Below are 72089 nucleotides of genomic sequence, written 5' to 3'. Positions count from 1 at the left end.
AAAGAATTAAATATTAATCTAACAACTAGTGGTCATGCTAAGTTGCTAACCGTGCCTTAAGAGAATGTATTGTTTAAAGAATCCTCAAAAAGAAACTTTATTTTGAAAATACAAGTTAAACATAAGTAAACGTCATAATTACATAATTTTTTAAATAAAAATTATTACTATTGATTGTTTAAACAATACCTTAAAACTCCTAATAGGGCTTGTAAGCATTTCTCAACAACTAATTACAAGTAAGATTTTAGGAAAACTGTTCATTCATTACAATACTCCGGTTTTATTGTTAAATACCTTGGACTTTCAGAAGACTGTTGCAAAGGGCGAAAGTATTATCGATGATATACGGTGGCAAAAGAAACTTCAAGAAACTGAAAGGTCACAATGTCCTTATACTATTCGATTTTGAAGGTGTTAAATTAAAAAGTGAAAACCCAAGTAACACTTCACGAGCTAGTAGGGATCAAAAAATGTTAAAATGTCCCAAGAGCACACTTAGCAACTTGTATGGAACTGCTATAGTTTGGACATTTTCACCATGTAATATTTGTTTGGATCAATAGAAAACTTATTTCTTAATTGTTCTTGTGCTGTTACCATACAATAAACTTCTCATTGTTGATAAATACAACCAATTGCTTTAGCAAAATAAAAGCTAAAATCAATATGAATAAAAGCTAAATGCTAAATTGCTTTAGCAAAATAAAAACAAAAGACAATGCTAAAATCCCTTGAAAAGAAACTAATTCTAATTACAACTTACAGAACCATACAGATAGGGACTTGGGGGAACTGCAACTTCAACAATTCCTTCTAACATCAGTAAAACATTCTTCATTGTTGGCCTAAGAGAAGGATCTTCTTGAATGCACCAAATAGCAATCATCACAAACTTTTCCAAGCACATCATGTCATTGCCAGCCTCATTATCATTTTCTAGAAGACCGTCAAGTCTTTTAGTCTTATAGCAATCATAAGCCCAATCAGTTAAAATCCCTTTTTCTTCAGTAAAAAATTCTCTCTCTACATTTTTCCTACAACAAATGATTTCTAACAACAATACACCAAAACTATAAGTATCAACCTTTGAAGTGATTGGTGCACTCCTAAACCAATCTGGTGCAACATACCCTTTTGTTCCTCTAATTCCAGTTTCAGTGTGGCTTTGATTAATCAACAATAGCTTTGATAATCCAAAATCTGAAATCCTTGCATTGTATTGATCATCTAGAAGTATATTTTGTGGCTTTATATCACAATGGATGATTTGGGTGCAACATCCCTCGTGCAAGTAAACAAGACCTCTTGCAATTCCCAGGATAATGTGGACTCGTTGGTTCCAATTTGGTTTTAAAGAAGTGAAAAGAAAGCTCGCTAAAGTTCCATTACTCATGAACTCGTATACCAAAATCCGATGTTGTCCCTCATTGCAGTATCCAAGAAGACGAACAAGATTCCTATGAAGAGTTTGGGCTATCACACTCATTTCAGTCTTAAATTCCTTATCACTATCTTGAATCAACTTATCTAGTTTCTTAACTGCCACATTGATCATAATCTCTATTGTTCCTTTGTAGACGATGCTACAAGACCCTCTTCCTAATTCTTCTTTAAAGTTTCTTGTTGCTTCAACAATTTCCTTGAAGCTAAACCTTCGCAAGTTATTGTCAACAAAACTTTCGTTGCTTCTACCACTTTTGTTCTTCTTCCGGTTGTAGGGGAACCCAAAAAATATCACCCCGAGCAATGTTAAAATGACAAACATAGAGCTTCCCAAAAGAACTGAAATCACAATGACCAAAGTATCATGCTCTTTCTTCTCTTTTGACAAGGAGGACAAATGATCACTTTTCATCAATTTCATGATAGAAATACCTTTTACCGCCGGATCATTTCTACCATAAGATAGTGGGAGCTTCTTTTTCCAACAAGAACCTTGGTCAAAATGAACCAAAACACATAAGCAATCTTGCAAACATGATTCCTTACATTCTTGTAAATTAGATGGAATTCTAAATTCATAATCAGATGCAGGCCAATCAGTATTTAGTAAATCCTTCATTGTATATAGATTATCTTGTGGACCCAAATTCCCACCTGCTTGACAAATAACTTGAAAATTTGGTATGCAACCAGCATACATGTTATTTGAATCAATCGGTGAATATTCGTCTGGGCAGGTACAATTTGGCCTTTGGTCATTTGTAATGGTGCAAATACTATTAAACCCACATACACCTTCACCTCGGAATGTAGAATACAAACATATGTTTTCTGGTATAGTCTTTGCAATAACCCACCTTTGTCCTCTTTTTGGATCTTTAGGGTAAACTGATATGGTGAAAACTCCATCATAATTAATTGTTGCTTTGTAGTAGAACTCATCAGTTGAGAATCTCACATTCAGGTTGAAAATAGAAAAGTTATTCCCTCCTATTTTCTCTATGTATAAGAAACCTGATTTGTCAAATATCAAACGTTGGCCAGCATTTGTTTGATTCTCATCATCACTTGTGCCAGATTTGTAGTAAGGATCATAACTATAGTTGCTTGGCAAATTTATAACGTTAAGTACAAGATTTCCATCCTCTTGTAGATGAAATTTGAACCTTCCGTGTGAGAAGTTTAACGCTCCTTGCCGTGAAAAAAGATTCCCATTTAACTCCATTACCTGATTAGGAACTAATGTATCCGTAGGATGACTGAAACTGTCCCATATTGTCACATTACTTTTGTCTCGCAATTGAAAGTTTCCATCATCATTCATTAGACCATTAGAAATTGTACCTGTAAAATCGGATCTCCATAACTGTAAACCTTGAGGGTTGGTGAGAACCAAACCACGAGAATCATTTAATACCAATCTTGATCCCTTAGGAGCAGGGTTGTTTCCATTTGCATACCAAATGATGGTATCATCTTGTATCTTGTCATACCATATAGCTAGCAAGAAAAGATCATCAGGAAGTTGGTAAAATCCAAATGCAAAATCTCCTGAAGGAGTGAGCCATCGTGTTGTCTCATTTCCAGCAGTAAGTGACTCACCAACACTCACACTCACACCTTGATCCAATGATTCTAAGCTGCATAAAATTCCACAATGAACATAGTAATTAATGAATGTTTAATGGTGAAATAGAAAAGTTAGAATTGGATCATATATAAATCGACAATAATTTAAGATTCAAGTTCAAAATGAAATTCATTACTACAATTTTGACAAACAATTGTGCCACTTTAATAGTGCTTTTACTAAAACCCTATTAAAAAGCAATATTGAGGCATATTATAGCTCTTTTGGTCGGGAGCTATTATAAGGGTACCTTTTATTAATGCTTTTCGGACAACGCTATTGTATGACATTAAACAATGAAAGTTAGATAGCGCTTTGAGGTAAACACTATTATAAAGGTACAATTTGATAACGCTTTTGCAAAAGTGCTATTAAGTGGTTTTATATCAAAATAAAATAAAAAACACGCAGCTTTTTAATTTTTCCTTCAAAACTCAGAAACCCATCTTCGACAAAGAAAAAAATGTTTTTTTAGCATAAATGGAGCAAGGAATGAAAAACCAAATGATGATGCTTAAGGTATAGTCGTTACAGACACTCTGGTGAGAAGAAATGGAGCAAAGAATGAAGAAACTAAGGAGCAGCTACTGGCAATCTCGCATCGCAGGCTATGAGCCATGCATTGAGAGATACTATTGGAAATCAAGGTGATCATCACTGTCTTTCTCTCATCGTGGGACATGAGCGCTGCATCACAAGAATGAAACGACGACTCAAATGGAAGCTCACTGCCTATCTCGCAACGTGAGATTTGGGCTCCCATCGTGAGCCAACTTCCCCTAAAATTTAGGGAAACGCTCTCCTATAAATAACAAACACATAGGTCAGTGGGAAATTACCTTTTGACGAGAAGACGAAGGCAGAAACGCGATTTCATAAGGATTTTAGCTAGCAGAGCCATTTGGGAGCCAAAGATTCATCAACCAGTGATCATTTTCTCATGTTTTCTTATTCATCTCTATTTGTATATGTTTAGGAACTATGAGTAGCTAATCCTCTCTAGGTTAGGTCATGAAAGAGGAAATTTCTTGTAATTGTCTGATTATGTAACTTTAAATTATACTATGAATCTCATTTGATTACTTTGCTATTTTATTTGGTTAATATTGTTCCTAACGTCTTTTATGCATATACGGATGTCCATAAATTTATCTAGGTCAAAATGAATATTAACCCTAACTTTGTCGGTTGGACTTGTGTTAATCCTTCTACAATTTATTAGATTTACACATAACTATTGATAGTTGTTACTTACTTTGGTGTTCTTAAATATTCATGGGTCATGGGCTTCATTGAGACATTAGGTGGCCGTGACCGTTGAAGAGAGTTAGCGACTAAGACATCAATCTAGCTATTTTGTTCAAATGTCTTAAAATCAAGTAATCAATATCAATGTATTCATAGTTTGCGGTTACCCAAACAATTCTGAAAAGGAAATCTAATGTGACCTAGCCGCTTTCTTTGTCTAACTCTTAAGGAAACTAAACTAACCAATTTGCTAATTTATTACAAGTACCCTAATCAAAATCGCAATAGTTGAGTTAAAACTAAACAATCTCTGTTGAGATTAATCTTTTATAAATATTAGGATTAATAGGTCTTTACTCCCTGTAATATAGGTCATTTTTGGTTTTCCGCCCTGTAAAATTTTTATTTTGATTCACCCCCTGTAAAATATTTTTGTTTTGATTTACATCTCTAATAGATCAAACAAAAACCAATTTTATTTTTTTTTTCAAAAAATTTCGTTTTTGTTTGGCCTATTAGGGGGGTAAATCAAAACAAAAATATTTTACAGGGGGTGAATCAAAATAAATTTTTTAGGGAAAACAAAAAATGACCTATATTACATAGGTAAAGACTTATTAACCCTAAATATTACTAAGACACCAGTACACTTGCTAGTATTTTGTCATGAGGGAGTATGTATAGTAAGATAGTCATAACCAATCTAACCTGGTATTATTGGTGACAGGACAAAAGACGACATGGTAATCGGTCGCTGGACAAGCGAACGTGCTGGTCTTATTATCATACACATAGCTATAGGCTTGAGGGCAAGTCGTCTTGAATATCTGAGCATACACACTCGGCTCACAAGTATTTGGAGTTGAATGATTCCCAACACAACAGAAAAACTGCAAATTAAAAGCAGCACAAGGACCATGACACGCCACAACTGTCCCATTGTTCGTTACTTTCAACTCTGTTGGACACACCGCATTCAAATCGGTAGGACAACCCGTGCTGTTACACTTTCCAGAACCACCTAACGGAATCACTTTTATTGGGATGTTATAACCGTCTACTAAGCTGATGTCATAAAAATCTTGATTCTTAACACTGTCCAAAGAGAATTCAGCTATTGTCATAGGTGACGATCCATTGCGGCCATCACATGCTACTTTGCCGGATCCACAGTCACCAGTGACGCAGGAGAAGTTTCTGGAGATGGAATTCGTTGTACAGAGAGTCCGTCCCCAGAAACGCCCCGCCCAGTCAGGAGGTGCTGTGATTGTGGAATTTTCACCAGGTTTTAAAATGAATCCAGTGGTTGCGAGTGTTGCATTTCCACTAGTAGTAGTAGATGAAGCTGGCCACACTGTGTAGTTGCAATTGTTAACTATAGTGAATTCCCCTGAAATTACCACTGCACAAAAAATGGTATATTAGACATTGAACGTGCTTAAATAAGATTATGATTTATCTAATTTGTACCTGTTACTAATAGATGAAGTGTGAAGAAAAACAAAAGTGAACTTGGTTCGACCATATGGAAGTTAAAATTGAAGGTGTAGAACCAAAAAGTGACTTACCAATTGGAACTGCAATCTATTTACGCATTTTATCACGACTTTTCCGCTTAATCCCCGGCGCTAATCAATTGACCTACACAATAATTGTCATATAATATTCTGAAAGCGTCAGAGGTCGTAATCCTATATATTTTGATATGCTAATTGTTACTATAGGGATGATTCATTCATTATTTAAAAAAAAATAATGTTGAATGAGTCATGCGCTTTTCTTTGTTGTATTAGAGCTAAAACATCATGTCAGATTTCTATTAGTAGTCATAAAACTCGCACACACGGATACCGGACACAACACGAACACCAATACACTCACAATCATAATAACTTAAAAAAGCAACAAATTAGTGTGTAATCGTATAAATCGCTGTCATGTCGGTGTTAGACACCAACGCATGACAACGACCTAATCTAAAGAATAAAGAATATAGTAGCTACTATGAGTTGAAAAAGTATTTTTTCGTACCGTATGAATTGAAATTACTTAAATAAAGTAAATGGAAAACAAGAAAAATCCATCCGAAGAAGGGAAGAGGCAAGCCGGCATAGTACTAACGTCAACCATATTTTTATTTATACTAATTTATTGGAAATTTGATTTTGATACTGATTCTTTAGTTGACTAAGTCTAAATTTTGCCAAAATTTGATACTAATTATAGCCAAAATTTGATACTACTAATGTCAACGCTGAGTTAAAAAAAAATCGGTCTTGAAAGAAGCTGTGAAGCTCGTTCGGGGAGACGAACGTCCGAACCATCGCAATCTTCCTAGACAAGAAGGTTGCTGATGACACCCAGTCATAACAATATTTTGGAGTCTTTTTAATGTCATTTTGCAGTCATGTGAGTCGGCGTTAACATGTTTTTAGTCAAGTTTTGTAGTAAGTTGAAGCATTAGCATTTCACTAAAGAATTGTGTTGAATACCTATAAACCAGACCAAATTCACCCGCCAAAACATTTTGTGGTTGCACTATACTTTGACAAGATGCATCAAGTGATCTCTTGGGGTATAATCATCACAAACGTTACGATGAAGAAAACTAATGAATTAGCTAATGGAGCTGCACATCAGGCATGCGGAGAGCATGTACATTGTGCAGAGGGGTATGCGCATAACACAAGGTCATTGCCGAATCAGTTGATATCAAATTTTGTATATTTGGATAACCGAAAATGAGCAAGGGTTTGATTTTTGGTGCATAGAAGCCAAGTAACACGATTTATGAAGGATCCATACTAAAGATCAACCTTGGAAACAAGATCGAGGCTTCTAAATTCTAATTCTTCAAAAATATTAGTTATGTTTAATTTTATCACGAGTAGCTAGGTTTATCCAATAGGGTAAAGTAGATGAAATTTTGTCCAGCTATTTGAACCATGTAATCTTAGAGTACTTATTTCTACAATTGAACTTCTAGTTTTATTCAGTTATTGCTTTTTCTTAATGATTTTTTTTATAGAGGAATGATAATTGTACAATTAATTTTAGACATCTCTTGTGACAACCATTTTCTCTATCTTTTTATTGGACAAAAACAATAGCGAGAAAAAGAAGAAGAGATAGAATAAAAACACATGTGAGTATGAGAGAGAGTTGTTCCAAAAGTTGTCAAAAAATGGTTGTTCAAATATTATTTCTCTTTTTTATAAGTTTTCGAATGTATGAACTAATTCATGTGTTGAATGACTATTAACCCTAACTTTTGATATTTGATATAGGATAAATATGCGAATGATAATAATTCTAGAAATATTGTATCATAACATTTGTGACTTTGGATTTAACATTTGGTAAAAAAATTCTTGATACATTTGGGTTGTGTGCTCGTGATTTTCGGATATCAAACCATTAATTGATTTGAATCGTCAATCTTTGAACTCTCGATTTTTATTCGTGGGAAGGGGAAAAATGAGTTAAAACCCTTAAGACTTTGGATTCGGGGGTTGGTTACGCGAAGGGAAGGTGTTAGCACCCTAAGCGTCTATGGTATCCCATAGGAACCTCTTACCTAGATTATCTTGTGCTAAATTCATTTGCTTACTTGAAAAATTATTACCTAAAAATCTAAGTGAAAGAATGGAGGGAGAAGAAGTATGTTTTTGGTTATTTTTATTTGATTTGGAAGGACAAGTCCTCTGCCTACGTACCCTTTTGGGAAAGGGATCAAAACCGACGTAGTTCCACTCAAAAATTTCTTTGGTGGGTTAGGTTGATTTTAAGATTTTTGAAAATGGGTTTTAAGAAGAGAAAGAGGCCTCAAGGCATGAGATAAAGAAAACAAATGAGGTTGATTGATTTTAAAGTTTAAAAATGGTTGAAGTTGAATTAAGATTGATTGAGAATTTGATTAAGAAAATAAAGAGAAAATGTTGTTAAGAAAATGATTTTTTGAATTTGACATATTTAGGTTTTTTTTTGATAAAAAGTTTTTTTCTAAATTAACGGTAAGTTAACGTAACGACGTACAAGAAATAAATGTGAAGTGTCGGTGCATGTGTCGGTGCTTGTGTTACCTACATTATTACATCAATTCCTAAATACAACCCTAAGGCCTTTATGCCAAAATAAAATGCAAGAAATAAAACTTACATCAATTCCCTATTTATACACACTAAGTCAATGACAAAATAAAATGATGAGAAAGTTAAATGTGCATGCTATGATTCAAAACAAAGATTAAATCGTTAGTAAGCATAAGAAAAATTGTGATGAATGAGACATAAGAAGTAATAAGCAAGAAATTAAGAATAGACATATGAAAATAACAAGTAACAATTAAAATTATCATATAAAGACACGATAAAACAACAATTGAAAGCAAGTGAAGAAATGAACAAAAGATTAAAAGAAATGAGTCGGATGAATTTTTGAAAATTAGAGAAAATTAATATGATAAGAACAATATTTTTGGTATTTTTAAAAGCATTAAAATGTCAAAAAAATGTAAAAGTATTTAAAAATAAAGAACAATTGAAAGAAAGAAATTGGCCCAGCAGGATACAATCTGGACCGTTGGATGAATCCAGAGGTCCAGATCTAAATCCCAAGATCTGATCACAGCCACATGATCTAAGATCCAACGGTTTAAAAAAACAGCACAAAAGAGAAACAACTCAGGCAGCATAGTGACCGTCAGATCAAAGATCTGACGGTTCAAACAGAAAACACACCATATTTCACACAGGAGAACATACACATGATTCAATATCAAAACACGCAGTAGCCATCAGATCAAGGAACCATCCAGATCGGATGGCTATTAACGCAATGGAGCACTGAATTGTTGTATACGCGTGCGTACAAGACCGGACAAAAAAATAGAGTATTATAAAAGGAGCTTCAACAAAAAAAAACATCACAAAACACAACTGCTTCTCTTTCTAAGGTTTTCTAGAGAGAGAAGCTCTGAAATACACTTCATCTTCTCCGGCGAGCAATAGTTTTCCGGCGCAGTGGCCGGTGGTGGCGCCACCGCGCCGGAGTTTTAAACTCGTCCAATTCAAAAACTTTTTACATTTTTAAACATCCTTTTTCCTCTAGGTTACGAAAATCAACTTAGTTTTTAAAGAAAATGTTTGAAAAGTGCTAGATCTGGACTTAAAGAAAACGAAGGAAGAACTTTCTACCTCTTACTCTGTCTCTGCTTCCGATATGTTCCTTTTCCGATTCGGTTTTGTTCCTTCTTCTCTTTGATTCCGATCCGGTTCGGTGTTAATCGAGAAAAACGAAATTCATGTTGGTATGGTTTGAAAGAAAACGAGATTGATGATTGTTGGTTGAAGATTTTTGAAATTGTTGTTTGTGTTAGTGTGATTAACAGATATGGAAAAAGAGAATTGGAATTATATGATCTTTCTGGATTTTTGATTTGATGAATGTTCTCGAGGAAATTTCTTTGAAAAAATCGTTTGATCTGTAAATGATGGAAAGAGAAAAGGAATTGTGTTTGTGATGATTGGTAGCGGCTGCTATGTCAGTGTACAGTGATTTTCCCTTTTTTTGATTGCAATAAATGCAGTGGTATTTATACTACTGTAAAATAGGGTTTTGATTTAGAGGACCAATGAGAATGTGACATGTGGACAGGACTAAACTTGACTTTGTAGAGACTTAATAAAAAATAATATGAAATAGAAAATTTGGATTTTGAAAAAAAGTGACTTAATAAAAAAAACGAAAAAAATGAAAAGGAAAAAACAAAAGAATATAAAACAATAAAGAAATTAGATAAGTGGAATTAAAAAATAATAAAGATAAAGTGAATGAATTAACAACAAGTAAAATTGTCCCTCGGTAACTAAAATGAGGTACTTCAAAGTAACCTTCCTGCCGAAATTTCGTTTGAAATGATTAAAAAGACACGACTTTTAAAATACGATTAGACTTTTTTTAAAATGACTTGACTGTTATGACTAAAAAGATTATAAAATGCGTTATAAAAATGCAGATGAAGTGATTTTAATTGTTGTAAAAATGCAAGCGGGGACTTAAATGCAAGATAAAAGTTTTTAAATGACTAAAGACGAAAAAAACACGAGTTTCAAATAGTAAAAAAACGAATAACAGAAAAAGTGGACTATTTTAAAATATGGTCAAAAAAGATTTTAAACGGTCCAAATTTGGGGTATGACAGGTTGAAAAAAAAAATGGAGGGTTTCTAGAACTACTTCTTGGCAAATAGGATGAGATTTGGAGATTAGGGTTGATTCAATTAGATTGTTGGAAATTATCCAAGCACTCTAAACTCAAATAGGGAAACCATCTTGCCTCTTTGATGCAAGATGTTGAGGAATACAACAAATTGTACTCAGAGAATTACAATTGAATATTGTCATATTCTAGTGTGGATCAGACAACTCCCGATTTGTGCTATAAGTAGAAACTCAAACTGTTCCTCATTCTAATGAGTGAGACACAACATGCTAATTGAAAGTAGTTAACTTTTTTTCGGAAAAAATGAACACAGGTGTATAAAAACTCAGCTCATTTTACCTTTTCTTTGTTTTTGTATAACTAACACCAATCAAGTCGGTATCTCACACATGAGAACAAAATTACAATTGAGCTTCTACGTGTAAGGGACGATATCGGCCGTCGTTGGTATTTTAAGTGATTTTGACGGGATGTGGTTATCATGCATAAGGAATCTTTATGCACCCTGCATAAGTCCAACCCATTAACTGGTAGCCCAACATAATTGCTTCCTACACCTCCAACAAAACAAAACAAAATGAACCAAACGGGAAACAACTCATAACCACCGGAATCTCAATCTCATCATCAACACCACCGGAAACAAACTTCCATCACCGTCGTTCATCATCATTACCACCGGAATCTTCAATCTTATCATCAACACCCTCGTTCATCATCACCACCGTCATTCATCATCATCATCCTTCGTGCAATCATCTTCATCATCATCACCGTCATTCATCGTCATCATTCAAACTCAACAAACAGCAAAATGATGAAAACAAAACAGGTTTGAACTTATCTTGTGCTTTCAAGTAATTACAATTAGTTTTGAAAGTGTTTCTGTTAGTTGGAAATGGTTTTGTTTAGTTTGGAAAGTAATTGCATATGTGTAACCCTAAATTGTCAGTTTAATTCCCATAACACAGTTCCTTTCCAGATTGAAAGCTTGTTTTCCCATAACTCTCTATCTCACTACATTCCCAATTCTTCTCAAATCTCAAGTCACCACATTTCTATGTTTTGACCCACTCCACAAGTAGAAAAGACACTTACAATGGGTTAAAAAATGGTTTCTTAGGGGAAGTAGAGATGATAGATCTAGTGGTGCAAACCAGTTATGGAACTATGGAAATGGACAAAAAAACAGAAGTTATGAGAAAGGAAACCACCGAGAGTTACAAGGGTAAAAATGGAAAAGTAAGGAAAAAAACACTTTCTTCGCATATGAGAGAAGAGAGCTAAAAGTGATGGGACCCATCTATTTGGTCTCTCTCTTCTCTATTTCTCTCCTCAACCAAACGCGGTGAATGTAGCATTTCTATTGTATCTTTCTCTCATCTATTTCTCTCTCTCATAAATCACCTCTACCAAACATAGTGTAAAAGACTTTTGCAAAAGGCGAAAGTATTATCGATGCTATACGGTGGCAAAAGAAACTTCAAGCAACCGAAAGGTCACAACGTGCTTATAACTCTTCGATTTTGACTGTGGTAATAAGTGAAAAGGCAAAACAAAACGAGAATTGTTGTTCCCACATATAGTTTGGTTGTGCCACACGAGCAAATTACTCTAATGCCCCTCGACAGTTAACTGCCGAAGTTTTAGAAATACGGCTGCAGTTAACTGCCGAGGAAAACCTCGGTAGTTAACTGCCAAGGAAAATGTTATAAGAACAGCACAACATAGGAGTTTCCAAAACTCCATTGTTGCGTTTTTGATTATCCAAGTTGCGATTTTGAGTCATTTGAAGCCATTACAAGCCAATTTCAATCACAAAAACAAGTAAGTTTTGTGAATCCTACTGCATTGGTGCTTTGTGGTCGAATTGTATGTTAATTTTTGTTAAATTTCGATTATATTGATTTGTTGATTTTATGATATTTTAGGATAGTTTAGGCTAGAATAGTTAGAATTGTTAGGATAGTTTAGGTTAGTATAGGTTGAATTGATCGCCATTTTTTTTTTAATGTAGATATGTCTCAGAATCAGAATGATGGTAACGTTCAGGGTGATGAGAAGAAAAAAGAAAAATCACCTATGACGTGGCATGGAATTGTTTGCGATGGTTCCGAAAAAAAGAAGGGTTCGAAGGTGCCAGTGTACAATCACTCGAGGTTGAGGAGGAGCGGGAGGACATGCTATTTCGGTCCTCAACCAAAACAAGGTACCGCAGGGACTGTAGCGGACAAGCCAATTGATTTGTTTGACGAGGAAGAATGAATGTAATGGCTTTTAATGCCTAATTGTTTTGGATTTTTTTATGTTTTATTTTTGTGTCGCGCACATTTTGTTTGACATTATGGTAGTTAGAATAAAATTGCATTTGGAATAAATAAATTTGAAAACAAAATAAGATAATTATTGTTCCATTCAAAACAAAATATATGTTATCACATTACATTGCATTACACATTACATTCCGAAATTTACCTTGCAGTTGCAACAATCATCTTACCACTGAATGGAGCAAATTCAAACTTGCTAAGCAGCAGAACCCTAGTATTCGATGTGTATCTTGAATGCTGGTATTCAAGTGTCAAAAGAATGAGGTGCATTCCTTGACACTTGAATACCATTGTTCAAGATGCTCATTGTCATACCCCAAATTTGGACCATTTGAAATCTTTTTTGTCCACATTTTTTAATAGTTCAGATTCTCTTTTATTCGTTTTTTTACCTTTTAAAACTCGTGTTTTTCGTCATTAATCATTTAAAAACTTTCATCTTGCATTTAAGTCCTCGCTTGCATTTTTTACAACATTTAAAATCACTCCATTTGCATTTTTATAAACGCATTTTATAATCCTTTTAGTCATAACAGGCAAGTCATTTTAAAATGGCTAATCGCATTTTAAAAGGCGTGTCTTTTTAATCATTTCAACCGAAATTTCGGCAGGGAGGATACTTTGAAGTACCTCATGTCAGATTTCGAAGGAACTTTTTATTTTCTTTTTTTTTAGGTTGGTTTGTTTATTATTATTTTATTTTATTTTATTTTTAGAAAAAAAAAAAACAAAGAAGTGAAAGTCACGTGAGTGACTTCCTTCCTTTTCTTTTCTTTTCTTTTTTATTTTTATTTATTTATTTTATGCATTTTGTTTTTATTTTATTTATTTATTTGTTAAAATCTTTTTCTCCAAGTCTCAGCTGCAGGGGCATTTTGGTCTTTGTTTTGTACCAGAGCCAACCCTAATTTGTCACTATAAAAGCCTGTCAATCATTGGGAAATGAGAGAAAAAAAAAATTACTGTTCATGAGTCAGAGAATTTTCAGCAGCAGCCATCAATTCACAAAACCCTAATTTCTACTTTCCCAACCAGTTTTCAGATCAAACATCAAAAATCATAGAAAAAAAAGGATGAATATCACCAAGAACTTATGAACATTCATCCTCCAAAACACAACATAATCATCACATAAATCACCAGAAACAAACATAATCAACCCAACTCATCACAAAAGTAACAAATCCGAACCAAAACCGCAAGATCCGAACCAAAACAGCCAAAACCGAACCACAACAACACAATCCGAACCAAAACAGCAAGCACGAACCGGAAAAACAAGAAATCCGAACCGGAGCAAAAGGGAGGTACCGGAACCAGACCGGAGCAACGAACCGGAACCGAACCAGCGCCGGAGCTAGATTGAAGGTTCTGAAGTTTTCCGTCGTAACAGTGGTAACACGTTTTTCCTCCTCTCTCCTTCCGATCTGCTTGGTTTGTGTTCGTTTGAAAACGTTTTTGAAAAGTTTTGGTTGATGAAGATTTTTCTAGATCTAGTGTTTATGTGATTTGTTTTCAAAATTTCGAGTCCGGATTTGAATAGAGGAAGAAAAAGGAATTCCAAATATGTAAAAAAAAATTGAAAAGGGTGAGTTTTGAAACTCCGGCGCGGTGGTGCCACCACCGGCCACCGCGCCGGAAAATTGTTGTCCGCCGGAGAAGAGAGAGGAGGGAGGCGCTGGTTTTGGTTCTAGAGAGAAGGGAGAGCATTTGTTTTTTTAGAGAGAGGGAGGAAGGAGAAGAATGAGTAAAAAAAAACCGGTCCTATGCTTTTATAACATGTGCAGACCGGTCTGGTTCATCTGAACCGGACCGGTCCATTTGATTCCTTCCTCTTTCTTTCTAAACCTTTAGATCTTTTCTCTTTTTTTAATCTAACGGTCATGAATGTGCAATTTATGGTGTTCCTTAGTACACTTTCAGATCTAGACTATTTGATTTTTAATCTAACGGTCAGGGATGATTCTGTTAAATCACACGCATGTCCTTTGCTTGCAGTGTTCCATGTTCTGCTTTGTCCAACTGTTGGATCTTAGATCCTATGGCTATGATGAATCCAGGGGTTTGAACTTGGACCATTGATTTAATCCAATGGTCCAGAATTAATCCTGCTGAGCCATTTGTTTATTATTTTCATTTATTATTGTTTCTATTTTTTAAATGCTGTTTTTTTTATTTCTTTTTTGACATTTTATGTTTTAGAAAAAATTCCAAAAAAATGTTTTTTTCTCATTGTTAAAAATCCATCCTATTTTTTTTCTTTTAATTTGTTTTTTTTTACTTATTATTTATTATTTCTTATATGATGATCTTAAATGTCTTTTTTTTATTATTTTTATTTCTTGCTTATTATTTCTTATGTCTCATTCATCATAATATTTCTTGTGATCACTAACCATTTAATTTTTGTCTTAGATCATAGCATGCATATTTAATTTTCTCATCATTTTATCTTGTCATTGGATTAGTATGTATAAATAGGGAATTGATGTAATTTTATTTCTTGCATTTTATTTTGGCATAAAGGCCTTAGGGTTGTATTTAGGAATTGATGTAATAATGTAGGTAACACAAGCACCGACACATACACCGACACTACCACATTTTATTTACCGCTTTCCGTTATTTTTTTTACGACGTTACGTTAGTTTTTACCGTTAGTTTAGAAAAAATCATTTTTCACAAAAAAAAATCAAATATGTCAAAATTCAAAAAATCATTTTCTTAGCAACATTTTTCTCTTTATTTTCTTAATCAAATTCTCAATCAATTTTAATTCAACTTCAATCGTTTCCAAAATTTAAAATCAATCAACCTCACTCATTTCTTTTATCTCATGCCTTGAGGCCTCTTTCTCTTCTTAAAACCATTTTCAAAAAATCTTAAAACCAACCTAACCCACCAAAGAAATTTTTGAGGTGAACTACATTGGTTTTGATCCCTTTCTTTAAGGGTATGTAGGCATAGGATTTTTATCCTTCCAAATCAAATAAAAATAACCAAAAACATACTTCTCCTCCCTCCATTCTTTCACTTAGACATTAGGCAATAATTTTTCAAATAAACAAGTAACTTAGCACAAGATAATTTAAGCAAGAGGTTCCTATGGAATACCATAGACGCTTAGGATGCTAGTACCTTCCCTTCGCGTAACCAACCCCCGAATCCAAAGTCTCGATAAGGGTTTTTACTCATTTTTTCCCTTCCCAAGAATAAAAATCGAGAGTTCAAAGATCGACGATTCAAATCAATTAATGGTTTGACATCCGAAAATCGCGAGCACACTCATCGAATGTTGGAGTCCTGCCGATTAACAAGTTTGAATTGCCCCATCCAGGGTAAGACAATTGTTGCAGTTGGAATGTGCATTCCAACCACAACAATTGTGTTACCTTTGAATGGGATAAATTCAAACCTGCAAAACAACAGGACTCAAGCATTTCGCCGAGCACTTCATGTTTTCCCTTTGAAAAGAATAAATTTTTGTGAGGCTTGCTTTAGATGATGGTATTCAAGTGCCACCGAATTGAGGTTCAATCCTTGACACTTAATACCTTCATCTAAACCAGCATAACAAAAATTTAATATTTTCAAAGGAGAAACATGAGGTGCTCGCGAAATGCTCGAGTCCTGTTGTTTGACAAGTTTGAATTACCCCATTCAAAGGAAGACAATTGTTGTAGTTGGAATGCACCTTACCCTAACTAATGACAATCTTTTGGCGGAATCAAACTTTTGATGATATCTTCAGTTGATCTAAGCAACTTCACCCACATATCGATCCACTGGAACATGCTGTGATCCCAAGACATGGTCGTCACGTTTTCGTCGTTCGTTAATTCCACCCAAGTGAATGATACTCTCCCGTCGTCGAGCGTTGGACGTTTATACCAAACGTGTTCCACCATCCTTGTGTCTCTGGGGTTGACTCCTTGGTTGAATTCAGTCAGTTTATCCTTGAGACCTCTTAACGTTACACCAAGGCACCGAACCTTCAACCTCTGAGGTTCTCCGCCGTTGAATTGCGCATGAACGTCGATCCACCCGACCATTGTTTTAAATCTACACAATAAGAAACTAAAAACAATCAATGAAAAACTCATTCAAACATTTCATCGAACACTTGATGTGCACATTATACATAGACTCTAAAATTCATAAAAATAACCCTAAAATTATAAATCATATACTCTTACTAAAATAAAAAAAATTAATCATATAACATAAACATCATGCAAATATTTTAACAACATTAATCAACTAACATATACCCTAAAAATCAATTATAACATGTAAATCTACTAAAAAATAATAAATGTACTCAAAAACTAAAAAATAATAACATTTATAACAACTAAAATGTAAGTCAATAGCATTATAATTACTTACTTGTGATTTTGTTGAATAAAGTTAGTTGGATTTGGTTGTGTTTTTTAGACAGATTTTGAGAGAAATTTGAAGAAATTATTTGGAAGATAAGATGAATAATGGATGAGAGGAGATTCTGCCAGATTTTGTAGTGCAGAAGATCCTCAGCAGTTAACTGCAGCCGGATTTTTCAAAATTTCGGCAGTTAACTACCGAAGAAAACCTCGGTAGTTAACTGTCGAGGAAATCTTCATCATTCTAAAAAACATTTCAAAATCATTCTAAATTATTTTGAAAGCCCTATCTTTACACAAACTTTTAAAATTCATCATAACGGTTCAAATAACAAATAAATATTGGTGCAAATGCACAACTTAAATCAAACCAACATTTTTGTACATTAAACAAAGTAAAACGAGCCCATGAAATTAAAAATAATGTCATAAAAGTAGAAATATAGAAATATACAAATCAATGTCATCAAAAGACTAAAACTAAAAAATAAGTCCTAAAAAGGAAAATACTACTACTGGTCCTAATCCTGCTGATGGTGCCTCCTCCTCGGCCTCTGGGCTCGCCTCCCTTTGTCAAAATCGGCGCGATCTGCTCCCTCATATGGGTCATGGCCTCAAACCACTGCTGAGGGGTCATGCTCATGACCTCCTCCTGGCCTAACTGCGCATCAACGTAGGCAACAGCGCCACTAACCATGTCATAGGTGTCAGGCGAGCTTCTCGCCTCATACCGCTCCCACTGCTCTGCAATGATCTGCTCTTCATTTGCAGGTCTCGGAAGATCTCCTGGAAGAGGTGGCAAGATCTGAGGGTGAGACACCCTAGTGTACCATATGACATAGCCATCCGCCGCCCGCCATGTATCCTCTCCTACCTGCTCACCCCGATCGTCCGCCTTAATCGTGTGAGTGCGGAAGTCGACGAACACCTGCACAATGGAAGACGGTGGGAGATCCCTAACATCAGTCGGATGTCTGGGGATGGTCTGCACGTATCTGTACTACCTCAAAACCCTCTCGGGCAAGTGACGGTACACCCTACGGACACCGCACATAATCCACCCAGAATACCAAAAAACCTCCTCGAAGTCCTGGATCTCTCTGTGCTCCTCGTACGGCCTCCAACATACATCATCTAACTGTATACGATCAAGCAGTGACCGATACGTGATCCCCTCCCCATGACCCTTCTAGAGCTTCCACCTCGCTGCAACCGGATAGTTTTCCACGTAGTCAGTGTTGGGATCAACACTGTAAAACCCTGGAAAATACGCCAAAAACCATGTCTGCCCAAACCAAACAAATAACATTTATAAATTATTACGCAGGGAAAAATATAACAAAAAAATAAAAGTTAATAAAAAAATAAAGTTAACATAAATATAAAATTTAAGTTTTCTTACAGTAAGCAGTGTCACGCTCCCCACAAGAGCTCTGTCTCCAGGCCTACATGCATCAGCCAACTCGCCGTATAGGTAGGCGAGAGTCATACCTCCCTAGGAATAATTACGCATCCCTGCGTAGCCGTCCTCCATGGTCGTCAAATATATCAACTCGATGCGCTTGTTGCTTCTATTGCCAAACAACAAGCATCCGACCAAGTACAGAAGGTAACACTGGACGCAGTAAGTCCTAACCCTCGCCAGCTCCTCAAGCTCCTCCGTACCAGCCAATAAGTTGGCCCTACCAAGGTACGTGGTATACAGGTCCCTCAACCTCGGGTAGCTAATGTACCCACCGTACTCCTGGCTGCAAATCTTTTCAGCCTCATGCTGCGACACACCCAGATACCTCATAAGCAGTGCCGCTCCCTCATGCCTCGACATCTTCTTCCCATGACCCAACATCCGCCCCTCAATAGGAAGATGCGTGAGACATGCGACATCATCCAATGTCACAGTCATCTCCCCCATGGGCATGTGAAAGGTGCTGGTCTCAAGATGCCACCTCTCGCATAAAGTCATCAGCAGGGCATGAGGCACGGTGGAGTACCCAAAGTAAACCAAATCATGTAGCCCGCTCTACTTAAGCGGATCCCAAAACCAATTCTCATTCCCGTTAGGGCGTCCGAGAGTGAGAATCTTGGCCCCATGATTAATCGGTTTAAGCACGCTAAGCTTACGAACCTGAAATAATAGAAAAATAAATATGGTTTAAACAAAAACACATATAAAGAAAACAATTAAACATAAAAAATAGAATTAAAAAAAAACACATATAAAAGTGTATATAATAATTAAACAAACACACATTTAAAGAAAATAATTAAATATAAAAAATATAATTAAAAAAAAACATATATAAATCAGGATATAATAATTAAACAAACACAGATTTAAATTAAAGAAAATATTTTAACATAAAAAAAAACATTTAAAAAAAATACACTTACATTATTTGAATTATACCAGAGTGGCAACGCCACATGATCGCTATAAGAGTGGAGCAAAGACAAGTCAGCCGGTCCACCAGGAAAGGGAGGGTCCACAGGTAACACCTCCGGTGCAGCAGCTGCTGCAATGTCATTCTCGTCTCCTGCATCCTGCTGCTGTGGTATATGATCTTGATCATATCCACCATCAGTCACTTCATGCTGTACCTCATCCTGATAGTTCAGGTACTCCACCCCACTCTGGTCAACAGGCTGTGACGGGTCAACAACCTGTGACTCCTCAGGCTGTGTAGCCTGAGAGCTTCCTGAGCCATCTCCCCTCCGACCTCTACCCCTCTTTGGGATGTGGCCGCTCTGCCTCTCCCTCCGGTGGCTCTGGGTCATCGCACGCCTACCACCAATAATCTTAGATGGATCAATGGGGTCCTGATCGGCCATATCTACAAAAAATAAAATAAAATAAACATCATTTCCATAACCTAATCAAACACATTAAACCTAAACTAAACATAAACAAAATTAAACTCATTAAAACTACAACAATGAACATCATTTCCATAACCTAAAATCATTTAATATAATCATCATTACAATAAAATTTATGTCCATCATTTTCATAATAACCTAAACATCATTCAATAATTAACATACACTTAATCATTTCTATACAACTAAATCATTTGTGTCCATCATAATTCTCGTAACCTAAACTAACTAAAAAATCAAAATACACTTAACCAAACTATAATTAACATCATTTCTATCATTTCCATAACTAAACTAACTAAATAATCAATAAAATTGTCATTGAGACATTTTATCAAACACTTTGTGTGCAAAGTATAAAACATATTCAAATTGTGTTCATTTGCCACCATTCAAACCCACATTATGATTTAAACAACATAGGCAACAACTACATTCAATTATCAATTTCTAAACTACACATGCAATCATCAAATTGTCAATTTTAAAATCAACCCTAACCACATACAAACTACTCTAATTTTTTTAAAAAAATCAACCTAAACAAATTAACATTAACATTCAAATGATTGACACAACTTACTTGTGATAATGTGCACTTGATTTGCTTGCAATTCGTGAAAATGGATTTGGTGAAGATTGGAGAGAAATTGAGAATTTTGGAGGTTTTTTGGAAATGGGAGGTTCTGGTTCTGCCATCTGTTTAAGTTCAGATTTCCTCGGCAGTTAACTACCGAGGTTTTCCTCGGCAGTTAACTGCCGCCGGTTTCCAACAAACTTCGGCAGTTTACTATCGAAGGGTATTTGCGTATTTTACTCGTGTGGCACAGCCAAACTATACGTGGGAACAACAATTCTCAAACAAAACTTCACTATAGTGTCCCTATGCATTAGCCAAGAAAGTCAAAAGTAATATATTTTTTATTTAACACTAGTTATAGGATTTTTCCTAAAAACAATAGCAAAATTACAACAGACTCAATTTAGAAGTCAAAGCAAAATTTTAAGTTCTGTCTTTGTAGAAAAAAGTTACCATGATATGAACCTCAACAACAAGGTTCAAAATAGACTCCACCATGCTTCAATAAAGAAAGAAAAAAAAGGAGATAGACTCCATCATTTTTAGTAAAAAAGAAGGTAAAATCATGGTTTCGAAAACAAAAGTTTATTACACCATGCTAAAACAGAACAAGTTGCATCTAATATTCACTTCTGGTTGCGCGCTCGTGCCTTCATTGCTGCAACATCGAAGGGTAATATGGTTAATGCATGGTTGTGTTTATGAATATTGATGCTTGTATAGCTTCGCAAATCGATTTGTTTGAAGAAGAGTTTGGTCAGAGAGACACGGGGGAAGAGAGAATGGTTGAAAAAGATAATGTGAACTACGTATCAAAATGTAACTCATATCCGCTTCCCTTTGTTTAGGTAGAAGTAACACCAATGTAACTAATTGTTCTCACGATCTTGAGAACAATGATTAAGCTTTTTTTTTTTTGATTAAGTGAAGAATCCGTCGTCGTTGGTATTTCAAATTATTTTTAAATGCACTTTTCCACCATAATCATTTATCAATATGTGTTCCTCTATTACTAAGAATGTTTTATAATGAGAAGTCACCAACTCTATGGAATTAATTTTTCTAAGTAGCATATCCAGTGTCTAGTCAATATGTGAAATAGATTTATGGATCTTTTTGTACAAGATTTACAAGTCATCTCCCCATATATGTTGCAGCAACATGTATGAAACTGTTACAGCTTCTATCCAACTGATAAATGCAGCTACTGCTGCACCATGACAGCATCTTGCGCCAAAATGCAGAATTCATCAATTTGTGCTACTAATTTTAATGCTGATTTCCAAATCCCATGTTGTATTTTGAAAACCTTTTTTTTTTTTTTTTTAAATTTCCAAATCATCAATACACTCGTCGCGTACCAATTACCAAATTGTTGAGATCCTCTGCTCAAAATCTCTCCTTCCTAACATCATGCAATTTTCACTTAGGGATAGCATAATTTTATCCTTTACTAATTAGGAAGGAAATAATATATTTGTTTGCCATATATTTTTGGGATAACTAAAGTGCCACTCTGTCTAAATATCTTGCCGACTATTTCCTATTTGTGAAATACAGAAGATGAGCTAAAAAAGCTCAAATTTTTGCTTTATATTCAGAATATGGTATATGTTTGATATAGTTTTGAATACACCTTTTGCTGATGAAAATGTCACTTTAGGAAATGAAGCTGTCGGAAAATCTTCTGAACATCGCAATTAGGAAGGAAGCTTCTGACCATTGGAGCATGACAACTAGTTCCCTATGACAGACATGTTTTTTCATATTTACTAACTTTCTAAATAGAGTTTATCTAGTTTTGACATTTTCACTATGTAATATTTGTTTGGACTTTGGATCAATAGGAACCTTATTTTTTAAGTGTACAGAGGAAAGCAAAACATAGGTTCTAATTGTTGTTGTGCATGTACCATACAATAAACTTTTCATTGTTAATAAATACAACCAATTTCATTTCTAAGTTATATGAAAAATAAATATGAATAAAAGCTAAATTTTCAATGGCATTAGCAAAATAAAATCAGAAAACAATGCTAAAATCCCATGAAAAGAAACTAATACTAATTAGATCCATATAGATAGGGACTTGGGGGAACTGCAACTTCAACAATTCCTTCTAACATCAGTAAAACATTCTTCATTGTTGGCCTAAGAGAAGGATCTTCTTGAATGCACCAAATAGCAATCATCACAAACTTTTCCAAGCACATCATGTCATTGCCAGCCTCATTATCATTTTCTAGAAGACCGTCAAGTCTTTTAGTCTTATAGCAATCATAAGCCCAATCAGTTAAAATCCCTTGTTCTTCAGTGAAAATTTCTTTCTCTACATTTTTCCTACAACAAATGATCTCTAACAACAATACACCAAAACTATAAGTATCAACCTTTGCAGTGATTGGTGCACTCCTAAACCAATCTGGTGCAACATACCCTTTGGTTCCTCTAATTCCAGTTTCAGTGTGGCTTTGATTAATCAACAATAGCTTTGATAATCCAAAATCTGAAATCCTTGCATTGTATTGATCATCTAGAAGTATATTTTGTGGCTTTATATCACAATGGATGATTTGGGTGCAACATCCCTCATGCAAGTAAACAAGACCTCTTGCAATCCCCAGGATAATGTGGACTCGTTGGTTCCAATCTGGTTTTAATGGGGTGAAAAGAAAGCTCGCTAAAGTACCATTACTCATGAACTCGTATACCAAAATCCGATGTTGTCCCTCATTGCAGTATCCAAGAAGACGAACAAGATTCCTATGAAGGGTTTGGGCTATCACACTCATTTCAGTCTTAAATTCCTTATCACTATCTTGAATCAACTTATCTAGTTTCTTAACTGCCACATTGATCATAATCTCTATTGTTCCTTTGTAGACGATGCTACAAGACCCTCTTCCTAATTCTTCTTTAAAGTTTCTTGTTGCTTCAACAATTTCCTTGAAGCTAAACCTTCGCAAGTTATTGTCAACAAAACTTTCGTTGTTTCTACCACTTTTGATCTTCTTCCGGTTGTAGGGGAACCCAAAAAATATCACCCCGAGCAATGTTAAAATGACAAATATAGAGCTTCCCAAAAGAACTGAAATCACAATGACCAAAGTATCATGATCTTTCTTCACTTTTGAGAAGGAGGACAAATGATCACTTTTCATCAATTTCATGATTGAAATACCATTTACCGCCGGATCATTTCTACCATAAGATAGTGGGAGCTTCTTTTTCCAGCAGGAACTTCGGACTTGGTCAAAATGAACCAAAACACATAAGCAATCTTGCAAACATGATTCCTTACATTCTTGTAAATTAGATGGAGATATTTTTTCATAATCAGATCCAGGCCAATCAGTATTTGGTAACTCCTTCATTGTATATAGATTATCTTGTGAACTCAAATTCCCACCTGCTTGACAGATAACTTGAAAATTTGGTATGCAACCAGCATACATGTTATTTGAATCAATCGGAGAATATTCGTCTGGGCAGGTACAATTTGGCCTTTGGTCATTTGTAATGGTGCACATACTATTAAACCCACATACACCTTCACCATATATGGATGTATAGTACAAGCATATGTTTTCTGGTATAGTCTTTGCAATGACCCAACTTTGTCCTCTTTTTGGATCTTTAGGGTAAACTGATATGGTGAAAACTCCATCATAATTAATTGTTGCTTTGTAGTAGAACTCATCAGTTGAGAATCTCACATTCTGGTTGAAAATAGAAAAGTTATTCCCTCCTATTTTCTCTATGTATAAGAAACCTGATTTGTCAAATATCAAACGTTGGCCAGCATTTGTTTGATTCTCATCATCACTTGTGCCAGATGTGTAGTAAGGATCATAACTATAGTTGCTTGGCAGATTTATAACGTTAAGTACAAGATTTCCATCCTCTTGTAGATGAAATTTGAACCTTCCGTGTGAGAAGTTTAACGCTCCTTGCCGTGAAAAAAGATTCCCATTTAACTCCATTACTTGATTAGGAACTAATGTATCCGTAGGATGACTGAAACTGTCCCATATTGTCGCATTATTTTTGTCTCGCAAATGAAAGTTTCCATCATCATCCATTAGACCATTAGAAATTTTACCTGATGTGAAATCTGATCTCCATAACTCTAAACCTTGAGGGTTGGTGAGAACCAAACCTTGAAAATCATTTAATACCAATCTTGATCCCTTGGGTGCAGGGTTGTCTCCATTTGCATACCAAATGATGGCATCATTTTGTATCTTGTCATACCAAATAGCTAGCAAGAAAAGTGCATTAGGAAGTTGGTAAAACCCAAATGCAAAATCTCTTGAAGGAGAGAGCCATCGGGTTGTCCCATTGCCAGCTGTAAGTGACTCACCAACACTGACACTCACCCCTTGATCCAATGATTTTAAGCTGCATATAATACAATAATAATTCATTTATCTATCAGTACTTGTATTTGATGATTCAATTGATCTTTTATCAATGGCTAAAATTTTAAAATCAAGAACCATTTTGTTAAAAACTCATAATTTTTTATGGTAATTTATTTTATCCAAAATTATTTCCTAGGTTAAAGAATTGAAAAAAGAGAGTAATAAATAGTTAAGAAAATAATATGAAAAATAACATTAATACTTCATTGATATTGTAAAGCGACTTATAATTTTGAGACAATTTTTTTTACTTATAATTTGGGACGGAAAGAGTAGTTTCTATAATATGTAATAAATTTCTTAATTAAACATTAACCGATTCTCTCTCCACACCACACTGTGACCTTACTGATGTCTTGATGCAAGGCCATGCATACACTTGGTCTAGACGATTGGGTTCGTATCATGTGGTTGAAGAAAGACTTTATAGGGTTTTAGTTACTCATTTTTTGATGAGGATGTTTCCATATTGTTCGCTGAGGAATCTAATGATAGGACTTGGGAGCATTATACCACTCTCCGATCCTTCTAAGCACAGAATGTATGAGTATACGAAGCACTAGTTTCGCTTTGAAAATAGTTGGCTAGTTGAGTTGGAAGTGGATACGGTGGTTAGGGATGGATGGGAACAAACAAGGTGAACATGAGCATCTACTATCTCATTCGGTACACTGCACTGAAGGGTCATATCATTGGGACATTGGCTACGTATACGTTTCAAAGAGGATATTGAGAAGTGCTAGAAACAAATATAAGAGTTACATGTGTTTGATAGTGTTGGAACCTGATAATGAAGAAGTATGTTTGATTTGAAAGTTGGTTAGCATGAAATAAATAGATGGTGTCTCAAAGGCAAAGCATATTAGTGTGTTTCTGACCAATGGGAATCAGCAGACAACTGCTGATAAGAAATTGTATGATGAGTTAAAAGCCTTATTGTTGCTCAGTTCCTTGCCTAATAATTGAGATTTTTTTTTGTTGTTGTGAAATTTACTAATTTCGCTCCAAATGGAAGTTGGTAATGTCAGTGGTTAAAGAGAGCATGCAATGAAGACTGCAGTGGATTTGATCAACCTTTCTCATTATATTCCACTTGACTTGATGGTGATGTTTCAGACAGAGTACAGTCAGAGAAAAATGTCTCTTATGGTTATTTGAGAGTGTTGGGTGCAGGGTGTGTATTCACATTCCAAGAGATGAGGAGTCCAAACCATTGAATATTTTGATAAAGATTATAAACACAAACTTGGCGCTGGAAGTTAGATTGATTTTGTGGCTAGACCTCCCACTGGAACTTTTGTTGATGGGAGAGATGTAAAGGTAGATGATGAGTATGTAACTGATGATAATGCACATGATTACCATGAGCCAGTTGAAGATGTTTTACACCTGAGTCAAGCATGGAGAAAGTGGCATTGAAAGAAAATCCAGCAGAGATGTTCACCAAATCATTACCAAGATCAAGGTTCAAGCATTGTTTGGACTTGATTAACTTCATTGAAGAATAGATGAAGGTTGGAGAGGGAAGCAAAGTGATTGATGGTTAAATTGACATCATCACTGATTTGAAGTCAAGGTGGAGAATTATGAAAGTTAACTTAAAATCAGGTTCTGGAGAAATCGTGCCTCGATTCAGAAGCAACGTGCCACGATTCAGAAGCAACGTGCCACGATTGTTGAAGAAGTTCCTCAAGCAAGTCACTGAAAAAATCGTGTCACGATGGAATCGTAATGTGGTACGATGGGACGCCGATGGCGAAAATAGAAACATATTTTCAGTGCAGATTTGTTCCAAATTTTAAGGGTTACTTTTACTATAAATATAAACCTTGTATCAGATGCAAAAGTTGTTGAGGCAAAATCCCTAATTAATTTTAAGGGTTAATAGGCCTTTATCCCCCTGTAATATAGGTCACTTTTGGTTTTGCACCCTGTAAAAAAAAAAAATTTGGATTCGGACCTTGTAAATTTTTTTTACTTTGGAAAACCTCACTAGACCAGCTGACTGTGCATTTTTGCTGATGTGGCATACTGCGTCACCTTTTTCGGATGACGTGGCGCGCTGACTGTATAATTATTTTTATTTTTTTATGGGGTACAAGTGGCATTTATGATTTTTTTTAAAAATTTAAATTTTTTTTTCAAAAAAACAAAAAAATATTATAAAAAATATAATAAATTCTGGAAAAATAAAAATATTAATAATTTTTTATTTGATAAGCAAGGAGTGAAGGCAGGCATTAGGATACGTCATCGACATCCCAACTAGGTTGGCACCCCGAGATACCTCCGTCGTATGCCGCCACACACAACAAAATTTTATTAAAAAAGGAGGAAAAATATTTATAAAAATGATTAAAAAACGAAAATAATTATGGAAAAATAAATAAAAATGAAAAAAATCTGGAAAATTTTAAAATTTTAAAATTCTAGTAAAATCTAGAAAATTTAATAAAAAAATCTGGAAAAATAAAAAAATTAATATATATCGAAATTTTCAAAAAATTATTAAAAAAAATCTAAATTAAATTAAAATTATAAAAATGAATCGAAATTCTATAAAAAAAATAATATATATCGAAATTCTATTCTTCATGATCTAATGTTATGTTTTTTTAATTATGAATATACTTTCCAATATTTTGATTTTCTGTATAAAAAATAAAAAAACAAACTTTTTAATTTCGAAAGAAAAATCTGAACTTTCATTTTTAATTCTATTCTTATTAGATTCAAAAATTTTGAAATATGTTAAGTTGCTGAATTTTTTATTTTTTTATAAAAAAAATCTTCTTAATTTTGAAAAAAAAAATATGAATTTTTTTTAATTTTTCTCTATTGAAAATAATATGGAAATATGAATTTTTTGAAATATATTAATTTTTTCAGATTTTATTTTATTAAATTTTCTATATTTTTTTCATTTTACCAGATTTTTTAAATTATTCCAGAATTTTTTTTAATAAATTTTCTAGATTTTTTCATTATTTTTAATTTACCAGATTTTTATTAATTTTTCCATAATTAGTTTCGTTTTTTTAATCATTTTTATTAATATTTTTATTTTTCTAGAATTTATTTCATTTTTTTATAATATTTTTTTCGTTTTTTTAAATTTTTTAAGAATTTTTTTTTAAATAATCATTAATGCCACGTGTACCCCATAAAAAAATTAAACAGTCAGCGTGCCACGTCATCCAAAAAAGGTGACACAACATGCCACATCAGCAAAAATGCACAGTCAGGTGGTCTACGGGGTTTTCCAAAACAAAAAAATTTTACAACGACCAATCGAATTTTTTTTTTACAGGGGCCAAAACCAAAAGGACCTATATTACAGGGGGTAAAGGCTTATTAACCCTAATTTTAAAGATAATAAACCAATATGATTAGAGAATTAATGAACTTTGATTAATTCCTTGGTATTTAACTTGTGCTCTGAGGTCAGAAAGTTAGATCAGAATGTTGCTCAAAAATCAGAATGTTCAAGCAGAGATAGGTTGTTCTTATACAAGCCAAGAATCTCGCCGATCCAAAAACCGACCAAAAACTCACCACAAAACAACCTGAAACGATTTTGAAAAGAAAGGTAGTTTTCGCTAATTCCTAGATCTAGGCTTAATCGTACCTTTTTTTTTGAATTCTTAATAAAAAAAAATAGAAAGAGGAGGAGAAGGAGGTTTGAAATCGAAAATTTTACCAAAGAAAATGAGTTTTTTTAACTCCGGCGTGGAGGCGCCGCCGCGATGACTCGCCGGCCACCGCATCGAATTTCTTTCCAGCTACCACCCTCCTCCATCGTTTTAAAAAGAAGATAAAGAGAGAGAAAATAGCGTTGCTCTCAAACAAGAGAAGAGAGAGAAAGAGTGTTTGCAAAGTGAAAATAAAACCAGCAAACCCCTATTTATATTCCTCCTTGAACCGGTTTTATTTAATTAAATCGGTTCACTCTATGAACCGAACCGGGCCAACGCCCCTGCATGTGTTTAGGCCCAATTCAGTTTCTTTTTAATTCCTGCACCCCCTTTATTTCTTGCTGACCCCCTCTGCATTTTATTTTTATTTCTTTCATGCATTTTTAATTTCTCTTGCATTTTTATTTGTTCTTTTACATTTTACTTTTTTACTTTATGTTTATTATATCATCATGCATTTTTTTAATTTTCATCATTTATTTTTATTGCAAGATTTAGCATGTAACTAAGCCAATGTACAATATAAATGAAAAAAAAGTGTGTGTGTGTTTTAATTCTTTACCACTTTATATATCTAAAAAATGCAAAAAAATTAGACTAGGAATTTTGTGGTGATCCAACTTCACTACAAAAATCCACACGCTTTTATTTTTATTGTTCCGTTAGTTTAATTTTCATTTATTATTCCAAAACAACAAAAACATTTAAATAACAAAAATATTTTCATAATAAACCTTAATTTTTAATCAAGTCATCGTTATTTTTATTTTTCTTTCTTAATCAAATTTCAAATCATTTTTAATCCTACTTTGAGTCATTTTTCTTTTAACTTAAAAAATACAAACCAGCTTATTTGCCACTTGGCTTTTCATTTTAAAACCTTTTTCAAAACTAATAAAAAACACAAAACAATCAAACGTCAATTTCTACCATGAACTACATGGTTTTGATCTCTCACGGGTACGTAGGCAAAGGACTTGTCCTTCCAAATCAACTAAAATCAATTTTATTTTTCTTTTTAACTCATCATTCAATTTTATTTTCATCTCTTTAAAAGCAAGTAAGTTTAAGCACAAAAAGTTAAATAAAATCAAGAGGTTATCGTAGAGTACTACGAATATTTAGGGTGCTAATACCTTCCCTAAATATAACCAACCCCCGAACCCTTAATCTTTAAAAATATGGTATTTGAACCTTTTTCCACTTTCTTTTGAAAAAAAATTAAATGTACAGTCGTGAAATACTTAGTGAGTCAAACGCTAATCAAATAGCCTTGATCTCCGAAAAATGACGCGACAGGTTTGTATAGAGCTTGTCTCTTGGCAACAAAAACTAGGATTTGAGGGTGGATTCACCTTGGCAAACACTATTAGGATTGAGTCTCTTGGTTACGGGAAGAGTTTGGGGCTTCAGGTATAATTAGGTGGGAGACTTATTCTTGTAACCCATTGATATCTCTTTTTTAAAGTTACTCATCATTATAGTGAAACGGAGGGCTTCTCTCTACCTAGACTAGGTCAATTTGGATCGAACTAGATAAACAAATTCTTTTGTGTTCTCTCTTTCTTTCTCTCCCTGTTTTCTACTTTTGGTTTGTGTTTATAATTGTTCCATACACTTTGTTTTGGTTGCTTGATTATCACTTGCTCCACACATCAAGTGTTTTATTGGTGTGATTTTCATCGAATTCACAACAGGGATTGTTTTGATTCACCTTGAACAAAACACTATTAGGATTGAGTCTCTTGGTCACGGAAAGATATTGGGACTTTGGGTAGAATTAGGTTTGAAGACTGATTCTTGTAACCCTCGGCTACCTCTTTGTAAAGAAATGCCAATTATAGTGGAACAGAGAGCTTCTCTCTCCCCTAGAGTAGGTCATCATTAGACCAAACTGGGTAAACAATTTCTTGTGTTCTCCTTCGTCCTTTATCCCTTGCTGTTTATTTTTGCTTGAATTATTTTGTCACTCGCTTGATTTGATTTGCTCTACGCATCAAGTTTTTTTTATTGGTGTGGTTTTCACAATGAATTCACAACAATTGGCGCCCATGGCGGGGCAAGGGTCAAATCAATAACCAAGTATCATGGATTCAAAGTGAGATATTTAGAAGTTTACCGGTAGTAATGACTTCAGGTTGTGGAAGGTAAAGATGAGGGTGATAAGTGCTCAAAAGTTATCTAATTCGTGTGTTAGGTTGGGCATTTTGGTGATTTGTTTTACAAGTTATCGATGGAAAAGCTTCAATTATGTGCAATAATGTCATTTATGCTTTACATTCCTTACTCAACCCTTTTTGTGCAGGAAAATGCAAGCAAGGATAAAATTGTACCAAGTTCACAAGATTTTCGCCATTAGGGAAATGTTGGCGAAGTTCCAGAAAGGTTTCGCCATCAGCGAAGTTGTGGGCGAAGTTTAGAAGCAGAAGGCCTAATTTTGCCATTAGCGAATATTTCTCCATTAGCGAAATTGCATCAGAAGGATTTCACCATCAGCGAACTTCAGGAAAGTCAAGTGGATAAGGGATAGAGGCAGATTTCATACATTTTGCTAATAGCGAAATATTTGGCTATTAGCGAAATTTCGCAGAAGTGGCCCATATAAATATTTTTCTCTTCTCTTTCCAACGACTACTTACTATTTTATTAGACACATTTTCTGGTTTTTAGAGAGAGGTTAGGGCATTTCTAGAGAGAGAAACACAAAGCAAGGTAGTTAGGAGTAGATTCAACTCAAGATTTGTTAAGACATCATGGATCTAGGCATTGAATCTTCATCTTTTCTTCATCCTTTGCAATGCTATCATAGACATATGTAGCTACATCTACCCTTGTGGGTTTTGAGGTATTCAAACAAGCTATTATGTAATTTCTTGATCTTTTAATATATAGTTCTAGCTTATTTATTTAATATTGTTGTTATTCTTGTGTAATGCTTTATTGAGATTCAAAATGATATTGACAAATACTTTTGGGTTTAAGAAATAGAATAACAATCTATCTTAAGTTATCACTCTAGACATAGATGTTAATATTTGATAATTACATTTAATCTAGAATTTAATGCTTTTGGGTCATTTAATCGGTTGGGAAATCGTCGATTAAATGATCCAATCAACTTTGTGATTGTTTAAATGTTTGGGAAATAGACATTTAAACAATCTCTTAGAAATAACGATATCATTTGGACACGAATGATATTGTCGAGTGATTGTGATAATATCGTTTGAAAAGCTAGAATCCGTTATTTGATCGAGAGATTGCAGCTATTACGCTTGGTTGATGTCTCTGACCCCAAGCGAAATAGCCCTATCTCTTCTCATTTTACTTTTATGTCAAATAGAAAAATAGTTTTACACAAACAAACAATTTATACCCAAACACTTAATGTGATAAATATTGTGAAAATGCTTATGAAATACGCAACTCCCTGCGGAAACGATCATATTATACTTACGTGTAAATAGTTTTATGACATGTAAAAATATTACATCAGAGGGAAATTTTAATTCAACAAAAGTGTCTTGAAGCATTGAAGGGAGAAGCACATATGCCAGTGCATCTAACACCTACTAAGAAGATTGAGATGAATGATAAAGCGATCAGTGCCATCATTCTGTGTCTTGGGGATAAGGTGTTGAGAGAGGTAACATGAGAGACTACTGTTGTTTCTATGTGGAATAAACTTGATTCATTGTACATGACCAAGTCCTTGTCACATAGACAATGTCTGAAACAACAATTCTACTTTTACCGAATGGTGGAGTCAAAACCTATAATGGAATAACTGACGGAGTTCAATAAGATTATTGATGATTTGGAGAACATAGATGTAAATATGGAAGATGAGGATAAATCCTTACCCCCTACTGTGTGTTTTACCTAGGTCCTTTGATAATTTCAAGGATACAATGCTTTATGGCAAAGAGGGCACTAGCACTTTGGAGGATGTCCAAGTGGTTTTGAGAACCAAAGAGCTAACCAAATTAAAGGAGTTGAAGGTTGATGATAGTGAAGAAGGCTTGAATGTCTCGAGGGGGAGAAGTGAAAATAGAGGAAATGGGAAAGACAAGAATTCTAGGTCAAAGTATAGGTCGAGGGGTGGTGGTAATAAAACAAAGTACAAATTTTTTATTTGTCACAATCTAGGTCACTTCAAGAATGATTGTCCTGAGAGGGAAGGAAATGGAAGTGGTAGTTCATCCGTTCAGATTGCAAGTGAAGACGAAGGTTATGAGAGTGTTGGAGCACTAACTGTGACAAGTTGGGAACCTGAAAAGGGCTAGGTCTTGGACTCTGGTTGCTCTTATCACATCTGTCCGAGAAATGAGTACTTTGAAACATTACAGCTGAAAGAAGGTGGAGTTGTTCGCCTTGGTAATAATAAGGCTTGCAAAATTCAAGGTATGGGTACTATCCGTCTCAAAATGTTTGATGACCGTGATTTCCTTTTGAAGAATGTGAGGTATATTTCCGAACTTGAGAGAAATTTAATATCTATAAGCATATTTGATGGTCTAGGATATTGTACTAGAATTGAACGTGGTATGATGAGAATTTATCATGGTGTATTAGTTATAGCTAAAGAGTATAAAATACAAGGTTATATATTTTAGAAGGTTCCACTGTTATAGCTCATGCATCGGTTGCTAGTGTAGACACTTTGGACATAACTAAACTATGGCATTTCAGGTTAAGTCATGTTAATGAGAGGGGTTTGGTTGAGCTAACTAAACAAGGTTTGCTAGGGAATGAAAAATTGAACAAATTATATTTCTGTGATAATTGCACGTTAGGAAAACAACACAAGGTGAAGTTTGGGGTAGGTGTACATAAATCTGGTATGAAACCTATGGTTTTCTGTTCTCCTATTTTGGGAACGCCACATTTTTAATTAGGTTAACTTGTAGTACATGTTACCATAAGATTTAATGGAGTTTAGAAACTAGTTTCTTAAATCAAAAGTAGAAACCACATAACTATTGTTTTACCAAGTTAATTATGATTTGAATTATATTGACTTTTCATGTTTTACGTAGTTTCAATCTTTTACAAATAAGGTTAGGGTTCATAAACAAACTCTTACGCTTTAACTAAATCATTACCTATGACTTTTGCTCAAGTGTCTTTAATTCATTAGGGACCCATTGGGTATTAGGGGTAGATATCTCATGAAGTATAATTCCTTTACATGATAGTTTAGGAGTTACACGAGATGTTGCCGTCAAAGAACATGTTCATGGCTTTCATAACTGAGTTATTGATGTTTTGAATAATCTGACATCTGCAGGAATATTCTTTCTATAGTAATCAATTGTTTATGTAATTCTCGGGTCTTAATCAATAGGTAGTTTGAATTAATCCAACAAAGAAGAAAGAGGGGATTTAAGGATTTCCTAATCATCGTTACACATATGAATCGCACAAACCTAAGCTTGCATTAAACATGGCAATTAAACCCTGAAAATCTCTTCTACATCTCTTTTCTAATTTAATTTTAATAAGTTTTATTAATTAACGAGTTGAACAACAATCCATGTGGAGAACCATAAACTTACTACTTTAATACTTGTTATGATTTGGTGTACTTGCCAATTTCGTCCATCGCTCAGTTGATAAGTCAATAATAATTAAGTTGTTTTTAAGTGTTTACTTTAGTAAAATTTTGTTTGCTTTAGTTTGTTTTTAGAACTATTTTACTACAAGTTGTTTGTTTTAATCTCAGGATCAAAAAGGATGTAAGACCAAGTCTTTGAGCATGAAAAGAGATCAAGAAGCATGGTTTGAGCACAATTGAAGGATGATGAATGATTGGAGCTTGATGGAGAGGAGATAAGTTGGGAAATTATGTCCACTTTGTCGCACACGGTCTGTTCCACTCCATTACATTTCGTTTTATTCCACTTCGCTCCGTTATGTACCATGAATCCAAACAGAGCTTAGGAATTATTGTATTATTTTAAAAAATTCAAGATTTAAATTGAACGATAGTTACAAATTATTATTATATTCATAAAAAGTTCATTATAAAAATACTTTGAAAAGTTTACAAAAAGTTTTTTATTTTCACTTCTTTAAAACAAATCTAAAAGCATCGTACCAAACATGTTTCTATTTTATTTTATTTTCTTAAAGATAGTTTTTAACATTTGATTTACAAAAAAGTTTTAAAAACTCAAAATAAAAACACAATCAAATAGGCCATTAATTAATCGCTCACCTTATCACTTGGGTTAGTGTAGTATTGTTGATTTGAGGCTTTAGTGCGCGGCTATTAACTATTAAGATCTCGGATTTGATTCTATCAAATACCAATTTCAATGAAATAGTTTGATGCTTAAAAACAAAAATGCATTGCTCTCACCTTGAAATCCACTACAATTATCAATTGAACTGATTTTTGAAGTATTTTATTTCCTTCTTAAGCGTAAAAGATATGAGAGTATTTTCTAACCTGACGTTACCGGAGGCCGGACAAAAGACCACTTGGTAATCAGTATGCGAACAGGAAAACGTCTTGACATCATTCGTTAAAATATAGGCTTGAGGGCACGCCGTCTTGAATATCTTAACATTAACATCTGCACTTGTCTCGTTACAATTTCCCCAACAAGAACTTTTACATGCCACAACTGTTCCATTTTGTGTCACCTTCAACTTCGTTGGACACCCCGTGTTTAGATCCACGGGACAACTCGTGTTGTTACACTTTCCAGTGGAGGGAACTACCTCCATTGGAATGTTGTAACCGTCTAAAATGCTGATGTCATAAAAATCTTGATTGTTTGGACCGTTCAATCTGAATTTCGCCAGTGTAGCAGGTGGGGATCCGCGGCCTTCACATTTAACTTTTCCCGTGCCACAATCACCAGTGATGCAAGAGAAGCCCCCAGTGGTTGAATCTGTCGTGCAGAGTGTCCGGCCCCAGACAAAACCATCCCATTTGGCGGGTATAGTGATTGTGGAAGTCTCACCCGGTTTTAAAACGAAACCGCTTCCACTTAGAGTTGAAGCTGGCCATACAGTGTAGTTACATTTGTTAACTATAGTAAAATTTGCTGAAATCACCCCTGCAAAAATAATTGTAACTTAATTACTCATTGAATGTGTATTATTTTTTCGTGATACAGTTCGATGATGCTACCTGTTGCATATAGATGAAGTATGAGGAAGAACAAAAAGAAAAGCAAAGGTTGTTGAAGTTGCACCATTAGGAAATTGTATGTGTATTGAAGAGAACAAAGGTTGGTGGAATGAAAATAAAATGAGGTGCGTTATTTAATTTTTTTTTTTTTTAAGGAAGTGTGTTATTTAAATAAGTGAAATGTTAACGAGTGTCCTGGGACACTTTTAAGCACTTTTAATAGTAAGTTTTTATGAAAATTTGTATAATCAATATTTTTTTATTTTATTTTGAAAGAGTGTAATCAATGTGTTGGAATTTGTAATATTTGAATTTTTTAAAAAATATTTTATAAATTTAAGATTCTTAAAAAGTGTTTCAGAGACACACGATTAACAAAGACCCTTTAAATAACTATTACAAAATGTTCCTTTCCACTTATTTGGGATCAATTGTTCATCCCCAATGGTTTTCTCTTGAATTAACTAGGTTATGTTAATCTTTGCTGGATATTTACAGGGGATGGCCCAGTTAACGTGGCTTTTAATTAGTCTTGTCTAGGCGATCACATGGTTACGGCTCCCATTTACTCCATTTCATGGGAGTCGTTGGGGTTTAATGCGGCAAGTTGCTCAATTCACCTTTAGATATCTATATCTATATAGTCCCTTCGTTCTATAATAAATAATCTATTTAAAAATGTGTATTATTGATATAACAAATTTTTAACGTATTTTTTATTAATATATAAAGATAAATAATATTATATAAGATCAAAATAATATATTGATATGTGTAAGAGAGTAAATTAGTTTAAGGACAGTTTTGTATTTAACTTAAGGACATAATTGCTTTTCCTAATTATCCGGCTGAATTTACGGGGGAGTTCCATTACTTCCAATTAATTTCAATGCAAGTTGGGAATAAAAAGAGTGACATTTAATTTCAATGCATTGCAAGCGTGCATCACATGATTTTTTATTTATAGGAAAAACCTCACAACATTAACTAGTAACAAAACCTCTCAAAAAAAATAAACTAGTAACAAAAATGATTTTTTTGGTAGTGTCACACTTTTGTTTTGTGAAGCCTATATACATACTCAAAGAAAGTAACAATTTTTTTTTTTTATCATGCATTGGATTTAAAAAGCGTGACACTACCAAAAAAGTTACAACACTACTAAAAAATTCATTTTGTTACTAGTTTTTTTTAGAGGTTTTGTTACTAGTTGATGCTGTGAGGTTTTTCTTTAAATATATGTGATTTATAACGCTTGCAATGCATTGAAATTAAATGTTACTCTTTTTATTCCTAACATGCATTGAAATTAATTGGAAATAATGGAACTCTCAAGTAAATTCCGATGGATAACTAGGAAAAGCAATTATTTCCTTAAACTAATTAAAAAACTGTCCTTTTATTTAAAATAAATATTAATAGCGACAAAAGGGTGTTTTACTAAAATACAAAGTAGGTGTAGTAGTTTGCTAACTTGCACCTTACTGCTTTGGGGTGAGTGTAAGTTAGCAGCCCCTATATATATATATATATATGGTTGGAAATTGCACCCCGTTTGAGATATTTTTTAGATTTAATTGCACTTTTGGTCTCCTATCTTTTTAAAAGTTGTGATTTTGGCCCTCTAACTAATTAAAATACAAAACAGCCCCCTATGTATTGAATCTTTGGCAGTTTTGGCCCCCAAGGTCACTTTTGACTTAGTCTTCGCTGACGTGGCACCCATATCCCTTAAGTGAGGTGCCATGTGTCGACCATTGTGGGTACCATGTCAGTGAAGACTAAGGCAAAAGTGACCTTGGGGGCCAAAACTGCCAAAGACACAATACATACACTACTACAAAAATGGACTTATATAGCGCTTTTATAGGGGGTTGTTTTGTATTTTAATTAGTTAGGGGCCAAAATCGCAACTTTTAGAAAGATAGGGGGCCAAAAGTGCAATTAAGCTTTTTTTTTTTTTTTTTTTTTCGGGTTGTTCGTGTAGGATATGTGTGAATGTTGCGTCTTGTTATTTGTTGTGTTTATGGTTGTGTTCCTTTGTTGACGGAGGTTTTGTATTTTGCTGCTGGCAGTAAAGGTTGATTTTGGTAGATCCTCTTCTTTTGATGGCCGACATTCTTCCACTATTTTGGTTAGCGAGGCTGGGGGGTCGATCTCTGGGGTGTTCCTGAATTAGATAAAGTAGTCATAAGGAATGGGGGTTTGAATTATCCTGTAACTTAAAAAGTAATTCTCAAGTTGAAATTTGGAATGGTTAAGTTAATAATAAACTTCAGAACGTTCTGATGTCTGAGTGCAAAAACAATTTAACAAAGTAAATGTGTTTGTGTGTGTTTGTGTTTGGAGTAAGTAAAGAGTATAGGGAAGAGAGAATCAACACACATAAATTTATAGTGGTTCCCCCAATGTGGGTTAGTCCACTCCTCACAATCTTGTGAGAGTTTCCACTATGATGCTTGAGATAACCTCTCAAATCCTGCACCTTACAATCTGTGTTCACATGAACACTTACAACTCTGTATTCTCTAAGCCTCAGCAGGCTTGCACCTTGTTGCTAAGTTAACCACTTAGACTTTTACAAACTCAGCTCAAACTAACACTTTGGTACCCTTAAAGCTAGATGAGATTTGTTTACAATTTGTGAGAAGTTTGAATGTTTGAGAATCAAACGGAAGAGAAGGAAGAAGAAGAATAAGTTATCTTTAAGAGAGATAACAAAGAGTATTGATGTACACTACAAGAAGGTAAAAATAGCCTTCAGTGATGATCAATTTCAATTGCAAGAGCTTCAAACAAAATCAAGTTGTTTTCTTGTATGCTTTGCAATGGTGCAAGTAATTTTGAACTCCAAGAGAGTTAGACTCACTAGTAGAGCCTGTGAATGTGTGTTCATTGGGTATGTTATAAATAGCAGATCATATAGGTTTTTATGACCTAAATGCTAAAGTGAGCATAAAATTAAACAATGTTGATTTCTATCTAAATAAATACCTCTTTAAATAAAGAATAGTGGTGGCACTAGTTGGGGCGCTAGTGAGAGCACGACATTAGTGGGGGCAAAAAAATATCCTATTTTAAAATTAAGAGTTAGTGGGGGCACTATATATGATCACATTCCATTAATCAGAAATAGTTATGAAAATATCGTCTGAGCGAGGTAAGAAAGTTATAATTACTAAAGAGTATAAACCTAATTATATGGTTTGTATATTGGAATATGATCCATCTAACCTTCAAGAAACTTTGTCTTCATTGGATTCTCTAAAGTTTAACGAAAGATGACACTTAGTTGACTTACCTCTTGATTGTAAATGAATCAGTTGTATTTGGATTTTGAAACAAGAAACTAAAACTTGATGGTTCAGGAGATGAATACAAGACTCACCTTGTAGTCAAAGGTTTTAGACAAAGATAAAATTATAGACTTCTTCAACACTCACTCACCAGTCGTTATAATCATATCCATAAGGGTACTAGTCCCTTTAGTCGTTGTTCATAACTTGACGGTACTCCAAATGGATGTGAAAGCTGCTTCTTTAAATGGTGAACTAGAAGAATAAACCTATATGGAACAACCTGAAGGTTTTGTGCTTCATGGACAAAAAAACAAGATCAGTAAGTTAGATAAATCTTTGTATTGTCTAAAATAAACTCCTAAGCAATGGCCTGGAAAATTTGACAACCTAAAGATATCGAATGAGTATAAAGGTAATGAAAGTGACAAATGTATTCACTACAAATATGGAAATAACATTTGCACGATCATATGTTTCTATGTAGACGACTTGCTATTATTTAGTTCAAATATTCATGTTGTAAATAATTGTTTAGCAACAACATTGATGACAAAGAACTATACGAAGTCAAAATAATTCTTGATATCAAGCTTACTAAAATAGAAAAGAGAGTTTCTTTAGATCAATATCACTATGTTGAGAAGATCAAGGAAATATAATTATTTTGATTGTAAACATGCAAGCACACCTTATTATCCATGTGTAAAACTATTCAAAGTCACACTGTACTATCAAAGTCTTTGATTGTAAACTGTTCATTCTCTTTGTCCTTTAAGTTCTTTGTTGGTTTCTACACGTGGTCAGAAGAAGACACATTGTACTATCAAAGTCTTGATAGAGAAATATACAAAAGAGGAAAAATCTGACGTGGATTATGAGTCCCTCTGGGTCTTCTGTTCTTCAGAGTCTGATGCAGATCTTCAGGTTCGAAGTGACTTGCTTTCTTCTGATCCAAGGCGTTGACTTCTAGTTGACCTTTCTTCAGATCTTCTACCATAGTCTATTAGCTTCTCTTGTGCTTCTGATTCTCTTATACATGTTCATACCTTGCTAAATTTTATTCTATGATCCTGCACACTTTATGTATAAAAAACCAGATTTCTCAAATAATATATATAAAAAATTAAACCAAGTATTTGTGACAGTTTGAACCATCGCAAGTCCTCCCACAATGTCCTTTGCGACAGTTTTAACGACCGTCATAAAATAATGTAGCGTTACCAATTTCCTAAACTGTTTAGAAACCGTCCCAAATGACCATATGCGACCTTTAAAACTGTCGCAATATCTCATTTTAACGGCTGCAAATAACCTTTTTTGTTGTAGTGTGAGACGATTCTAACTCTCATCAAAACTCAAACAAGTACAACATCTTATCTCTTGTGATGCAAGACACCGATGAATATTGCAAATCATGGACTCTGAATACTAGAAATTCAGTATTAAATTTTTTTACGACGGGTCATTTATATTAAATGATTCATATATAGCGGAACAATATTTAAAAGGTTAAAAGGAACTTTTGGCCCTCCAAGTTTTCAAAACTAGCGATTTTGGCCCCTCTAATTTAGAAATCACACTTTTGGCCCCCCAAGTTCACCGCCTTTGCAAAACCATGACCCTCCTTGGTTTTGACTAGGTCAAAGCTGACGTGACACATTTTTGACGTGGCACATTTTTTTATTAAAAAAGTTGACACTTATGATTTTTTTTAATTCATCTGGATTTAAAAATTATAATCTTCACCATCTAAAACTAAATCCACAAATCACCAAATACAGAAAATCATTAATCTTCACCACATCCCTCATCATCGTTCTCTATACCAAAACCGTAACCGAACACTTCAGTAGTTGAAAGTTTCATTCCACCACAAGAATCACCCTCTCCTGATCGCTCAACACCATCACATCCACCTCTGGTAAAGTATTGCATGCCATCAGATGCTTGATTTGCCGATCCAGATCTACATGCTCGATCTGCCCTTCCAAATTCGTGTGTGATTGGATGGCGATTTTTTTCTTCAGATCTACAAAAACTGCCAAGATCCGAGTTTAGTGGGTAACGATCGTCGGAGATTCGTCAGAGAAGATGAGTGTTTGGATCGAAACAAGATGTTAGCGCATCTCAATAATTCTTGTTAAGCAAGCTAGGGTTTTCTACGGTTTTGATTATTGGAATTGTGATAGAATAAGAAGAATAGAAAATGAAAAGTGAAGTATTATGAATATTATGATTTCATTTAGCTGTGAATCACACATGCATGTGTTTATATACATGTTTTGCTAGGTAGCTTGAGAAACAAGTCATCTCCCAAACCCTAACTACCTTATGCTAAAAGCAAGCAAAATCTGTAACAAACTTTTAACAAACAAATTAAAACTAACTTGATTACTATATGATTTAACCAACAAGACTTGATTAAATCACTAATCAACTATACTAACTTGAATTAACAACTAGCAAAAGAAAGATAGTGAGACGATGCATTTTGATAATAATAGTTTCTTCATATTACTGACCTCTTGTTAATTATTTCATTTGGTTGTGTTTTTTGTTTTCTTTTAATTTTTTTATTCTTTGGATTGAATCTTGTAGTTTTTCTGGTGAAAATGGGTTGAAATGATACTAAATGGGTTGAAATGATACTAAACATAATCAAAACAAAAAATATCGTCATACAGGTACCTGACTCTCCTTTTCGAGCTGACATCGAGATCTGATGAATTCAAGAGTATGAGAAGTTTGAAGGAGAATAAAAAAATTAAGAGGAAAAATCGGCGCTTGTTTATCAAAAGAAAAGGAAGAAAAAAGAACAAAAGAAAGAGACATTGTTATTTTGCAAAAAGAATAAAAGGAATTTTTTGAATTAATTATGTTGAATTAATTTTTTGAGCTGATGAACACAAGAAAGAACCTAAGAATTAAGGTTTTTTTTTGTTTTTTTTAATTTTTCTTAAAATTGAATTTCAATTTTTTTTTAATTTGCCCACAAAAATTGACATCGGGGAGAAAATTGAATTTTCAATTATTATCCAAGCTAGTGCATAGAGTGAACTATGTTTTGAAACCCAAATCCAAAAGATGAACAAAACTACGTTGATACTGATTTTAACTATTAGGATTTATTTGATGTTATTATGTTGCTCATGTTGATGTGATTTATTTTTTTTTTATTTTATCAAAGCACTAAAATATAAAAGACAGGAAATGATGTTGATGTGAACTATGTTTTTGATGAACAATACTGCTATGTTGTTAACCTTATCTAGTCAACTAAGTGTATGTTTTAATGGGCGATGGGATTGAAAAATTCACGCTGAGTCACCATGATTTTGTGATGCAACATAGCGTAGCTTTTATCAAAATCCGGGTGACTTGTCGTGATTTTGTCAATATCACTGGTCAACCAAACGTGCTATAACTGTATCATGTTCTTTTCCTTCAAAAAAAAACTGTATCATGTTCTTTGCTTCATTTATTTGAGACTGAAAAACAGGATTGTCGATATTTATGTTCCTCCATATATTACGTGCACCTCATCTTAAATTATATTTTAAAAATATATCCAATCACATACGTCTACATTTAATTTTCTAGGCACATTCCATCGTTTTTGGTGAGCATATTTCATAGTGAATGTGGAGCTTGCCTTTAATTGGACAACATTGCATTGTACGAGCGCTAGGTTGCTAACTTGTTTGTTAGGAAGGAATAGTTACAATACAGTGTCAATAATTTGGGAAAGAATAGTTAACAATAGAAATGTTAGGGGCACTCTCTTTTCAACACTCATTTTGGGCACCGTGCAAAACAGCTATCGACATTGCAAAATTGTGACACGCTTCACAAATCGTGTCACGATTCCAAGTTTTTCAAAACACCAAATTGAGAGACATCCTCAACATTGTCAATAAAAGAAATGCTAAAGACACTCTCTTTTCAACACTCACTTCCAATTCATCCATACACTTGTACAACAAATTGTTGAGTTCCTCTGATCAAAATCTTTCCTTCTTTTAACATCATACAAATTTCACTTAGGCATACCATATTTGTCTCCTTACTAATTATGAAGGAAAGAGAATATATATATTTTTTTGCCATATATTGCACTTAGCACATTGCAAAATTTTCATTTTTTTTTTTATAATTGTTGGCTATCTAAAGTATGACTCTGTCAAAATATCTTATTGATTATTCGCTATTCGTGAAATATAAACAATTTAATTTTTAAGTAATATGAAGCATCAATATATATACAAGCTTACTGTTCAATTGCACTAGCAAAATAAAAACAGAAAACAATGCTAAAATCCCTTCAAAAGAAACAGATTTTAATTAGAACTTACAGAACCATATAGATAGGGACTTGGGGGAGCTGCAACTTCAACAATTCCTTCTAACATCAGTAAAACCTTCTTCATTGTTGGCCTAAGAGAAGGATCTTCTTGAATGCACCAAATAGCAATCATCACAAACTTTTCCAAGCACATCATGTCATTGCTAGCCTCATTATCTTTTTCGAGAAGAATGTCAAGTCTTTTAGTCTTGTAGCAATCATAAGCCCAATCAGTTAAAATCCCTTTTTCTTCGGTAAAAAATTCTTTCTCTACGTTTTTCCTACAACATATTATCTCTAACAATAATACACCAAAACTATAAGTATCAACCTTTGCAGTGATTGGTGCACTCCTAAACCAATCTGGTGCAACATATCCCTTAGTTCCTCTTATTCCAGTTTCGGTATGGCTTTGATTAATCAACAATAACTTTGCTAATCCAAAATCTGAAATTCTTGCATTGTATTGATCATCTAGAAGTATATTTTGTGGCTTTATATCGCAATGGATGATTTGGGTGCAACACCCCTCGTGCAAGTAAACAAGACCTCTTGCAATCCCCAGGATAATGTGGACTCGTTGGTTCCAATCTGGTTTTAATGGGGTGAAAAGAAAGCTAGCTAAAGTGCCATTACTCATTAACTCATATGCCAAAATGCGATGCTGTCCTTCGTTGCAATATCCAAGAAGACGAACAAGATTCCTATGATGAGTTTGGCCTATCACACTCATTTCAGTCTTAAATTCCTTATCACTATCTTGGATCAACTTATCTAGTTTCTTAACTGCCACATTGATCATCATCTCTATTGTTCCTTTGTAGACAATGCTACAAGATCCTCTTCCCAATTCTTCTCTAAAGTTATGTGTTGCGTCCACAATTTCCTTAAAGCTAAAACTGCGCAAGTTATTGTCAACAACACTTTTGTTGGTTCTACTACTTTTGATCTTCTTGAGGTTGTAGGGGAACCCAAAAAATATTGCACCAAGCAATGTTAAAATGACAAACACCGAGCTTCCCAAAAGAACCGAAATCACAATGATCAAAGTATCATGGTCTTTCTTCCCATTTGACAATGCGGATAAAGATGACAAAGGATCATTGTTCATCAATTTCATGATTGAAATTCCTTTAACTCCCTGATCATTTCTCCCATACGAGAGTGGGAGCTTCTTCTTCCAGCAGGAACTTTGGTTGAAAGAAACCAAAACACATAAGCAATCTCGCAAACATGATTCCTTACATTCTTGTAGACTAGATGGGCTTATTATTTCATAATCAGATTCTGGCCAATCAGTATTTGGCAATTCCTTCATTGTATATAGATCTTTTTGTGAATCCCAATTTCCACCTGCTTGACAAATAACTTGGAAATTCGGTATGCAACCAAGATACATGTTATTTGAATCAATCGGAGAATATCCAACTGGGCAGGTACAATTAGGCCTTTGGTCATTTGTAAGAGTGCAAATGCTATTAAAGCCACATACACCTTCACCATTTGTGTATGTAGAGTACAAGCATATGTTTTCTGGGATAGTCTTTGCAATGACCCAACTTTGTCCTCTCTTTGGATCTTTAGGGTAAAATGCTATGGTGAAAACTCCATCAAAATTAATTGTTGCTTTGTAGTAGAAGTCGTCTGTTGAGAATGTCCCATTTGGATTGCTGATAGAAAAGTTATCCCCTCCTTTTTTCTCAATGTATAATAAACCTGATTCGTCAAATATCAAACGCTGACCAATGTTTGTTTGATTCTTAGAATCACTGGTGCGAGCACTGTAGTAAGGTTTGTAACTGTAATTGCTTGGCAAATTTACAAGGTTGAGCACAAGATTCCCATCCTCTTGTAGATGAAGTTTAAACCTTCCTTGTGAGAAGTTGAACGATCCTTGTCTTGAAGAAAGATTTCCATTCAACTCCATTACTTGATTCGGCACTAATGTGTCAGTAGGATGACTGAAACTATCCCATATTGTCACATTATTTTTGTCTCGCAATTGAAAGTTTCCATCATCATTCATTAGACCATTAGAGATAGTACCTGATGTGAAATCTGAACTCCATAACTCTAAACCTTGAGGGTTGGTCAGCACCAAACCATGAGAATCATTTAATATCAATCTTGATCCCTTAGGAGCAGGGTTGTTTCCATTTGCATACCAAATGATGGCATCATCTTGTATCTTGTCATACCATATAGCTAGCAAGAAAAGCTCATTAGGAAGTTGGTAAAATCCAAATGAAAAATCTCCTGAAGGAGAGAACCAACGAGTTGTGCCACTGCCAGCAATAAGTGACTCACCAACAATTACACCTTGATCCAATGATTCTAAGCTGCATAATAAAATAGTAATGAATAATCTTAGAAACAGATTTTGTAACTGTTGTTGTCCAAATCAATGAATTTGTTTTTTTTTTTAATGTTAAATATTAGTATGTTAATTTTTTCATGTTAGTATTTGTCCAAATGATCGAATTGATCTTTATATTCACACGTTGATTTGTATAGACAACTTAATGTTATAGATAAGTTAACCAAAAGCGGGCGCAAACTAATAACAATTTGCAAATAAGCTAACCGATAACAAGAAACAGTTTGCAAATGGTAAAACTATTTGATAAATATAAAATGACATGAAAAATATTTTGAACTATTATTAGTATTAGTATCTAACCTGGCGTTATTTGAGGCAGGACAAAAAACAACGTGATAATCGGTGGCCGGACAAGTGAACGTGCTGGTCTTATCATCATAGGTATAGCTATAAGCTTGAGGGCACGTCGTCTTGAATATCTGAGCATACACACTCGGCTCACAAGTACTTGGAGTTGAATGATTCCCAGCACAACAGAAAAACTGCAAATTAAAAGCAGCACAAGGACCCTGACACGCCACAACCGTCCCATTTTGTGTTACTTTCAACTCTGTTGGACACACCGCATTCAAATCCGTAGGACAACCCGTGCTGTTACACTTACCAGAACCACCTAATGGAACCAATTCCATCGGGACATTATAACCGTCTACTAAGCTGACATCATAAAAATCTTGATTGTTAGCACTGTCCAAAGAGATTTCCGCCAGTGTTACAGGCGGTGATCCACTGCGGCCATCACATGCTACTTTGCCAGATCCGCAGTCACCTGTGACACATGAGAAGTTTTTGGAGACGGAGTCTGTTGTGCAAAGAGTCCTTCCCCAGAAACGACCAGTCCATTTGGCAGGTGTTGTGATTGTCAAATTGTCACCGGGTTTTAACATGAATCCTGTGGTTGGTAATGTTGCATTTTCACTATTTCCACCTGTAGTATATGAAGCTGGCCAAACCGTATAGTTGCAGTTGTTAATTATAGTGAATTCCGCTGCAAATACCACTGCAAAATAGAAAAAAAGATAACTTAGACATTGAACATTGAATAATTAGAAGAAGTGAAGAGAAAGATTATGATATGTATTTAATTTGTGTGCAAGTGTACCTGAAGTTATTGATAGATGAAATGTGACGAAGAACAAAAATGACATTGGCTTAACCATATGGAAGCTAAAATTGAAATGGAGAAGAAGAAGGTGGAGCAGAAAAAATAGTTATCCAACTTTTCTTCTAATTATTCTTCTATGGTCTAAAAGGGTGCCAGTTTAGGAAGGGAATTGCAATGAATTTACGCGCTTGATCGCTGGCGTTGACTAATTAGCCGCCATAATAATTGTTTTCTCTTTGACCAAAACTGCCACAATAAGTGGAAGACGCCTAGTTCAATTGTTGGTGGAATAATTTTTGAATAATTATAGTTGTCTTACAATCGAACTTCATATTAACGATATTAAAGCACAAAAAAGTCTTCGTGAGCGTAACTCAGTTGGTATGGACAAATGCATAATATATGCATATATGCAGGATCGAGGTTCAAATTCCCGAAGACCTCACTTCTCCGCATTAAATATGTGTGAGCTCCGGCCACTAGGCTATCTCACAATAATTGTTATGTATTGAAACAAATAAGATTGTTTTTTGTTAGTAGTTTGAGGCATTCAGACTATCACACTCCATTGAAAGTCTTAATTTTAAGATTGGTGTTTTTAATTTAAAAAAAATAAAATAAAATCTGAATTGCTTGATATCATCTATTCAACGACTAACGTGCTCATTACGTGAATGTTAGCAATTAAGGAATCATTTGTCAAAAAAAAAAGTTAGGGAATCAATCAGCTTGGAACAATGAAGTGTATCTCATTTATTTTTTGGTATGACTAACAAAATCTATTATTTTTTTTAATTTCATCCACATCTCATTTTATGGTCATTCTTCCGGATGTTGTAATTAATAATGCAACAGAGCTTATATTACTATATTGAAGTTCTATGTCAATAGACATTATAAAATCAAATCCATGTGAGTTTAGTTCAGTTGGTTGGTAAGGATATTGCATATTATATGTAGGGGTCGGAGTTCGAACTTGAACATTCCATTTCTCCACATTTATGTGTGAGCTCTAGTCACTAGACTACTTGACAAAAAAAAAACATTATAAACACCGTCACTTTTTAAATAAATGGATTAAAAAAATGATTTTAAAATGAGGGATTTCATCTGTTTTAAAATAGAGTGAGAAAAATTCATTTAAATCTCTTTTTTAATTGACAACATATAACATACCTAGCTTCTCCCCTTAAAAAAAAAATAAAAAATACCCAGCTTCTCTTTGTGTATTAGGTCTTGCTAATAAGTTTATTAAATGATATTAGTAATTTATTTTCCACATTTTTTTAAATCATACCTTTTTGAAAAAATAGAGATTTTTTTAAAAATATAATTGGTGACTGGTATTTCAATGATATATATATATATATTTTCTTTTTTGTTGAAGAAAGGCATTTCAATGATAGTGAAAGCCATATATCACGAGTCAAAAGGGACTAACGAAGTGTTCGACGGAAGTGCAATAGTGACTACTATTATAGAGACGACTCAGTCAGTAAAATAAAACAAGGAAAAATCTTCAAAAGTCACCAACTAGAAGAAACTAGTCTTTGTCCTTTGTGGATGAAGGAGAAGTGAAATCACACAGCTTTGGCTTCGAGGAAATTTCGAATTATAGCAAAACAAAAAGGAGAAAGTTATATAAAGATCAATAGCTAAATAATTATTTAATGGGTTAAATATGTTTTTGCTCCCTATAAATATGTTAACTTTTCGTTTTAGTTCCTTTAAAATTTTCCTTCAACTTTTAGTCCCTATAAAATTTTCAATCACTACTTTTGGACCCTATTTTTAATTTAATTTATGTATTTTTTAATGAAATTGTGCAGAAATGTGTCAAATATTCTAAAAACAATTCCTAAAAAAAATTAGATTTTTTTAACAAAACAAAAATTAAATATGAATTTTTAACCGTAAAAAATATAAAAATTCATATTAAATTCATGTTTTGTTAAAAAATTCTGAATTTTTTTTGGAGTGATTCTTATAATATTTTAAATTTTTCTGGAAAATTTTATTAAATAATATCAATTCTACATATGAGTTTACTTTAAAAGAGGGATCAAAAGTGAAGATTGAAAACTTTATAAGGACTAAAAGTTGAAGGAAAATTTTAGAGGGACTAAAACAAAAAGTTGACATATTTATAGGGACCAAAAACATAATTAACCCTTATTTAATTTACTAATTTAATGTTGGGACCAGATCCAAACTTAATAGCTACGTAGGATATGGATGTCAATATAATATATTTTTTTAATGGAGCATTAGCTAAATAATAGTGAAATTGGAGAAAGTTTTGTGTAAATAAATACAAAGTAAATGGTTTACAAACCGAGTCAATTCACTGATGAGATAGACGGTTGTTTCAATAATGACACGACAAAGTTTCATAAAACAATTATCTTTTTTGGTTTTGAGATGATTATTACGGAGAATTGTGGATATTACAAGGTCAATGAGAGTTAGTTTATATTCAGGGCCGGCCCATAGTCCGTCGAGGTTGGGCGACGACACCGGACCTCCAATTTTTTGGGGCCTAAAATATTTTTTTTATATGTAAGCTACGAAAATAATGGTTATATATCTATTAAAAGCAAATTAATTTTATTTGTACAGCTTGCTTTAGTAGCGCGGCCACTTTTTGTTGAGTGTGAGGTCATGTGTTCAAGATCCACCAAAGTGTGATTTTCAATTTTTTTTTTTTAAATGACTTATTTATTTTTTTGAGGCCTAGATTTTTTTTTTTTTTTGCATCCCTTATAAAATTAAAACCGGGCCTATGAATTTGTTAAGACGGCCATGTTTATATTCCGATTCCTAGATCCTCGTGAGTTTAACTCAATTTGTATGGATAATGCATAAAATATGCAAGGTCTGATGTTCAAACTCCGACCACCACAAAAAAAAAAATTCTATTCCTAGTATAATTGATTGAAGGTTGAAGCCACTCGCGAGCCTCGTGCCTCAAGCACGTGGAATAGAGAGAAAATGCTATGTGTTTTGCTGCCACGAGCAAGGCGTGTGCGGTTTCAAAAAATAGAACATTTTGTCGTATTTTCTCTACGGGTTGGGAGAAAAAGCTCAGTTTTTCAGCTCAAACTCAGTTTGAAAATTTCCGATAAATACAGGAGTTCACGTTCAGAAACTCTCATTCATAACTTGGCGGTTTAAGAGGAAGGCAAAAACTACGAGCATCAAGAGGGAGTCTATCCTCAACCTTTGTTCTTAGAAAATGTTTTGTTTCTTTTGTAATTCGTCTTTGGATACCATGAGTAAATAAACACATTTTGATTAGAGTTCTAAGATGAACCTATATTTCGTATATTAGATTTTATTAACATAAATATTCTATTCAGTTATGATCTGAGGTCTATTTAATTTTTGTATGGATCACCCTCAATGCTTTCATAACCCTAGAGAGTGTGATGTACCTAAGAAGTATGATTGAACTTAGAAATAGGTTACAAAAGTTTATCTGACTTATATTCAACATCGTTGGATTTGAACTTTATCATCTTCCACAGTAAGATAGGGTTATGCCTATCCATTTAATTCGTCAGGGACAAGCAAAGATATGTGGTGAAATTCTGAGATTCATAGGTAAAAATGGTTTCTTTTGATGACAATTTAGGAATATTTACTATGTCTATGGTTCAATTACATACGAGAGAGTAAGTCCCTGCCTTAATAACTATCCGACCATTTACGAAATCCTATAGGATTGACGACCTTGTACCCGTATGACCTTTAGAATGATTGAGGAGTACTTGACATATGGAAGGACGCTAAATTCCATCAGAATAACCACTTAAACGAGACTTCTCATTTAACCTTGTCATGTACAACCAATTTGGAGAAAAGCTATATAAACAAGGTGATGCCTATAGACAAATAGTAGACTTAGTAAAACAAATTACAAGAAGCATCAAAATTACATCCGAAGGGAACTAATTTTAATTTCAACTAAAAGAACCATAGAGGTAGGGACTTGGAGGAATTGCAACTTCAACAATCTCTTCTAGCATTTGCAAAACCTTCTTCATTGTTGGTCTAAGAGATGGATCTTCTTGAGTACACCAAATAGCAATCATGACAAATTTTTCCACTCTACTCATTTCATTGACAACCTCACATTCATTTTCTAGAAGAAGGTCCAAATTATTAGCCTTGTAGCAATCATATGCCCAATCAGTTAAAATCCTCTTTTCTTCACTTGCATTTTCATGCTCTACATTTTTTCTACAACAAATTATTTCAAGAAACAAGACACCAAAACTGTAAACATCAACCTTAGCGCTGATTGGTGCACTCCTAAACCAATCTGGTGCAACATACCCTTTGGTTCCTCTAATTCCGGTTTTAGTGTGACTTTGATTAATCAGTAATAGTTTTGCTAAACCGAAATCGGAAATCTTAGCATTGTAATCATCATCTAGAAGTATGTTTTGTGGCTTTATGTCACAATGGATGATTTGGGTGCAACAGTCCTCATGCAAGTAAATAAGACCTCTTGCAATTCCGGTGGCAATTTGAACTCGTTGGTTCCAACTTGGTTTCAAAGGAGTGAAAAGGAAGCTTGCTAAAGTACCATTACTCATCAATTCATACACCAAAATCCGGTGTTGATCGTCACTGCAATACCCATGAAGACGAACAAGATTCCTATGATGAGTTTCGAGTATCACATTCATTTCAGTTTGAAATTCCTTGTCACTATCTTGAAACAACTTGTCCAATTTCTTAACGGCCACACTAATATCTACATCTATTGTTCCTTTGTATACAACACTACATGACCCCCTTCCTAATTCTTCATTGAAGTTATTTGTTATTTCTAGAATTTCTTTGAAGGTAAAAATTCGCAAATTTTTGTCACCGACACTTTTTTTGGTTGCACCGCTTCTGATCTTCTTGCGATTGTGCCCAAAGCAAATTGTACAAACCAATCCTACAATTATAATCACAGAAATTCCTAAAAGAATTGATATCAAAATGATCAAAGTATCATGACCTTTTCTCTTTTTGGTTTTATCATCGTGATCTTCCTTCAAATTGGAGAGAGGTGATGGAGAATCAATTTTCTTCATTTGGGAATTTGGTATGCAATCCCCATACATGTTGTTTGAATCAATTAGAGAATATCCTTCTAGACAAGTACACATTGGCCTTTGGTCATCTCTAAGGGTACAATTGCTATTCAACCCACAAATACTTTGACCATTGTTAAATGTAGAATTTAAACAAATGTTTTCTGGTATTGTCTTTGCCACGATCCATCTTTGACCGTTTCTTAGATCTTTAGGATGATATGAGAGGGTAAAAACTCCATCATAATTGATTGTTGCTTTGGAGTAGAAGCCACCATTTGAAACTGTCGTATTTGGATTGGTGATTATTTTAAACTTTGTCCCCTTTGTTTTCAATATGTATAAGAACAACCCTGACTTGTCAAATATAAATTTGGTGCCAAAATTTGATGATTGATTTTCAGGATCAACAATGCCACTATCATAGTAAGCATCTGGTTGAGTATCGTGGTTTGTATTTGTATGCAAATTTATAAGGTTGAGGAGCACATCTCCATTTTTTTGTAGGTGAAGTTCAAACTTTCCATGCGAGAAATTGAATTCTCCTTGTCGAGAATAAAGATAGTTATTTGAATTCATTTCTTGACCAGGAACTAATGTGTCGGTGAAATGATTGAAACTCTGCCATAATACAACATAATTTTGGTCTAGTAATAGAAAATTTCCATCATCCTTCATTAGACCTCTTGAAATTCTGCCTAAAGAAAAATATGATGATCTCCATAGCTCTAAACCTTGAGGGTTGGTGAGCATCAACCCATGAGAATCATTTAATACCAATGTTGATCCCTTAGGAACAGGGTTGTCACCATTTGCATACCAAATGATGGAATCAGTTTGTATTTTGACATACCATATAGCTAGCAAGAAAAGCTGATTTGGAAGTTGGTAAAATCCAAATGCGAAATCTCCCGAAGGAGAGAGCCAACGAGTTGTCCCATTTCCAGCAGTGAGTGAGTCACCTAGACTCACACTTCCACCCAATGATCCCATACTACAATATAAATTTTTACGAAAGAAAAAAATGAGACAAAATTTGTAAAAATTGAGTAAAAACACAATGAAAATAGAAAACATTTTATGAAATAAAACAATTCTCTACCTTTTGAAACCCATGTTTTTCAAACTGTCTATCAATTAGAAAATGTCACATTATTAAAATATTGACTTTGATTCTACCTACTTTAGTTGTAAGTTGAGAGAACGTTATATGCGAGTGCCTTGGTTCAAACTAAATATTGTTAATTGGAGAAAAAATTGCAAGGTCTAACCTGTCATCATCGCTGGAAGCTGGGCAAAAGATGATTTTGTAAAGTTTAGATGAACAACTGAATGTGTTTTCCTTGTTGTGAGGGTAGCTATAGGCATGAGGACATGCTGTCTTGAATGTGAGAGCATAAGAACTTGGATCACAAGTTTCACTTGTTGAAAAGTTACTCTTAAGACAACAAAAATTTTCCAAATTATCTGTAGAGCAAGCTCCTTGACAAGCGACTACATCCTCATTTTCCATCACCTTAAGCTCTGTCGGACACATAGTATTTATATTTGCAGGGCAACCCGCGCTGCTGCAATTGAGATTCTCACCAGAAGCACTCATAGGAGTCACTGCTATGGGGATGTTGAAACCTTCTACGACATTAACGGTATAAAAATCAAGTCCATCGTCTCCTAAACGAAATTCAGCGCGCGTTGCAGGCGACATGCCTTTGTTTATATCGCATTCCACCTTCCCGGTACCACAATCTCCGGTAACACATGAGAAGTTTTCTGTTGCTGAATCCGTTTTGCAGACCGTTCGGCCCCAAAAATGACCACTCCATGTGGTAGGAGACATGACTGTAGACTTGTCATCCGTTTTTAAACCGAATTTGTTGATTAGGAGATTTTGGTTTCCATTTGTAGTAAGTGAAGCCGGCCACACACTATATTTGCATTTGTTGTATAAAAAGAATCCCACTTCAGAGTAAGCCTCTGCAAATGAATGATATTTAAAGTGTTATATTTTTATTTTTTTGATAGAATGTAAATCACTAGTTTGTTTTTGAGTAAACAAGCACTAGTTTTTTAGACAAGAGTATAAATCTATATCATATCATGAGTATTTTCTAAAATATGTGTACAAATATAGGTACTGTGAGAAATGATTGAATATTTGTGTAACACTTGTTAAATTGTAAGACCATATATGATATATAGTATTGTTTTTCTTTTTTAAAAAACAGAATAAAGTGAAAAAGCATCAAATAGCATGGATGGAATCTCAAATAAATTGACATCTCAAAACCACCACTTTTCTTTTGGATACTAAATTAATAATAAAAATCCAGCAAAAAATATATACAGTGCATTCATTAAGTACATACATCATGGGGTATCCAATACAATTTCTTGAAGGAAAATTTCCTTTAGTATCAAAATTAAATAGTACAGTGATTTAATGAAGTGACTGATATGTAAGAAAATCCAGACGAGTTGCCTGCCTTACTTGATTAGAGTTGAATATCCTAGTGTGAGGCCCTTGATTTTCTAACAGTGTTAGTGCTTCAAGAATAAAGATATTATTTGTTTACACGGTGTTTTCTTCTACAAAAATGGTTCCGGTATGTTAAGATAAAGCGATGGAGTCAAAGGAGTTCATAACTGAGTTGAAACCTTCAATTCCAACTACTTTACTCTGGAAATAATAAGGTAACAAAACGTTTCTATTCTAGGTTGAAATCTAAGTTCACATCAGATATCATCCTTAATATAATCTTCAAGAAAAACCACTCACATTTTTTCATAGTTATCCCTGTAGTGTACTCCCTAAATCCACATTCCACACAACCGCCAATCAATCACATGAAAAATCGCACTTCAGTTAAGTGGCAGTAGAAACAAGAACCTGCTGCATTCAAAGTCGATTCCCATTGTGAAAATTCCCATGGAGAGAGTCGATTCCCTTCAAGAGACTTCTTAACAGCAAAATTGGAAAAACTCCTAGATCCAAAATATTCCAGTAATACTCTCACTCAAGAGATTTCCTTTTCATTTGACACATTATCATCAAAATCATCATCCTCGTTTGCAGAATCAACATCAGAACCAATATCTGATGACAAACCATCTTCGTCATCCACACCTTGCTCTACACGATCTCCACCCTTAAAATCTTCACAAGCATCCTCAAGATATGCTCTTGTTACTTGCCCCATTTCATCATCTAACTTGCTCCTCCTATACCCAACCAATTCCCTGTCAACTCTAGCTTTCCGGGGACTCAACAACACAACCTCGGCAAGTTTCCTTCGCGCCAAATACAAATCATTAGGCTCAACCAACTCACCTTTCCTATAAGCCTCCCTAAGGAAAACAGTGTGAAGCTTCCCATGATTCCCTCTGGTAGAAACATAAAAAATCCCCTGATGTTGAAGCAAAAACTCCTTCAACTTCTTCGGCAAGTTCATCGCCATCTGAAAATGTGCAATCCTCTCCAACGTAATCTTCTTCTCAACAGTCAATGACAACAATTCATGAATAGTGGCAACAGCCCTTTTCTCCATTCTCTTCTGCGCTTCAGGCGACCTCAAATCATACCCCCAAACATCCTCATAAGGTGACCAATAAGGTAAACTTTGCCATTTCCACATTGCAATCCTAAAATACTTACTAATCTTAAAACCCGGTAGAAAATCAATCAAAAACGAAAACCTAATATCTTCAGCTTCACTACCTCTCTCTCTATAAACTCTCTCCCTAGCATCTTCAATTGCACATGTAGCTAACTTAGGATCAAATTCAACAAGCTCAATGTACTTATTCCTAGTTTCTTTAGCATCAACTAATCGAAAAAACTCCGGATATCTCAAAACAACCAAATACTCAAAATCATCCCGTAAACCCAAGGCAGACCGCGCAATCCTCACATGCTCGAGGCGTAATCTAAGCCCATTCGACATCATGATCATCTTCCGGAGACACGTGACAGTGCGTCCAACCTGATCAGCAAGCGCCAGCCGCTCCTGCTCAATCTGGAGAATCGTTTTTCGGGTTAACCTGCAAAAGAGTATCCGCTGAACCAGGTGCTCGAAGATTTCAAAAACATACGGGAATTTGAGTATAAACGCGCTGGCTTCATGGCGCGTGAAGCCAATTCGATGAGCTAGGGTTTCGAGACGAGGAATTGGGATTGATTGATTAAGTTCAGAAAGAATCAGTTCTGAAATTTGAGAACTTTTCGGGTTTTCTTCTCGATTTCCATGTAATTGTCGTAACCATGGTCCCGAATTCGTTGTTGTTTGAGGTGGATTGTGAAAATTCTCTGATTGAATTGAAATTGGGATTGTGTTGATGGTGATGAATCCATTGGGGATTTTGTTTGAAGAAATTTGAGATTCGAAAAATGAAGATTCGCATTTTTAGGGTTTGGGGATTTAGGGTTTGTGTGAAGATTTCGGCTATGGAAGATGTGAAGTGAGGTTTGAAGAGTAGTTAGAACGGGAAGGGGTGTTTGGTGTAACACCCCGTTTTCCCAATATTTAAAATTTCTTTAAAAACATAACATTTATCAGAGTAAACATCAAACAACGGGATATCACATATAACGTAATCCAACAGTTAAATAATAATTTAACCAATATCTTAAACATTTGCAGGGGAAAATCATAAACATAAATCATAAACGTTTTGGCATGCAGGCCCAACAAATATCTCAAAAGAGTTTATCAAAGCGTAAATTATCATGGCAGTTCATGTAAAAGAATGAAGCATGTTATAGCATTAACCCCATCCTGTTACGTATCAGAGCGACCTAGACGACACAGTGAGGCAAGGCCACTCACAGAAGCAACTGCACACTAAGCACGATCACCTGCAAGTTACCCATACGAAGGGCAACATTTTCAAGCAGAAGGGGTGAGATTTCATAATAAAATAACATTAATCAATGTAATTGCGAATCATAAATTAACATCATAATCATTCCATTATTAACTTTGCATAAATGCTAAACAGTTATCACGTAATCATATATCCAATCATTATAAACAACATAACATAATCAATGAACACTTATCACGTAATCACATATTCAATCATCATCAACAAGGCATCTTAATCATGACAATGTGACAATGCTCCTAGACTCCTTATATGCATGTGGTACCAATCGTCATCATAAGTATTAATATACTTTAATCGTGCGGAGGACAAAGCTCCTATAAAACGTGCGGAGGACAAAGCTCCTAATATTCGTGGTGAGGACTAAGCTCAATGATATGCTATGCATGGACACATATGAACAAAACATCGTAATCAACTTATCAACATGCATCCAATAATTTGGAGCTAAACTTCATCATATAATTATGCACTTAGTTAAATAACGGAAGCAGCATAAACAGGTCACATAACAAGATGATATCATTATATCAAAGCACATAATTTGTATCATCAACACATCTTCTTATCTTGCATGAATATACAATACAATAGTTCATATTCAATTAATATTTATATAACTTAAGCAACTCTACAGTCTGCATTAAACGACATCACTAGGTCTCATTACCAGCTAGAGGTTCACTCTTGATCAACAAGTGCGACACAGATCGCATAAACACATAAACAAGTTCATCCTGGTTGTACTCGCGAGGCGAGAGTACTTACTCACCATGGCGAGTACCACTCAACTCCCAAACTAAGCTTGTTCTGGGTTCCCTCTGATCCTAAATTCATTCCTAATCGATACTAGGTATGTTCAGGTACTCAAGGGCATACAAGATTCAACTAAAAAGGTCGAAACACGAAATATGACATGCACTCTGCCTAAGCTCGCGAGGCGAGGAGGGGTTGCTCGCCATGGCGAGTTGCACCAAACAACTCGCGAGGTGAAGGGAAGGGGCTCGCGTGGCGAGCGATGAAGTTCATCACTCGCGAGGCGAGGATCATCACTCGTCGTGGCGAGCGATGAACAGAAGCACGGGCAGACTAGGGTTTTTCTCAAAAATCCATCACACAACATGGTTCAAAGCCTAATTTTGATTCAATAATCCATCCTAAACATGTTCTAAGGTTAAAGGACGGTTCTTCCATTAATCTAACAAGTTTTACCGTTTGATCATCAATTTTTAAGGTTTTGACCTAATTCCAAAACTTCTCTAAATCAATCCTAACTTTGTCAACTAATCATCAGAATTACAACAATCAATGCTATTGAATTATTAGTCTCACCCTTACCTGGTTATGAAGAAATCGCAGCCCTCTCTATGCTCTTCTCCCTTCTAAGCTTTTCTCCCTTTTTCAAAAGTTTTCACGTACAATGAGTTTCTAAAATATTAGGTCTTCTCCTATTTATACCTCTTTCTAATAACTTATCTTATCTCACTTTCTCCCCCAAAACTATCTAAAATATCAAAACAGCCCTCAACTAAATATTTTATATTATTTTCAAATCTTTATTCTATTTAACAATAAAATAAATCTCATATCATCATCAAATCCTCCAAAACTCATAACTTATCACGTCATCAATCAAATCACTAAATTCATCGTGAATCACCAAAACATAACAAAATCACGCATATATTATATAATTATAATATAATCGCCTAAACTCGATTAAATAACGATTAAACGAAAGTGGGCGTTACAACTCTCCCCCACTTAAAAGATTTTCGTCCTCGAAAATTTACCTCAAGCAAACAACTTTGGATAAGACTCCAGCATCTTACTCTCAAGCTCCCACGTCAAGCTTTCACCAGTCGCTCCCGTCCAAACGACTCTCACGAGAGGTATCTCCTTGCCTCTCAACGTCTTCACTTTACGATCATCAATCCTCACCGGTAAAGTCTCTACCGTAAGGTTGTCTCTAACTTGCACATCGTCACTTTGGATTACATGAGATGGATCCGGAACATACTTTCGAAGTTGCGACACATGGAAAACGTTGTGCAAATTCGAAAGATGCGGCGGTAAACCCACTCGGTAAGCCACCGTTCCAACTCTTTCCAATATCTGATACGGACCAATGAACTTCGGGGTCAACTTCTTTGACTTCAAAGCACGTCCTACAGCAGTCATAGGAGTGACTCTCAAAAACACGTGGTCTCCTTCTTGGAACTCAAGATCTTTTCTACGCTTATCATGATAACTCTTTTGTCGACTCTGCGACGCCTTCATTTTCTCTTGGATCATCTGAACTTTCTCAGTAGTTTGCTGAACAATTTCTGGTCCTAAGACCACTCTTTCTCCTGATTCAAACCAACACAACGGAGTTCTGCATCTCCAACCATACAAAGCCTCGAACGGTGCCATTCCAATACTAGAATGATAACTATTATTATAAGTGAACTCGATCAACGGAAGATGACTGTTCCAAGTTCCTCCTTGCTCAAGAACACAAATTCTCAACAAATCCTCTAGCGACTGAATTGTCCTCTCCGACTGACCATCTGTCTGTGGATGATACGCCGAACCCAATCTCAACTTCGAACCCAAGGCCTCTTGCAAACTTTTCCAAAATCTAGAAGTAAATCTTGGATCTCTATCTGATACAATGCTCGAAGGAACACCATGCAGCTTCACAATCTCTTTGATGTAAATCTCTGCCAACTGGGCAACAGGGAAACTAATATTAATAGGTAGAAAATGAGCTGACTTCGTCAACCTATCAACAATAACCCAAATTGCGTCGCTCCCTCTAGGAGTATTCGGCAAACTCGTCACAAAATCCATGGATATACTATCCCATTTCCATTCTGGCACGTCTAAAGGTACCATCATCCCAGCAGGTTTCTGATGCTCAACTTTCGACTTCTGACAAACTAAACAGGAATACACAAACTGTGCCACATCTCGTTTCAAACCAGACCACCAGAAAATCTTCTTTAAATCATGGTACATCTTCGTAGCTCCCGGATGAATACTCAAGCTACTTCTATGACTCTCTTCGAGAATCATCTTCTTAATCTCTTCATTGTCTGGGATACAAATTCTTCCTCGGAATCTCAACACACCTTGATTGTCGATTTTAAAATCATTGTCTTCAGTCTGATCTCTAGCAACCAACAAGTCCACAAACTTTACATCAACTTTCTGTGCTTCCTTGATACTTTTTAGAAATTCACTATCAATCTTCAGCATACCCAGTTTCACACTCTGAGGTGACCATTCACAAACCAAACTCATATCTCTAAACTGTTCAAGCAATTCGAACTCTCTGACCATCATGGCGGACATATGCAATGTCTTCCTACTCAAGGCATCTGCAACAACATTAGCTTTACCTGGATGATAATTCAAGCCAAAGTCATAATCTTTCAACAATTCGAGCCATCTTCGCTGTCTCATATTCAATTCCTTCTGATCGAACAAATACTTCAAACTCTTGTGATCACTAAACACCTCAAATCTCGAACCATACAAGTAATGTCTCCATATCTTCAATACAAAGACTACGGCCGCCAACTCGAGATCATGCGTAGGATAATTCTTCTCATGAATTCTCAACTGTCTTGAAGCATAAGCTACCACTTTACCTTCTTGCATAAGTACACCTCCTAAACCCAACTTGGACGCATCACAATAAACCACAAAAGGTTCATCTGACTTCGGCAAAATTAACACTGGAGCAGTCGTCAAACGCTTCTTCAATTCACCGAAACTTTTCTCACAATGGACGTCCCACACAAAAGTTTTACCTTTACAAGTCAACTGCGTTAGCGGAAGAGCTAACTTAGAAAATCCTTCAATAAACCTTCTATAGTAACCAGCTAAACCCAAGAAACTTCTAATTTCAGTAACGGACTTAGGAGTATCCCATTGCGATACAGCTTCGACTTTAGACGGATCCACAGCAATACCATCTCCGGAAATAACATGGCCAAGGAAACTCACCTCATTCAACCAGAATTCACACTTAGACAATTTAGCATAAAGTTTCTTCTCTTTCAACACTTGTAAGACAATCTTCAGATGCTCAGCATGTTCTTCTTCAGTCTTGGAGTAAATCAAGATATCGTCGATGAACACAACTACGAACCGATCCAAAAATGCATGGAAGATGCGATTCATATACTCCATAAACACTCCAGGTGCATTGGTAACACCAAAAGGCATAACTTTATATTCATAGTGACCATAACGCGTTCTGAAAGCTGTCTTCTGCATATCTTCATCCTTTACTTTAATCTGGTGATAACCTGATCTCAAATCAATCTTGCTGAAAACTCGTGCACCCACTAGCTGATCCATCAAATCATCAATTCTCGGAAGTGGATACCTATTCTTGATAGTTACCTTGTTCAACTGCCGATAATCAATACACAACCGCATACTACCATCTTTCTTCTTTACTAGCAAAACCGGCGCTCCCCAAGGTGAAACACTTGGTCTAACAAACTTCTTCTCAAGCAAGTCTTCCAACTGTTTCTTCAACTCAGATAACTCAGAAGCAGACATACGATAAGGTGCCATCGAGACCGGCTTCGTTCCAGGAACAAGATCAATAGAAAACTCAACTTCCCTCTCTGGAGGCACATCAGGAATCTCATCTGGAAAAACTTCAGGAAATTCACACACCACCGGTAACCTGTCAATCACTGCTCGATTCTCAATAGATATAGTAGCCATTAACGAAAACATCAAGATATCGTCGCGTTCCAGTTGCTTCAGCTGCTTAGTAGATAAAAACTCTGCACCACTTTCCTCTTCGACGGAAGAGAAATGTACTGACTTGCTAAAACAATTAATAAGAACGTGGTTGTACTCTAACCAGTTCATACCCAGAATCACATCCATACCACTCAAAGGTAGACAAACTAAATCCATTTCGAAATCACGACCAAACATAGACAAAGGACATTTCAAACATACGAGAGAAGTAGTCACCGAACCCTTAGCTGGAGTTTCGACAACCATCTCTCCATTCATATCAGACAAAACAAGACCCAAAGCAGAAACACAATCGAAAGCAATGAAACAATGCGTAGCACCAGTATCAATAATAGCAACTAAAGGAGTATTATTAATATAGCAAGTACCTCTGATCAAACGATCCTCATTCTCTGTCTGAGTCCCAGTCAAAGCAAAGACCCTACCAGTAGTCGGCGCCCTCTTAGGCTGAGTACACTGAGAACTAATGTGACCCTCTCCATTGCAATTAAAGCACACAATGTCTGTACGATTGCAATCAGCTATAACATGACCTTTCTTGCCACACCGGACACACTTCTTGATTTCCTCAGGGCAGACGTTGCTTTTGTGGCCTTTCTCACCACAATTGAAACACACAATCTCTGCAGCATCCTTCTTCTTAGGCCGCCTGACATCGACCATCTTCTGTTTCCCTTTATCAGCAGGGGCACTGTACGGCTTAGGACGACTCTGCTGTCCCTTGCCCTTTCTCTCATTCACTACCTTGTAGTGAGCCTTCGTATCCTCTTCGTAGATCCTGCAGCTATTAACCAAATCCTGAAAAACTCTCAGCTGTTGGTACCCAATCGCCCTCTTGATATCGGGCCTCAGACCATTCTCGAACTTGATGCATCTCGAGAACTCAGCATTCTCAGCAGTATAGTGCGGATAGAACTTAGACAGCTCCACGAACTTGGCAGCATACTCTGTCACGGACATATTTCCTTGCCTCAGCTCAAGGAATTCGATCTCTTTCTTCCCGCGAACATCTTCCGGAAAGTATCTTCTCAAGAACTCTCTCCTGAAAACAGCCCAAGTCACAACAGCTCCCTCCTGCCCAAGGGTAGGCAGAAGAGCAACCCACCAGTCATCAGCTTCCTCGGCCAGCTGATGAGTACCAAACCGCACTTTCTGATCCTCCGTGCACTGCATAACCCGGAAAATCCTCTCAATCTCCTTAAGCCACGTCTGGGCTCCATCAGGGTCATAACGTCCTTTGAAAGTCGGAGGGTTCTTCTTCATGAACGTCTCCAACATCCTAGCTTCCGCGTTCGCACCAGCATTTGCGTTAGGTTGTTGTCCCACAGCTTGTAGAGCAGCAGCTAACGCAGCATCGTTCCTTCCAGCCATTTCTGATATTCTACAAAAGTAGCAACAACAACATAAGATAGTAATATAAATATTACTAAGACTCGACACGACTCTCTAATTGACCGGACAGACCGACCTGCTCTGATACCAATTGTAACACCCCGTTTTCCCAATATTTAAAATTTCTTTAAAAACATAACATTTATCAGAGTAAACATCAAACAACGGGATATCACATATAACGTAATCCAATAGTTAAATAATAATTTAACCAATATCTTAAACATTTGCAGCGGAAAATCATAAACATAAATCATAAACGTTTTGGCACGCAGGCCCAACAAATATCTCAAAAGAGTTTATCAAAGCGTAAATTATCATGGCAGTTCACGTAAAAGAATGAAGCATGTTATAGCATTAACCCCATCCTGTTACGTATCAGAGCGACCTAGACGACACAGTGAGGCAAGGCCACTCACAGAAGCAACTGCACACTAAGCACGATCACCTGCAAGTTACCCATACGAAGGGCAACATTTTCAAGCAGAAGGGGTGAGATTTCATAATAAAATAACATTAATCAATGTAATTGCGAATCATAAATTAACATCATAATCATTCCATTATTAACTTTGCATAAATGCTAAACAGTTATCACGTAATCATATATCCAATCATTATAAACAACATAACATAATCAATGAACACTTATCACGTAATCACATATTCAATCATCATCAACAAGGCATCTTAATCATGACAATGTGACAATGCTCCTAGACTCCTTATATGCATGTGGTACCAATCGTCATCATAAGTATTAATATACTTTAATCGTGCGGAGGACAAAGCTCCTATAAAACGTGCGGAGGACAAAGCTCCTAATATTCGTGGTGAGGACTAAGCTCAATGATATGCTATGCATGGACACATATGAACAAAACATCGTAATCAACTTATCAACATGCATCCAATAATTTGGAGCTAAACTTCATCATATAATTATGCACTTAGTTAAATAACGGAAGCAGCATAAACAGGTCACATAACAAGATGATATCATTATATCAAAGCACATAATTTGTATCATCAACACATCTTCTTATCTTGCATGAATATACAATACAATAGTTCATATTCAATTAATATTAATATAACTTAAGCAACTCTACAGTCTGCATTAAACGACATCACTAGGTCTCATTACCAGCTAGGGGTTCACTCTTGATCAACAAGTGCGACACAGATCGCATAAACACATAAACAAGTTCATCCTGGTTGTACTCGCGAGGCGAGAGTACTTACTCGCCATGGCGAGTACCACTCAACTCCCAAACTAAGCTTGTTCTGGGTTCCCTCTGATCCTAAATTCATTCCTAATCGATACTAGGTATGTTCAGGTACTCAAGGGCATACAAGATTCAACTAAAAAGGTCGAAACACGAAATATGACATGCACTCTGCCTAAGCTCGCGAGGCGAGGAGGGGTTGCTCGCCATGGCGAGTTGCACCAAACAACTCGCGAGGCGAAGGGAAGGGGCTTGCGTGGCGAGCGATGAAGTTCATCACTCGCGAGGCGAGGATCATCACTCGCCGTGGCGAGCGATGAACAGAAGCACGGGCAGACTAGGGTTTTTCTCAAAAATCCATCACACAACATGGTTCAAAGCCTAATTTTGATTCAATAATCCATCCTAAACATGTTCTAAGGTTAAAGGACGGTTCTTCCATTAATCTAACAAGTTTTACCGTTTGATCATCAATTTTTAAGGTTTTGACCTAATTCCAAAACTTCTCTAAATCAATCCTAACTTTGTCAACTAATCATCAGAATTACAACAATCAATGCTATTGAATTATTAGTCTCACCCTTACCTGGTTATGAAGAAATCGCAGCCCTCTCTATGCTCTTCTCCCTTCTAAGCTTTCCTCCCTTTTTCAAAAGTTTTCACGTACAATGAGTTTCTAAAATATTAGGTCTTCTCCTATTTATACCTCTTTCTAATAACTTATCTTATCTCACTTTCTCCCCCAAAACTATCTAAAATATCAAAACAGCCCTCAACTAAATATTTTATATTATTTTCAAATCTTTATTCTATTTAACAATAAAATAAATCTCATATCATCATCAAATCCTCCAAAACTCATAACTTATCACGTCATCAATCAAATCACTAAATTCATCGTGAATCACCAAAACATAACAAAATCACGCATATATTATATAATTATAATATAATCGCCTAAACTCGATTAAATAACGATTAAACGAAAGTGGGCGTTACATTTGGAGTTTGGTGAAATAGTTAGCCATCTCAAAAACCACCGCTTATCATTTGCAACATTCTACAAATTTATTAATAAGAAAAAGAAAAATGGCAACGGAGGATGTTGGTGGACAGAGAGGGTTTATGACGTAGGTTGTTGGTGGTTAGTTATGGTGAGAAGAGAGGGAAGTTGAGGGGGGTTGGGGTCAACATGGCGGAGGGAGATTGCTAAAATCCGTGATGGGGTGGGCGGTGTAGGAGGTAGTTGGTTTGAGGAGAGTATCAGGAAGAAGGTAGGAAATGTGTTGTATGATATGATTTCCTAAGGTTGGGGTGTAGGGGGTGAGGCGTGGAAGTGGTGTAGGAGGTTGTGAGTATGGGAGGAAGAGTTGTTAGTAGAGTGAATGACTTTACTTTATGTCATTGTTTTGCTGACTCATTTATCATATCAGTGAAAATGGCAGCCCGACCTTGTTTTGGGAGGTTATCAGTTGTTAACTTCTCAGGATTCGATTTATTTGGACACAACAACATATCTCATTTGGCACAGACATGTTTCTTTCAAGGTCTCTATTTTTGCGTGACGACTTCTTCGTGACAGATTACCTTCAAAATCTAACTTGGTAGCTCGTGGCATTATCCTTTCAGATGCTCAGTATTGCATGACTGAGTGTGGAGTTGTTGAATCAACTCAACATTTATTTATCTCCAGCATATCTTTTGGCTATCTTTGGCCGTTAGTTTGGTCGTGGATTGGTTTGTCAGCAGCGGATCCTCAATTTGTTTATGCGACATGTGATTTGAAAGCGCGACACTCATTTTTACAACCTATCTGACTTCTCTGTGTTTGGGTGATGTGGAAAGAACGAAATAATAGAATCTTCAATAATTCAGATAGTTTTATTTCATGGCTACGGGAGAAAGTAAAACATTATTCTTATTGATAGATGAACGCAAAGAATATTTGAATTTTGTCTTTGGCTATCATTGTTTGCATTCGAGCCCTTTTACTTGTTTTGACATTGAATAAGTTCCTTTTTTTGGCCTTTTTTGTGATTTACTTATTGTAAAATTTTGTGGTCTTTTTTGGTAGGTCTTGCGTTAAAAAGATCACATTATTGATGTTAATATATTCCATTTTTATTTATTAAAGAAAAAAGAGAACAAAGACGTAAGACTGTGTATGGTAATTACATTCTATTTTCTTATTGCATGTTTGACATTTTTTTAATTTTTTTTACCGTCTTTTATTAAAGGAAAATGCTATTTCTTTAGAAAAATAGCATCAAGAATTTTTCATGACACTGACAAGTTTTAATTGCATGATTTATTTGTTCACTTCTTATTTTTCAGTCACACCTCCTTAAATTATGGCAAATAATGCATTGTGTTTGGCTGCTCTTTATTCTTGAAGAATTCTTGATATTATTTTTCTAAAGATATAGCATTGCTCTTTATTAAATAACTCTTATATCACAATGTAAAAATCACTAATAAAATGGGAAAGAAGCGTATTGAGAGAAAGGAAGGAGAGACGAGGTGTGGATGATATTCATCATCTTGCATCAGGGTTTATTTTCATCCATAAAATAAAAATTATCTTATACGGAGAACTCAAAAACTATACCACAAAAGGTTTTGTACTTTAGGAAAATATTAACTAGTGCTCCGGGGACACTGGTTAAGGAAGCAAATATAGTAGTTTTTGTATCGAAAACTGTGTTATCAATTTCTCAAAAATCAAAAAAGTGTCATTTTTAATTTAATTTTTCCTTTTATAGATACCTTAACCAGTCCCCCGGAGACACCGGTTAACACAACCCTTTACTTTATTAAACTTTTCAAAATATTTTTCTCTATTTTATAATTTTCTCAAAACAACAAAAATATACTATCAAAATATTTTTCTCTATTTTATAATTTTCTCAAAACAACAAAAATATACTATCAATCATAATCTACTTTTCTCCATCCTGGTGAAGCTTTCATGTCACACAAGGACAACATTCTTCTCCTTTCCTTTTTCTTCCCTCTTCTCAAGTTATTGTAGTGTGTCAAATGTGAATTAGAAGTCTCAGATTGAAAGAAAAAGTAAGTGTTAAACAACATGTAATGAGAGGATCTATATACCCAATTTCTGAAGGTTTTGGATAAAATCGTTGTGTTTAAACTCACTTATTTAGTTGTTCTTAGTCCATCCAATGTGATGATCAGATTTAGTGTATAAAGCTTCCTAAAAGTCCCAACTATATGGTATTGTTTGGATCATCACAAAAGATGTGTTGATTCACTAGTCTAGTGTATATATAGTTGTTATGATGTATATACTACAAATTAGTTAGTAGTTAGTTGTATAAGATGAAGTTCGTTAGAGACTAACTTGATCATAGGGTTTACTTGTTAGTCATGTAACCCTAGTTAGTCAAAGCTTTGCATTGTGTATATAAGAGATTACTAGAATACAATTGTTCATATAAAGTGTGAATCGTTGTACAGGAGGATAAACTTTTTACATTGAATTTCCACTTTTCCCTCTTTTCTTATCTCTATCTGTTTTCTCTCTTCTCTTCTTTTCACCTAGTTTTCATGATTCACTTGAGTTTTATCACAAAATAAAAGCTTATCCAACATGTATTAGACACGATGATTACCAAAGAGACAGCTTCCTTGCGTTAAAATTCTTCATGACAATGATGGTCAAGTAGTGTGCCGCAGGGAAGTGGTGAGTATCGACAGCAGTGTAAGTGTACGTGTATGAAAAAAATCCGCTCCTTGCATCGAAAGTCTTCTTGACAATGGTTGTCATGAGACAAGTCTCGTTGATGTGGTGTGTCAACGGCACTGCGAGTTTACGTGGATGAAAAAAGTTTTCGCTTGTGGTGGAACATACCCATATGAATGGATGACCTCACATTTGAGGGATTCTTGGGTCAAGTGTGATAGTTACAAGTCTCACATTGGATGAAAAGTAAAAGTTGAACAATATATAACTGAGGTGACTAGTATACCTAACGTCTTAAAAGTTTTGAAGAAGATGTGATGTTCAAACTCACTTATGTGGTTGCTCTTAATATAATGTAATGGTCCAATCCAATGTTTAAGGCTCCTCGGAAGTCACATTAGTTATTCTCTTTCTTTCCTTCTTAACTCCCAAACAAAATAGTAGTAGCATTTTATTTCTCTATTGACTAACATTTTTCATAATTACGGTCGAGCTAATAATATATGATATATCATTTTTTTTTTTTATCTTTCACAGCATTCTTGCAGAAGTATAACATTTCAGTAAAATATTTAAGAACAACAAATAAATAGAAACGAAATATTAGTATATGTGTGTGTTATAATAGGATCATATGGACAAGATAAGGCATGTGATTTGAGTTCGTGTTTATCACTTTTCTGTTTTTGCAGATTAAAGAACCAAGTCAATGCATATATTTGTTTCCTCAACAAACTAAACTTCAAAGGTTTGTAAATAATCATTACCTGGTACTAATAGAAGGAGAGTTAATACGAAGAATGACACCAACGTTGTTGCGCCTGGCTGAACCATATGCAAACTTTGAATGTTTTGTGTTTTTGGATATAGGTATAACTGTGAGGTATGAAGTAAAATTCTCTCTTATACGTGAATAAATTACGGGGAAGCTAGGAACTAGAATTCTATGACTATGAATACTTGGTGTTTTTCTTCTTTTCTTGGGATTTATTTATAGCACTGCCTTGTGAGGGAGGTTAGTTCACATACAGTGTATGATTTGTTTCAACTTAGCCCATAAGCTGCTTGTACTAGTCAAATGCAGACTTACCAATTACATCAACCGGCCAGCCCAGTTGTTTTATTTTAGTATAAGGTTGAAGGAGGATATTAAAGTGTAACATCAGGATCAAATTCAAGGTGTAATATTGTAAAATTGTTAAATGGGTTTAGATCTGAAAGAGCTTGGTTGATTCTATAGGTATATGTTGCCGTTCTTCCACTGTTGCTTAAAAAATAAAACGTTTGTTTCCAGAGGTGGAGGAGCCTGGGGAGACAGAAGAGGAGCGTCCTCCGTTTGGGAAAGAGGTGGAGGCAACGCCGTTGCGTCCAAGGCGGTTGTTGCAGCGCGAACTCCGGTTGCGGTGTCCAAGATGGCGTCGCTTCCTTCAGGATTCACCGGTTCAAGTATCAGAACCGTTCGACTCTGGAGAATTTGGATTGTTGAACACGGTGCTTGAGAGGTGGCGGAACGACTCGTGACGGTTTTCCTGCGAGTTCCAGCCATTACTTTGAGAATAGGAGCAGTAGCTGTTGACTGTTGCGGTGGAGAAACGTGTAATCCGAAACGGTTACGGCGGAGATGCACGTAACAGAAAACAGTTACGGTGGAGGATCGTTGAACAGAGACGGTCTAGCGAACAATCCCCTAGCGCCAAATGATTTGTCTGGTGAGAACGGTTGTGTAGAATGCTTCGATGATCGGTAACTGCTTCCGGTGCGACGGCGAAGCGTCTTCTGCGGTGGAACGAAAGGTGCCTGCAGGCACATTAGCACTCCGATGATCAAGTCAGTATTAGAACCGAGAGAAAAGTCTTAGGAGATTTGTGAAAAGTGTTATGCAAGTTCACCCTTATATAGGCGCGCTCTAGGTATAACCGTCTCCGGGTTATGTGGCATATGATTAGGAGCAGGAGTGGACATGTGTAGCATGATCCCGGCAGGGAGGTGTGCTTCGGTGTGGCACGACGCAGGCAAGTTGGCGTGCCCCTTTGAGTGTGAAGCCTTGAGACGGTTTAATAATGTACAGGGTCCGACCTTGGGGTGTGCAAACCACTCAATGGAACTGGACCACCCCAAGGTATGGGCCTCAAAAAAAAAAATTATAGTCCAGTAGTACTACTAAGTGTTAGGTGAGTGTTTTTTGGGAGGGAGGCTTGAGGTTCCTCATATATATGGTAGTGATTTTCACATTTGGGTGTACTGCATATATACGACACCTTGTATTTATCTTTTAAAATTTTTAAATAGAACATTGTTCTTTTAAAAAAAAAAATACATTTTTATTTTATTACGGACCTCTTTTCATTTACAAAAACGAGCCTCTGAATTCGTAGGAACGGGCTGATAATGTACACGTGTTGTCGTGTGCGTGGTCCTGAAACAGTAGACAACAAAATGAAAAGAGTGAAAATTAGAACCAAGTTACTACAAGTACAAAGGGAATAAAGAACTTGTAAACAAGTTGTTCCAAAACAAAAAACGTGAAACAAGTTTCATAAATAAATAAAAGAAAAAGACAAGAACATGGTATAATTATTATTTTCAACCAAATAATGAGACATTAGTTAATTTAAACAAAAGAGGTCTTGTGATAATATTGGCTTAGATAAGAAGAGAGAAAAGAAACAATAGTTCTAGAGTACTCATGTAGCGTCAAAGCCACAGTTGAGGTTTCACTTTCAAAAATTGAACATGAAATTAAAATCCTTTTTATTTTTGCTTTTTCTTTAAAGATCATGGAACATAATCATAAATTAAAACAAGGAAAGAAAGGAAAGAAATTGGAGAAATAGTAAATCCACCACACTTTCCTATATCTCCCTCTATATCTATCTTTCTTTAACACTTTTCCTGTCCAAGTTCTCTTAACTACTCTCTATTTATTTATTTCCTTCAAGCCTTTTTCTTTAGAGTAGATATTTTCACCATAGAGTAGATATTTCTTTAAATCCCATCTTCATTAGACTTGATCACTTAACTAGTTACAATAGGTTCTTTAATTAGTATAACTTCTACTTTGGTCAAAAAAAAAATTAGTATAACTTCTACTAATTTCCCTTAAACATAAACACTTACTTACTATTCTAAAAATACTTATCATATGATTATTCTCCCACGTTCATTTCTATAACACATTACTTAATTTTAAAAATAATTGATCGCGGTTGACAAGTGATACTTGTTACCGATAAAATATCTGAAATTATTTTTGCCGATAAAATAACTCTTTACCCGAGTATTCTATATGACGTAGTTTGATCATAACTTCATTACGACTAGAAAATTATTTTTACTGCGTTAATCTATCATAAATAATTTTATGAGTCCATACAAAAAAATTCGCACAAAATAGAGTTTGTTTTAAAAATTAAGCGCGATTAAATTTCCGTTTGTTGAAGAGACTTAAAATTAAATTCCAGAAAAATTTAATCATGAGTCGCTGTCGCGACAAAACCTTAAAATATTGGAGCGAGCGGAGATTAAAATTCAAAGGTACTCCCTCCGTCCTAATTTATAAGCAAAAAACACTAATTGATACTTATTAAGAAAACTAACACTTAGTGATTTGAGATGTAAAAAATTTTGTGTTCTCCTTGGAATAAGTTTCATGGAAAGATGTAAAAATAATTTTCGGTTAAAAATTATGGAGAAAATAAAAAGGAGAACAAATTGAATACAATTTGCATTTAATTTTACATTGGAAAAGATGATTTGTTTGAAAAAACATAATAATAGCATAAAAGTTGGTCTTTTTTGCTTAAATTTTGAGACAAAGAATATAAATTTTTTTGCTTATATTTTAGGACGGAGGGAGTAATATTTATGTTTATTTGATCATAAATTAAAACATAGCTACTCCCTAAAAAAAATTCTTT

At 35.0% G+C, this 72089-nt stretch overlaps 5 protein-coding genes and 1 pseudogene across 5 annotated transcripts; all 6 read right to left on the bottom strand.

Moving 5' to 3' along the window:
• Positions 1–365: 365 nt before the first annotated feature.
• Positions 366–5896, bottom strand: LOC25487004 (G-type lectin S-receptor-like serine/threonine-protein kinase LECRK3). The gene is made up of 3 exons (XM_013608837.3): positions 5795–5896; positions 5033–5726; positions 366–3086 (listed from the first exon to the last, which is right to left on the bottom strand). Exons 1-3 carry the CDS (start codon positions 5847–5849, stop codon positions 752–754), a joined length of 3084 nt encoding a protein of 1027 aa, XP_013464291.3. The 5' UTR covers positions 5850–5896; the 3' UTR covers positions 366–751.
• Positions 5897–22759: 16863 nt separating this feature from the next.
• Positions 22760–25142, bottom strand: LOC120578388 (G-type lectin S-receptor-like serine/threonine-protein kinase LECRK3). The gene has a single exon (XM_039831075.1). The coding sequence runs from the start codon at positions 25140–25142 to the stop codon at positions 22779–22781; it is 2364 nt and encodes a 787-aa protein (XP_039687009.1). The 3' UTR covers positions 22760–22778.
• A 10076-nt stretch (positions 25143–35218) lies between these two features.
• Positions 35219–36063, bottom strand: LOC25487003 (pathogenesis-related thaumatin-like protein 3.5). The gene is made up of 2 exons (XM_013608836.3): positions 35979–36063; positions 35219–35904 (listed from the first exon to the last, which is right to left on the bottom strand). The coding sequence occupies exons 1-2, from the start codon at positions 36043–36045 to the stop codon at positions 35219–35221; spliced, it is 753 nt and encodes a 250-aa protein (XP_013464290.2). The 5' UTR covers positions 36046–36063.
• Positions 36064–43447: 7384 nt separating this feature from the next.
• Positions 43448–47259, bottom strand: LOC25487002 (G-type lectin S-receptor-like serine/threonine-protein kinase LECRK3). Its single transcript, XM_013608835.3, has 3 exons — positions 47102–47259; positions 46300–46999; positions 43448–45958 (listed from the first exon to the last, which is right to left on the bottom strand). The coding sequence occupies exons 1-3, from the start codon at positions 47157–47159 to the stop codon at positions 43615–43617; spliced, it is 3102 nt and encodes a 1033-aa protein (XP_013464289.1). The 5' UTR covers positions 47160–47259; the 3' UTR covers positions 43448–43614.
• Positions 47260–51012: 3753 nt separating this feature from the next.
• On the bottom strand, positions 51013–54031 carry LOC25487001 (G-type lectin S-receptor-like serine/threonine-protein kinase LECRK3). The gene is made up of 2 exons (XM_024777073.2): positions 53466–54031; positions 51013–53188 (listed from the first exon to the last, which is right to left on the bottom strand). The coding sequence occupies exons 1-2, from the start codon at positions 54029–54031 to the stop codon at positions 51067–51069; spliced, it is 2688 nt and encodes an 895-aa protein (XP_024632841.2). The 3' UTR covers positions 51013–51066.
• Positions 54032–54946: 915 nt separating this feature from the next.
• On the bottom strand, positions 54947–56668 carry LOC25487000 (protein ROOT PRIMORDIUM DEFECTIVE 1-like; annotated as a pseudogene).
• Between the last annotated feature and the right edge of the window lie 15421 nt (positions 56669–72089).

Source organism: Medicago truncatula, chromosome 2, assembly GCF_003473485.1.
Source record: "Medicago truncatula cultivar Jemalong A17 chromosome 2, MtrunA17r5.0-ANR, whole genome shotgun sequence".
Taxonomy (NCBI): domain Eukaryota; kingdom Viridiplantae; phylum Streptophyta; class Magnoliopsida; order Fabales; family Fabaceae; genus Medicago; species Medicago truncatula.
The sequence above is the reverse complement of the archived record's forward strand: the minus strand, read 5'-3'. Positions and strand labels throughout refer to the sequence as shown.

What these genes read in the sequence shown, in the direction of transcription:
- LOC25487004 (XM_013608837.3), bottom strand. Translation starts at nt 5,849, where the DNA reads ATGGTCGAACCAAGTTCACTTTTGTTTTTCTTCACACTTCATCTATTA. An exon ending in ACTTCATCTATTAGTAACAG is followed by an intron (nt 5,727 to 5,794) that starts GTACAAATTAGA and finishes TTTTTTGTGCAG; the next exon opens with TGGTAATTTCAGGGGAATTC. An exon ending in CCTGTCACCAATAATACCAG is followed by an intron (nt 3,087 to 5,032) that starts GTTAGATTGGTT and finishes AATTTTATGCAG; the next exon opens with CTTAGAATCATTGGATCAAG.
- LOC120578388 (XM_039831075.1), bottom strand. Translation starts at nt 25,142, where the DNA reads ATGAATTATTATTGTATTATATGCAGCTTAAAATCATTGGATCAAGGG.
- LOC25487003 (XM_013608836.3), bottom strand. Translation starts at nt 36,045, where the DNA reads ATGGTGCAACTTCAACAACCTTTGCTTTTCTTTTTGTTCTTCCTCATA. An exon ending in ACTTCATCTATATGCAACAG is followed by an intron (nt 35,905 to 35,978) that starts GTAGCATCATCG and finishes TTATTTTTGCAG; the next exon opens with GGGTGATTTCAGCAAATTTT.
- LOC25487002 (XM_013608835.3), bottom strand. Translation starts at nt 47,159, where the DNA reads ATGGTTAAGCCAATGTCATTTTTGTTCTTCGTCACATTTCATCTATCA. An exon ending in TCATCTATCAATAACTTCAG is followed by an intron (nt 47,000 to 47,101) that starts GTACACTTGCAC and finishes TCTATTTTGCAG; the next exon opens with TGGTATTTGCAGCGGAATTC. An exon ending in CCTGCCTCAAATAACGCCAG is followed by an intron (nt 45,959 to 46,299) that starts GTTAGATACTAA and finishes TTTATTATGCAG; the next exon opens with CTTAGAATCATTGGATCAAG.
- LOC25487001 (XM_024777073.2), bottom strand. Translation starts at nt 54,031, where the DNA reads ATGTCTCCTACCACATGGAGTGGTCATTTTTGGGGCCGAACGGTCTGC. An exon ending in GCTTCCAGCGATGATGACAG is followed by an intron (nt 53,189 to 53,465) that starts GTTAGACCTTGC and finishes TTTATATTGTAG; the next exon opens with TATGGGATCATTGGGTGGAA.